We start from the raw sequence: 53,458 nt of genomic DNA on the forward strand, positions 1-53,458 counted from the left end.
AACAATGTGTCCCAAATAGGCTTAACTTCTGATTCATGTGTTGTTTCCAGAATAGTGTCCAGGATACAGACGTAAACTTTGTAACCCATCACTCATCTATCTACTGATTGGTTGTTACTTTTAAACTAATGGGAGAGATATCAAGAGAGGTGAGTAGAACTGAGTTCTGCCATTAAATTAATTTAAATATTACATTCCCAGCCCTTTTAAACTTTGTAAGGATCTTGAGCCATAAAGTACAGTCAGATCTAGAATTGAGGAACAAAGAAACAAAGTTGCTGAGGTTCTGGGTACTTTTCTCTGGCCAGTTAGTTCCAAAAGGCTGTGCTCTGTGGCTTACCCAGTGGGATCAGCCTGCTACTTAGAAAGTTCTTGTACCTTTCCTTTATGTGTGCTTCACTCAGTCTTTTCACTGAGTATGGAGTGAGTAGCTGGGTTGTGGGAACTGAGAAATAAGCAAACTCTGTATCTACTCTTTGAAAAAGACACTCAGTCTATCATCCCAACCCTGAAACACATGTCAACTTCTCTCAGACCAGAATTCTTAGGCTTCCTGTCTCCTGCACAATATTTAGGAGAGGGCAGAGTAAGTCTCAACCATGAAAAAGGATGTGCAAACATGTTTGTCAACTCTACAGGACTGTCTGAGCATGCCGATGCTTTCACGCCAGGTCTAAGCTTTGTGTTTAGAAATGTCTTGTGGCAGCTTTTCTGAAGGCAGTGGCTTCCATATGCTGGTGCCCACCAGGGCCCACATCTGTGGGTGGAAGAGAAGCAGCTGTTCATGGTCTGGTATACCAGTCTTCCTTTAGGAAAACTGGCTCCAGGGGTACAGGCACTGTGATTTTTTTTTCTTAAACATGGAGATGGGTTTCTACTGGAAGATGAGCTATGTACTGAAAGATGGGTGAGTCACACCTGCCCCTCCAGGCATGTGATTCTCTAACCTAGGCCCACCACAACCCTGAGAGGGGAAAGGGAAGTGTGGTCCCGTCAGTCCATGGTCCACATATAGCTAAATACCTCACTACAGTATTTGGTGGTCCTTATATACAAAATATTTATATACAGTGTGTTCTACAGAGATGGAAGGAGGGGGCTAACGGATGTTCATGAGTATGAAATGACATGCATTTTAGGCATATAGGAGGAGCTAATGGGGGTAATAGTCCAGTGAATTTTCTAAGAGTCATCCTCCACACAGCTGTGAAATGTGATGGTGGGTGACAGAAACTACAGACTCCAGGGTAATTTCCCATGGAACTTGGGTCTGTAGCAGCTCTAAAAGGGCAGGGGAAGTGGAGCTGGGGAGAGCCTCCCCTTCAATCTGTTGTCCAGATGTAGTCAAATACCTAATTAGATATCTGACAACACACACACACACACACACACACACACACACACACACACACACACACACGGGGTGGGGTTCCGTTTCCCTCAAAGATGAAAGCCAGGGCTTTCTGAAAGCTGAAAAGGACGAAGGAGCTTCCATTGCACACATAAGGTAGATGGAGAGATGCACATGTACTACTAAACTAGACATAATTTCTAGACTTGAGAAATGTGTCTCCTAAAAGCCATCTATCTTTGCCATGACAAGACATCAGTGACAAGAACCTTCAAGTCTAAGTGAGTAAGTTTCTATTTACTATGAGCCTGTACAACTGTAAAGGGAAAGGGGGCAGGCTTAGGGAAACATGAGCTCCCTCTAAATAGCTACTTAGGCATTAGCAAATACTCAACATACTAGCTAGCAAAATATATACATATAAAAATAATTTACACATATTATGTCTCATCATGATGAAATTAATTGTCCATTTTGGGCAGAAGGGAGGTGAAGTCTTAGACTAATTATATGATTTGATAGATTCTTCCAAAATGTTTTATCTTCTAGTAGTTATCTTCAATATGCAAATACTTATGGAAATGTCACTTTACAAGCCACTTAAAAATCTATAATGATAAAACAGCTGATTAGTAATAAATAATCTCATAAACTCATCTTACAAGCTAAAAACAGTATGATTTTTAAAATAATGTTTTACTCTCTTGCTTTAATGGTGTTAATAACTCCTTATAAAAAGGAATAACTGTGATCCAAATCTGACTTTTTTTCTTGCAATTTGCCAGGGTGTGCTAACAACTGCAACCCATTCTCCAAAATGTGGGGCTGCAGGCAACACTCTGTAGGGTCAGAGTTTCTTAAGAGATGAAGGCAAAAGAGTGAATGAGGAAAGGAAAAGGATTACTGTAGAAGTTTGCTAGGGACTCTGCTTTTAAACAAGTCTGTGACCAAAGCATAGCATCCTCCCTTTGGTAACATGGTAACCAAAAACTACCGTTAAAACACATCTTATATATTTCACCCAGGTAGAACTGATGACTGCTTATCAGCTAACAATCTAGAGGGAAGGAGATGCTTCTTACATGTTACTCTTTCCCAGAGACTCTTCTTACCATGGCCAAGAAGTCAATGCTGAGAGCTGGGAAGATCCATGTCACAGCACACCATCAATAGTATTTAAGCCATGTAGGCATAACATACATTAGTAATCTCAAGAACATATTTTTGTCTTTACCATAACTGATTTAACTGTAAATGCATGTCAATGCGTTTTGGCTGGGGGAGGCCATGGGCTAGGGATCTCATGTAGCTGTCTGGCTTCAAATTTCTATGTAGCCAACACTGATCTTGTCTCCATACCCAGTGTTAGTATCACTGGTACGGGCCACCACACTTGGCTTCCCTTAATTTTTAGTAGTGCTATGTTGAGCAATAATTCACAGAGTTCTTGAAAACTGAGCAACCAGCAAACCTGTACAAACTGGTTATAGCACATCCAAATGAGTGAGAATGAAAGAAAAAAATCAGACTGAAAACAATCAAATGGAATGTCCTAATACATTTTCAGATTGACAGACGATAAAGGATTGGGGAATGACTCAAAAAAAAAAAAAAAAAAAAAAAAAGTCAGCATACCCTCCTTATTATGTCCTAAAAAATATAAAAATGAGTCAAGAAAATGAGATGTTTCAAAGGATGTTTTCTTTCAGCTAGGGATATTTATAGAACAAGTAAAAGTGTCCAGTTTCTCCCTCCAAGTATCCAGTTTTTTAAAGGCCTCTCTAAATAGATCCCACGTGCTTGTCAAGCTAAGTTATTTACATATTAACTACCAAACAACTCAGGAACCCCCAGTAACTAATACTAACTATACAGGACTGGTCCCAAGATCTTCCAGGGACAGCAACTTCTTTTGCTCTGTCAATAGCACAAGAGGTATCACCTTGGTAAGACTCGAGTCATGAAGAGAAGGGAAACAAGAAGGATGCTGTGTAGGGGAAGTAGAGGAAAGGAAGAAAGGGAGATACTATGACAGTTATCTTCATTATCAACTTGATGGGTGTTACCAGAGAAGTTTAACTGAGGAGGGAGGACTCACTCGGAATGTGGGCATCGTCATCCCATAGGCTGGGGTCTCAGACTGGGGAAAAGGAGAAAGCGGGCTGAGTCCCAGCATTCATCTCTCTCTGCTTCCCGTCTGTGAATGCGATGCGACCAGCCACCTCATGCTCCTGCTACTGTTCTTCTCTGTCACGGTGGACGGTACCCTAAAACTGTGAGCCAAAACCAACCCATTCTTCCTAATGTTCCTTTTGCCAGCTATTTAGTCACAGCAGTGGGCAGATGAGCAGGCTACCACACAGAGGTTGCCACAAGCTGTTATCTATGACAGGAGAGAGAAGTGATTATTTGCAGTCAAACACTTCTGTCATTTGTTACTTAATTTTGTATTGCATGGTCCAATGTTATACTAAGAAATTAATGCAATCTTTTCAGTTGTGTTTTTATAGACTTTGTCTTTGAGGTGACAAATATCCGAGTAACTGACAATTCATTTTTACCTAATGTTTGCAAATGTCTGAATTGACCATGTCAAGTGATTAAAAAGTAGCATCCGATTTTAGCCAAAAAGTAGTGAAGCAACTGCACATAACAAAAATCTATATAATTAACCACAATGCCCACAATTTATCCTGTGAACTTGTCATGCTAAAGATGAAGCATCAATTGCTTTTAAATTTTGTCAAGTTACTTCAAACTTTGATTAAGGTGCCATTATCTTTTAAACTTATTTTTAATCATGTGTATGGGAGGTATGTACATTTGTGTGGATGCTTTCACTGGCCGGAGACATCAGATCCCCCTGAAGATGGGTGTTATAGGCTATTGCTAGCTGCTTGACATAGGTGCTGGGAACTGAACTCTGGTCCTCTGGAAAAGAAGCAAGCACTCTTAACTGCTAAGCCATCTCTCTAGCCCATAAGATGCTATTATTGTTTTATTTGGAAATGTGCTGTTTTGACATTTTCTTTTAGTAAGACTTAAAAATTTTCTATTATACCTGGAAAGCCTTTCAACAGCTTTATAAATAATTGTCTACTAAATATAATTTTGGTTGGAGATGTAGCTCAGAGGTAGAGTGCTTGCCTAGCATGCACAAGAGCTTGGGTACAATCCCCAGTACCACGCACCTACACGAATATGTTTAATTCATGTTTAATCATCAATAAAGATAAGTGCATGGATTATCAATATACTCATGGGATGATAAACAGTTAATTTGCTAGTGCTTTGTTAAAGTGCTTCCTAAGGAGGATCCCATTGACCCTCAGCCAGTTGGGCATGTGCACGGAGAGACACTTGTCTGGAATTAACGGAGAGTTTGTGAAAGATTGGCAATACTCACTTCTTATGTGGTCAGTAGCACTTCTCATGTACTCAGCCTAACTCAAAGTGATGCATGTAAACAGAGATAGGCTTCTACTGCAATCATCTACAAACACACGCTAGGTCCCATTCCGTGACTAGAAAATGTTCATGTAAGAAAGAAAGACAACCCAATATGAAAGTGGTTAAAATCATCTCCCGCATTGTCATTGTCTAAGATCTGTATCATCCTATTTGTGCAAGCTGCCAGGCGTGCCCAGGAGCAAGTCAAACTGCTACACACATTGCAGAATCTCACATAAATAAGTACTGCTAAAAAAGAGTAATAGTTAAAATTATGGTTAACGGAAACCAACAGCCTTTGATAAAACGGTCCCATGGAGAAGAGGATGAGTTTGTGTTGTTTTTCAGATGGCTGTGTAGTGCGACTTCACCTCTTTTAGGGAGCTTTACCTCCGGTCTCCTTCAACTCTCTTCTTGCGAACTAGGTAAGAGAGAAAGAAAAAGATTAAAAAGACAAACAGAAGAAAAGAATATTCTTTAAAGTCATTCCAGAGCAGTGGTTCTCAACCTCCCTAAGGCTGCCACCCTTTAATACAGTTCCCTGTGTTGTGGTGACCCCAATCCCCAAAATTATTTTACAACTGTAATTTTGCTGCCCTTATAAATAGGTAAATATTTGATATGCAGGACCTCTGACCCATAGGTTGAGAACCACTGATCTAGAAGATAGTATTCAACTCACAAAACTCTATGCCACATACTCAAGGGTATGAATCGTCTTTAACTTCAACATCCAATGAACTATGGCAATAAATGGAAATGGCAAAATAATCTGGTATAAAGAGGAATTTAAATTTAAATAAAGCTATGTCTGGTAACTGGGAACTTCTCTGTGTGTCTATGGAAGAGTTAGTCCAGGAGAGGTCACTGTGAACTGCTAAGTATTTTCATGGGGATTTTACACACAGGCATCTTCTTGGCTTCTGTGTAATTCTGTCACCAAATGGGCCTTTGCAGAGTCCCCAGGTGAACCTAGCCTCATCCATTACCTCTGACTATGTCTGGGAGACCAGGCTTCTGTAAAGAGAAGATCAGATTCTCTAAATCTCATCTTGATTAACAACCCCTAAGTGGTGGAGTGCACCTGCAATCATAGTATTTTGGAGGCTGAGGCAGGAAGGAGAATCAGGAACTGGAAGCCAGCCTGGGCTACACAGTAAGTTCCAGGAGAGCTTGGGATATACAGCACGACTCTGTCTCAAAACAAGCAAGCAATCAAACAAACAAACACAAACAGTTCTGGATTGGAGAGATGGATCAGTGGTTAAGAGCACTGGCTGCTCTTCCAGAGGTCCTGAATTCGATTCCCAGCAACTGTATGGTGGCTCACAATGAGATTTGGTGCCCCCTTCTGTCCTGCAGGCAGACATGTAGGCAGAATACTATACATATAATAAATAAATCTAAAAAAAACAAAACAAAACAAAACAAACAAAACAAAACCCCAAACAATTCCTAAATATTGGTCTTCAAATAAATGAGTTTAGACAATAGACAAAATCAGAGATTGAAATTCCTTTAAACCAGTGCTTGAGATCAAAGACAATGTCAAGATGGCCTGATATGGAAGCTGGAGAAACAGCTAAGTGGTTAAGAGCATTTGTTCTTTTGGATGACCTGTGTTCAATTTGTAGCTCCCATATAGTTTCTTACAACTGGCCATAACCCCAGTTCCAGGAGGATTGAGCTCCTTGTGACCCTTGAGGGTATCAGACACATATGTGGTACACAGACATACATGCAAACTAAACATTCATACACATACATAAAAAAAGTCTTTAAAAATTGGCTGATTCAGCCAGGTAGTGGTGGCACACCTTTAATCCCAGCACTGGGGAGGCAGAGGCAGGTGGATTGATCTATATGAGTTCGAGGCCAGCCTGGTCTACAAAGTGAGTTTCAGGATAGTCAGGGCTGTTACAAAGAGTAACCCTGTCTCAAAAAACAAAATACAAAAACAAACAAGCAAACAAAAAATGTTGGCTGATTCTATCCTTCTCTCCCCTCTTCTGACATAGACCAGGTTGCACTTCAAGCAGGGTTTTCCTGCATTAGCCTACTGAATGCTGGAGTTACAGGCACATACCCCCCATACCTAATTGCCTACTCGGTTTCCACAATCCCTATCTTCTCCTTTCCTTTCCTGGGCTGCAGACTCTTCTGGTTGATAACAAAGGGCTTCTAGAAGCTTCCTGGATTTGGCCAATGGGTACTTTGTCTGAGGTCCCCTCTAACTCCCTACTTTCAGTAGCTCAAGCTATAGGAAAGCGGCTGCATACAATGGCTTTTCCTGGGTGTGGGATCTGTTGTCAATATTTCTAGAGCCTTGTTTTGCTTATTTTTTTTTTTTTTTTTTTTTTGTGGGCAGCTCAGATATAGACCTAGAATGCTTTCTTTCTTTTTTTTTTTAAAATTAATTATTATTATTATTATTTTTCTGGTTGTTTCCATCCTTTCCAAAGCCTTCTGCTGGGTCATGGGTCTCACGCTTTGTATCCAATGGGTAAGTATGGCCTTATGCCCTACCAGTATCTTTCTCTCTCCCTTGTCCAGCCAAGGTCTGATACACTGTTCCCAAACTTCAAACAAGGGACTCAAGCCTGCTGCTGGCTGACTGCCAAGTGGACTTGTCCAGTCTTAGATATCCCTCTGCTATGCTGCTCTAGGTAGTTAAGATGTCCCCAGACATAGCCTTCCCAATCTGACCCATCCTTCCACAATGTGACTGTCCAGGAAATGCCCTATCTCCTTCTGACAGAAGGAACAGTGTGGCTCCCCAGCAAAGTGTAACAGCATGGAAGGCAAAGAGAGGCCTCCCTGAAAAGCTCTGTGAGAGTCTAACCTGTGTAATGTAGCTCTACTAGATTATTTCACATATAAAATACACATGTGCCCAAATGTAAGCCTGAGTATTGAAAAAAAAGTGCCATCAGAAATCAAGCATAAGGAACATGCCCTGTGTCCAAACACAGAGAGGATACCATCAGCACAGAGGGAGGAGAGGAGAGGGGGAGGGGAGGAGAGGACAAGAGGGGGGAGGGGAGGAGAGGAGAAGAGAGGAAAGGGGAGGGGAGGAGAGGAGAAGAAAGGGGGAGGGGAGGACAAGAGGGGGGAGGGGAGGGGAGGAGAAGAGAAGAGAAGAGAGGGGAGGAGGGGGAGAGGAGAAGAAAGGGGGAGGGGAGGGAGAGGGGAGGAGAGGAGGGAAAGTGGGAGGGGAAGAGAGGTGAGGAAAGGGGAGGGGAAGGGAGGAAAGCGGAGGGGAGGAGAGGCAAAGACAAAGAAATCAAGCAAGAGCTAAACTAAACAGCTCTTCTACAAAAATGCCGTGCTGAAGCTTTAACACCTCGAAGACCAGAGGATTGCCATGACCACCTAATAAGATGCCCACCAGCCCAGTGGCAAGGCATCTGAGATGTTGCCTCCAAAGTGGGAAGATGAATATCACTAGTGTGCTTCCTACTGTCTCCAGCACAGATCACATCTGCCTTACCCAGGTCATTATTCTTTGTGATGGCAGCTGCCACTCTTGTCCGTGGCCCTTGCTTGGTAAACTGGTACCCAAACTTGAGTATCCTTGAGTTCTCCTCCAGCATCTGGGCTATCTCCATCTCCACAGCTGTTCCCAACTGCTGCCTCTGGTTGTGGGTGCACACAGATATACATGGGATAAACAGGAAAGGAAAGGAAACCGTTACAGGGGAAAACTACATGGCGACCTCCACAAAAAAGTTGAAACAGAAAGGGAGAAAGCCACCTGAGGCGTTCCCTCCCACGTAGTCATTGGGTCTGGCTCTTAATCTAGAAACAGAATGCAGACAGCCAAATCTGCTGCAATTCAAAAATGAAAAGCAAAAGCAAGCAAGCAAGCAACCAACCAACCAAACAAACAAAAGCAACAAAAACAAGATGTCAGGCTGCAGAGATGGATGGCTCAATGGGAAAAGTGCTTCTGTGCAAGTATGAGGACCTGAATTCGGATGCCCAGACCCACGTTATAAAGTCAGGCATGATGACATGAACCTATAACTCCATTGGGGGGGGGGAGTGCAGAGACAGGTAAACCCCAGAGGTCACTGGTCAACCAGTCTAGCCAATCAGTGAGCTCCAGGTCCAGTGGCAGACACGTTACTAAATCTATGGTGGGACATGACAAGAAGACACCTGACATCAACCTCTGGCCTACACACACACACACACACACACACACACACACACACACACACACGCACACACGTATTCACATGCATATGAACACACACATAATCATCATACTACAACAACAACAAAAAACCCAACAGCAAACAAGAAACCCTTTGTGAAGAACAGAGGACCTGGGCGCATGGCTATAACTGCAGGACTGCAGGACTCAGGAGACTAAGGCATGAAGATCTTTAGTTTAAGGCTAGCCTGTGCTAACCAATGGGACTGTCCCAAAAACAATACAGGACACAAAACAAACAAAAATAAAGAGAAGGTCATTCCTGAGTGAGTTTAAGCAAAACTAATGCTGTTCTTCCATACCACTCAGAGCTAATGGAATTACAGCAGGGATGTCTCTTAAGTAGTGGGGAGTCTGACAGCCATCAGTCCAAATACTGAATTTTCCATCCTGGAACCCATATCCAAGAAGAACTAAAACCCTGAGCTGGCCAGGTGGTGGTGGTGCACACCTTTAGTCCCAGCACTTGGGAGGCAGAGGCAGGTGGGTTCAAGGCCAGCCTGGTCTATAGAGAGTTCTAGGACAGGCTCCAAAGCAATACAGAGAAACCATGTCTCAAAACACCAAAAAAAAAAAAAAAAAAAAAAAAAAAAAAAAAAAAACCAACAACAAAACCCCACTTTCTTTTAGGGGCTTGAGAGATGGCTCAGAGATTAAGAGCCCTGCTGCTCTTTGCAGAAGTCCTGAGTTCAATTCCCAGCAACCACGTGGTGGCTCATAACCACCTGTAATGAGATCTGGTGCAAGGGTACATGCAAGCAGAACACCACATAATAAATAAATAAATTAAATAATAAATCTTAAAAAAAAAAAAAAAAAACCCAAAATAAAGACCTGGGCTGGAGAGATGGCTCAGTGGCTAAGAGCACCTGCTATTCTTCCTGAAGATCTTTTGCTTCCCAGCACTTATATTGGGCAGCTCTCAACCTCCTGTAACCCTAAAATAAGATGTCTCTGACCTCTGACCTCTGTCATACACATCATTAAAAAATAATAAATAAGTTCAAGATCACTGATAATGACCTCTAAACAAGAGCAAGCCCTAGTGTCTGGGCCGGGTCACCTCACTTTCATTCCAATCACAGTCTCGGTGAGAGGCAAAGTCAAGGCTGGGGCAGTGCTGGGCTTTGACTCAGGCTACAGGGTAAAAGAATGAAAGGCAGCTGGCAATACCCTGCTGCCTGGCTAGCTTAGGGCATGGGTAGCTGCTTTTTCTGGGTATGCTGGCCTGCTGTGAAGTTTACTTAAGAGCATGCTCTTGAGGCTGGGGAGAATGCTTAGTCAGTAAAGTGCTTGTCACACAGCATGGGGGCCTGAGTGCAATCCCTGGGACTCACATGGAGAAAGCTGGTATGTTGGTGTACGTTTGTAATCCCAGTGCTGGGAGGCAGAGACAAGGGGATCCCTGGGGTTCCGAGCCAGCCAGTCTAGCTTGTCTCAAAAAAAAAAAAAAAAAAAATGTTGGTCAGCATCTGAAAAAAGGTAGCTGAAGTTGTCCTCTGGACACCACACACACACACACACACACACACACACACACACACACACACACACACACACACACACACACTCACACACACACGGGTGGAAGAGCTTTGCCTTCGCTCCCCTTCTGTACCTGATTGTCGATCTTGATCTCTGTCAAGGTGTCATTCTCCCGAAGGGCTTCCACTAGGGCCAGGATCCCAGTTCCAGTGATGAAATTGGACTCTATGTTTAGACTTTTCAAGGTCTTGTTGACTTTTAGCATATCTGCAAAAGCCTTAGTGTCCAGAAACAGTCGTTAAGGTTTCTAATGATTGATTTCATGAGCAATACACAATTTTATAACACTTAAAGGAAACACTTTCATCTCCAATTTAAATTAAAATTCAGAGCTGCAATTAAAAATTAAAATAGGGCCGGGTGGTGGTGGTGGTGCACACCTTTAATCCCAGCACTCTGGAGGCAGATCTCTGTGAGTTTGAGGTCAGCCTGGTCTACAGAGTGAGTTCCAAGACAGCCAGGGCTGCACAAACAAAGAAAAGAGAAGAAAAGAAAAGAACTACAGTAGCTCAGTAGAGGCTGGAGAGATGGCTCAGCGATTTTGAGCACTGGCTGTTCTTTTGCAGGACCTGGGTTGAGTCCCAACACTCACATGGTGTGTATGAGTGCACGGTTTTCTCTTATTTTTTATTCTTTAATTTTTATGTATGGGTGTTCTGCTTGTATGTAAGTCTGTGTACCATGTGTACACTTGAGCCAGTAGAGACCAGAAGAGGGTGTTGGATCACCTGGAATTGGAGTTACAGACAGCTGTGAGCACTATGTAAGTGCTGGGAACCCTCTGGAAGGACAGCCAGTTCTCTTAAACACTGAGCTCTCTTCAGCCTCTGTCTGTGCCTGTCTCTCTCCTCCCTCCCTCCCTCCTCTCTCTCTCTCTCTCTCTCTCTCTCTCTCTCTCTCGTGTGTGTGTGTGTGTGTGTGTGTGTGTGTGTGTGTGTGTGTGTGTGTGTGTGTGAAGACAGATTCTCAGGTAGTTCAGGCTGGCCTTGAACTTGCTGTGTAACTGAGGTTGGACATAAAATCCTCATCTTCCTGTGTCTGCCTCTCAAGAGCTGAGACTACATACTCATTAAACGAATACATTTAGTTGTCTGTTTGTTTGTTTAGTATACAGCAGTCTGCCTGCATGTATACCTGCATGCCAGAAGAGGGCACCAGATCTCATTGCAGATGGTTGTGAGCCACCATGTGGTTGCTGGGAATTGAACTCAGAACCTCTGGAAGATCAACCTCAGCCATCTCTCCAGCCCCCAAATGAACAGATTTTAATACTAGTTTAAAGTGTTTCAGTATCAAGAAATTTAAAAAAATATACAGATAATTGGTGCTGGGGATATGGTTCCTAACACTTGCTGTTCATGGAAACAGGTGTCCAGATCCTAGCAAGAAAAGGCTCACAAACACCTGTAAGTCCTGCTCCAAGGGATCCAATGTCCTCTTCTAGCCTCCATGGGTACCCCCCACATAGACACACACATACAAAGATAACATCTAAATAAATTTAAATATAAATATACATGTAAAATTTCAAGTATATTTTGGCCCCACCCAGATGAATATGGACTGAGTCAGGATCTCGAAAGCTGTGTCCTGGCCTTCTGTTCCTCGAGTGAATAAGCAGTTGATTGGCAGTCACTTTAATTAAAGTCTTAAAGGCAATAAGTAGAAGAATGAAAAACAAATTGCTAATAGCGATTGCTTCTAGGGAGTAGAATAAGGAAGTTCTAAACTATTTCAATTATCTTAATGGCAGCTAGGACAGAGGAAATTCCATATGAAGTGGAATTTCTCAACCTTGGCATGGCTAAAGCCTGGCTCTGGCGAGTTCTATGCTATGGGTGTCCTGGTACCATAGGCCTGTTAGCAGCCTCTCCAGCTTCTGAGACATAATACAGGCCAGAAGTACTGTCCTTGTCACAACAACCTTAAACATCTGCCACCGCTGCCCTGGGGGCAGAACAGCTCTCGATCTGAGTATCATTAGGGCAGAATAAGAATCCTGTGTGTTGACAGTTGTCTGAACTGAAAGCCCTGGGATCTGAGCTGATGACATGGCATACTATGCAACTCCAGGTACATATTTATTCAAGAGCTGCGAGCTCTCCCTCTCTCTGTTCTGATTCTGATTTACAGAGACATGGTTTCCCTGTGTAGTCTTGGCTGTCCTGGAACTCACTCTGTAGGCCTGGCTGGCCTCGAACTCAGAGATCTGCTTGCCTTTCCCTCCCAAATGATGGAACTAGAAGCATGTGCCACCACACTCCGCTTAATAATTGATCTTCAAATTAAATGTACACATTTTAATCAGAGCATGTAAGGGGAGTTTGGCTGCCTTTTCTTATGGGGCACACCAAACTTTTTTGTAAAACTTGTGGTTCTAGAAGAATGAAATGTCAGAGCAATTAGTTCTTTACAAAAACTTGTAGGACCTCCTGGCAAGTAGCCAAGATCATGCTGGTTTATCTTAAACTTGAGAAAACACTTTTCCCCCCCAAACTGAACAAAATGGAGCACATGCAGCCAAACATAACTTAGAGTTATTACACACAAGTTCACTTCAGTTCATCAAATATCTGAGCATCTATTCCATGTGCTGTGGTAATAATGTCAGGAAAACATATACTTGATTTCCTAAATGTTATATAAATAATTAGAGTAGAAATACATGTCTCAAAAAAAAAAAAAAAAGTTCTGCTCTCTGTATTCTATGGGGTTATACAAAAACACAATTTTCTGGGGCTGGAAAGATGGCTCAGCAGTTCAGTGCACAAGCTGCTGTTGGTGAGGACTCGAGTTCAGTTCCCAGCACCCACGTCAAGCTGCCCATAGCTGCCTGTAACTCCATCTCCAAGAGTCCAGATACCTTCTTCTGAACTTCATGGACACCCTCTCTCTCTCTCTCTCTCTCTCTCTCTCTCTCTCTCTCTCTCTCTCTCACACACACACACACACACACTCTCTCTCTCACACACACACACATACACACTAATGCACAATGTAATTAAAAATTTAAGTCTTTAAAATCTAACAGAAACCAGAATACACAGCTTCCCTGCTGACCACAAAGAAATATAGCTGCTAAGCCTTTGAAAAATACCTGGTTTGAACTAATGTGCTATAGATGTTTTATGCCATGGATTTCAAAGATAAAATATGAATAAAAGAATATGGAATACCTCTTTACAGTTCTAAATTACATCTACACACCTACACGTATCTATATACACTTATATTTTTTAAGCATTTATTTTTATTTTATGCATATGGGTGTTTTGCCTGGAAGTAAGTCTGTGTACCACGTACATGAGGTACCCGAGGAGGTCAGAAGAGGAGGACATCAGATTCCCCTGGAGTTACAAGTGCTTGTGAGTTGTCTAATGCAGGTCCTCTGGAAAAGCCACAAACACTTGTAACAGCTGAGACATCATCATGCCAGGACAACTCTGTTTTTCTAGTTTGACTTGAGAGCTCAGTGACTGATGCTATAGACTCTCAGATTGATTCCCGGAATCCCTATCAGTGACTCTTGGTTCTGTCATTCCTTGCTACACCTGGGATAATCTAACCCCTCTTTCATTACAGTGGGAACTAACAACAGCACATACTCAGAGCTCTACAGTGATGGATGGGTGAGGCAATGCATGCAACCCGGAGCAACTGGTACTAATTCCTCAGGAAACTGGCTTGGAATTAGCAAAGCAGACAAGAGGAACAGCAGCGACACTATGACAGTAACAGCATTTACTTGGGCTTAAAGCCTTCCTGTTTGGCTGAATTACCTAAATCGCATTAAAGGACTAGGAGTTTGGTTGTTTTCCTTCCCATATTCTAATTAGTTAAATGTCAAACAAAATGGTTCAGTATTTTGATTGTTTAAAGTATGCCTGGAAAATTAACACACATAAAGATTAAGATAAAATATACTCTGACTTGTTTTATATGTGCCAAGCTCAAGTAGGCTTTTGGGGCCTTAACATCCAATGACTGTTACAGAAAGTTACTGTAGAAGCAAATGTTTCAGAATGGCTTTCCTCAACACAGAACAAACTCTAAATATTTATTTAGCTAAATAAGAAGATGCTTATCTTCTTTCTTTTTTGGAATGTGCAGCACTGACAAGAATCCAGTTAATTCATGATGCTTGCAGTGCCCTGATAGCCTCTGAGCTTGCGCCTCTGAACTATAAATTCATCAGATTAACTTGACCACATCTGAGACTTTTGATTGATAAAAATATACATTAAAATGAATCTCTAAGAGCCAGGAATGGTGATTTCATGCCCAAAATCTCAGCACTAGGCAAGCTGAGGCAGGAGGATTCCTGAGAATTCAAGGCAAGTCCAAGAAACACAGTGGGTTCACACCCAGGCCACATAGCAAGACCCTCTCTCAAGAGTTAGCTAAATTTAAACAATAAGAACAAAACTAAAAATAGAGTCTCCAGTGAATTCAATGACTTCATATCGTGTTTCAAGTCACACTTACAAGGGCCACAGGGTCATTGCTGCGGGTTGCAGCCAGGCTGAACTTCTTCACATGGGTGTTGGTCTCTAGAGTCTTCGCAAATTCCTTTAGGGTTGGAATTGGAATGTTCTAAAGCACAGGAGACAGAGCTAGTTACAAGCCACTCAAAGCACACTCACCCTCAACTTGAAAATATTTTTCCATTTTTGATTGGACCCAGAGTCTCACATGTGTTAAGCATGAGCCTTGAGCTCCACTGTCAATAAGCACCCCATCCCTCTAACTTTTAACTATCACCTATATTTAGATGACTGATTACATATTCTCTTTTAAAAGTTTTATTGCCCAGGTGTGATAACTAAGCTAGTCTGAGTGAATAGTGCCTCCTAGTGTCCAGTAAAGGAATGTGACTCAAAAGATTTTTCTGTTTTTCTTTTTTTCCCAGACAGGGTTTCTTTGTGGCTTTGGAGGCTGTCCTGGAACTAGCTCAGTAGACCAGGCTGGTCTCGAACTCACAGAGACCCATTTGCCTCTGCCTCCCAAGTTCTGGAATTAAAGGTGTGCACCACCACGGCTTCTTTTTACTTCTTAATGGTAGAACTATATTCTAGGACAGGTCTCTCATACATTTCTCCTTGCCCTGAAAATTCCCATTGCTTTTTCCTCTAATTATTATCTACTCATCTCTGAAGACCCAGTTGAAATATTTCCTCTCTTGTTCAAGAGTTCTTCTAGGCCACCTTAAACTTTCCCTTTCCTACAATTCCATAACATTTTGGGTCTTCCCACATCATGCTGCCAACATTTGGCTGGCCTTTTTTCTCCTACTATAACTACTGTAAGTAAAGACTGAATGGATTTTAACTGGGTCTCTGGGAACCCAGGCTGCCTTCAATCTGGCCTCAATTTCACAATGTGGCCAAAGGTTCTGGAACTCACAGTGATTCCCTGCTTCTACCTCTACAAGGTGGAATCTGTGCCCACAGCCACATGGGGAAATGGAACCTTTGGATACAAGGTGTGAGCAACCACATTTGTTTGCAATCCTTTCTTTGTTTCCTTTACTTTTTTTCTTGAATTTTTTTAGTTGTATTTGTATTTATGTAATATGTATTAATTGTAATTGTATTTATGAGTGTTTTGCATGCATGTATATGTTTGAACTCTTTCTTACAGGCCACACAGTACAGTACTAATCACCATGGAAGGAAGCAGCAGGCAGGAAGGGACAGCAAGGGACATGCACCAGGCTGCATTACGGACAAGCTGAGTGACCCTGGCAACTTAATCTCTTCAAGTCTCACTGAAGATTAAATGAGATAATGAATTTTAAGTAGCCAAGGCTATGATGGAGTGTGCACTCAATAAAAATAGTATTACTGGGGCTAGACAGACGGTTGGATGGTGAAGAGAAGAGCACTTGCTGTCTTCCAAGAGGACCTGAGTTCAGTTCCCAGCATCCATGTTGGGTGGCTCACAATTGCCTATAATTCCAGGCACCTTTAGGGAGGTAGAGGCAGGAGGATGGAGAATTTGAAATCAGCCAGGTTTACACCGTTAGTTTAAAGAGTTTAAAACCAGTCTTGGCAACACAGTGAAACCTCGTCTCAAACTAGCCAACCAACTAATCAACTAGACAACCAACATCCTGAAGAGAATGATTAAAAAAGCCTTAGTCACTTCCTATTTGTTCATGATCCTCCCCTCTTCCCTTCTTTTCCTGCCTTCAATAGCAGCATGACGTCAAACATGCTCCACGAACTAAGCTGTAGGCGTAGACTTCTGGGACTAGACTCCTAACACTAGGAAAAAAAAAAAAAAAAAAAAAAAAAAAAAGAAAGAAAAAAAGAAAGAAAAGAAAAGAAAACTGTTGAAGTTGTTATAACTGTTGACGTTGTTATTCAGCAGTAGGTATAATGTGCTTCTTTTGGCCCAGGTATTCTTTTCAGTAAATTCTAGAAGTTATTCTTCTTGGAGACCCATGTCTTTTGACTAAGTTATTTTGTCTGAAGTCAGCATTTTGAAAGGACTAAAAACCAGTGTAAAAGCAGGCAGTTGATGATCTCCAGCCAGCTCTGTGATGCCAGGATAAGCCAAGAGGTAAAGGCAGACATGTACCTTGATGTTGTTCAGGTTGACCTCTTGCAGGCTCGGGTCATTGGCCTTCATCTGCTGCAGACTTGCTTCCACATTTGTGGGGTTCGGTGGCTCCTCAAATACTGGTTTGGCTTTTTCACCTTTGACAACATCTACAACACAAGTTTTAATTTATGAAAGATAGTGCAAGAGGTCCTCTACCAAACTAATGATGGCTTCACCAGAGAGCACTATTCATTCCTGTAGAGTCTAACACTCCAACATCAACTAGAGTAAGGTGATTCCCATGGATAGTGCAAGAGGTCCTCTATCAAACTGGCAATGCTGTCCTAGAAAATATCACTCATTCCTGTAGAGTTTAACACCCCAACACCAATGAGAGTAAGGTGATTCTCACTGAGCAGGCGGGGCAGTGGTGCTTTTCTGGGTTAGCTTGTAAGGAAGATGCTTTGCATCTCCCACAAGGGGACTCAGTGGCTGACACATCAAAGTTCAGAAGGCCCGGGAGCAAACTCCAAACCCTAGGTCATCCACTGTAGTTACTGCTGTACCATATGGACTTTCCCCAACTATCTTCAGCAGACCATACGCTCTGAGATGAAAAATGGACACCATAATGAGTCTCTTCATTTCCCAAAGCCTTTTTTCAAACGTTTGTGTGATGCTGAGACTTGAACCCAGAACCTGCTCAAAGTATATGTTCTATTACCGAGCTACACCTCTATCCCCAGGCCCCAAATATTGACACCCCTGGCTTCTTGATCACTGCCCTCCTCCAATTTCCATTTTGCAGCTTTAGCTTTGAGAAAGACCAAGGAATGAAAAAGAAGAATGAAAAACATCTTAAAAAACAATTATTGGGGGCTAGAGACATGGCTAAGCAGTTAAAAGCACTTGCTATTCTCGTAGAGGACTGGAGTTCAGTTCTAATCACCCTTAAGATGGGTCACAAACATAAGTTAGTCCAGATTCAGGATCTGAAACCCTCTTCTGGCTTCTCCTGGCAATGGATGTACATATGTTCATAAAAATAAACCAATAAATCATTTAAGTCAGATATAGCCAGTACATGCCTGTAATACCAGAATTTGGGAAACTGAGGCAGGAGGATAATGAGTTTGAAGCCAGTCTGCACAGTGAATTTCAGGCCTGTCTCAAAACAAACAAACAAAGATCAATGCATACCAATTTATCAGAAAATATTTGGAACTCATGTAACATACAAAAGATTAATATTCTAATGTACAGATAGTTTCTCCACCCCACGCCAAGACAGGGTTTCCCTGTGTAGCCCTGACTATCCTGGAACTCAATCTGTAGAGCAGGCTTGAACTCAGAGATATGCCTGTCTTGGCCTCCCTAGTGTTGGGATTAAAGGTCAGGGCATCCTTCATGCTTTCTGGGGGTATTTAGGTATTTAGAGACAAAAAGACACTGGAATAAACAAGGGAGCATAGTCAAGTTTCCCTCATTGATAAAATATTCTTTGGAACATGAAACTCTATTTGCATTATGAGCTGACTCTTCAAATTTACCAGGACTTTCCCCTCTGCTGGACAATCTGCCATGAAATGTGTATTTTGTGGTTCTAGCCACACTGCCAGGCAGAGTGCCCACCATCAGCCTCTCCACCGGGTTTGATTGTTCAGAGCCCAATGGTTCAGTCTAGCAGCAATAGGTGTCTGTCCTATAGGCACCAGACAGAGGCTCTGAAGCTCCCCAAGTCCCTCATCCACTTACTCCTTACAGGCCCTTTGTGACCTTTGCCATTGGTTGTTTCTTCATCAAACTTCGGATTGTTGAGCAAATTGTGGACTCCAAGGACAGCTGAAAACACAGGCATCAAAGACAAGCATTAAGTTTTGAAACACATATCAGGATGGCCACATGTCAATTTGCACATTGAAGAACAACTCTTTACATAGCACAAAGTCTCCAGACTCCCTTTCCTGGCACAGTGTGTGGTGTGAGTACAGAATTCAATAAACTTACTGCTAAAATCTCTCAAGACCACCTGTAACTCTACATGCCTGTGTGTGTTTAAACATGCAGGACCCTTTGGGAGCTGAGAAACAACTGTATAGACACATCTTCCAACCACTGAAACACTGATAAGTCTTATCTGTCAATTTGACACAACCTGAAGTCACCTGGAAAGCATCTTAATGAGGAATTATCTAGATTACTCTATCTAGATTACTCTGGCTGGCAGTCATGTCTGGGATCTGGGGGGGGGGGTGTCTTGATCATTGTTTATGTAGAAAGATCTAGCCCCCTGTGAGCAGCTGGAACCTGAATTGGGCAAGAGTGAAGCAAGCCAGCTGCATAGAAGCAGCAGCATCTATATGTTTATTTCTCCTTGCTCTTGGCTGTGGGTGTGATGTGACTGGGGACTCACGTTATGACTCCCCCTCAATGATGGACTGCAACCTTGAAATGTAAGCCGAATAAATTCTTTCCACCCCCTGGATTGCTTGGAGGTTTTATCATAACAAGAGAAATGAAACTAGAATATTCTGATAGTTAAGTAGACTCAGCTGTTTTTTTGTTGATGTTATTTTGGTCTCAGGGTCTTGCTTTATTGCCCTAGATAGTCTGGAACTCACTCACTCCTAGGCTAGGCTGATCTCAAACCCAGTGTGATCCTCCTGCTTCTGTTCTCAAATGCTGTGGTTATGGGTAGGTGCCACCATACCCACCTCCATTTAATTTTCTTATCTTTAAAATAAAAATAAAAAAGGTGGGATTCAATCTAAGGATTTTGTTTTGTTTAAAGTCTCACTTTGTAACCCAGTCTAGCCTGGAACTCTTCACATAGACCAGGCTGGCCTAATACTGGCAGTAATCCTGCTTCTGCCTCCAGAGTGTTGAGATTAACACTGTACCAACAAGCCCGACTGAGTCTAAGGTTTTCAAAGATCTGATGTGTGTAGATTTATGTCCCTACCCAACCCTGAAGCAAAAGCAGAAAGACTGTAGTACTCTTTAAGTAGTGAAAGGAGTTTCCTTTCTTTGCCTTTGGGAAAGAAGAGGAGGACTATCAGGAACAACAGGTCAGCTGAACACAAGTTCTCAGTCCCTGCTGGTATATCGGGACTGGCACCGGGAGTCAGGCATTCAGGGAGCAACACCATCGGCAGGGTGGTGCTGGGCAAGTTGAGACAGATTTCCCCTCTAGTGAAATTACGGGGGGAGAGGCACAGGCCCTTGAGATCCTGATTAGGTCTAGTGTAAGCTACACTTTAGAAGGGAGGCAGACAGCATGGTATAAAGAGGGGCTAGTGGATAAGCCAGTAAGAATAGGAGTTAGAAGTGGGTGTGTGATGGCACACAGCTGCACTTGAGAAGCAAAAAGAATCCAGGAGTCAGTGTGGGGCTATATAGAGAGTTCAAGAGTTCAAGGCCAGCCTGGATGGCCTACACTACATAGTGAGACCCTGTTTTGTCAGAAGGGCTGGGGCTATAGCTCAATGGAAGAGCTATAGCACCCGTCTAGCATGTCCAAGGCCCCTGGTTCAATCCTTTGCACTGCAAACGGAGTAACAACAGTGATCATGGAGTTAAGGGGGTTGGGAACCTGCAGCACGCTGAGTTTGAACCCTGATGCCACACCCTAACTGTGTGATCTGGGAAGCCACTGAATGCCCACGGAGTCTGTCTCCTTATTAACCCCAACTGACTGTTAACTTGATTAATGGGCTAGGTTAGTAAAGCACACTCAGGGTTCTTTGTGAGCATGTTTCCTGAGAGGAGTCACTAAGGGGAGAGCCCTGCTCTGAATGTGCCTGGCACCACCCCATGAGAGGAAGAAAGGAGAAGAGGGAGAAAAAGCCATCGGCACACCTTTCAACTGCGTGCCTTTCCATGTGCTGCCTTCCACACCAGCACAGGCAGTACCTTCACCCTCCTCATCTCTCCTGCACTTGCTGTGAGCCCTTCCACTCGCAGGTTATTTTCAGTATTCTAGAAAGATCCACCTGAGAGAAGATGCTTTCCATCACAGAGAAAGCTTCCTGGGGAGTTCTTAGGGAGTATCTGAGCAGGGAGGGAGCTGAGTAAGGGGATACAAAGCAGTGTCTATCTGCATTTTCTCCCTGGATTTATTACATGGACTCCAGGCTCAGGCATCTTCAGAAAATTGCTTTTTTCTCATTCTCCTTTCTCAGGTGTTTCCTGGGAATCAAGTCTCACCCTGCATTCTTTCTTTGGGCAATACCAGTAAAACTTGTGAGGCAACCCTTGGGGAAAGCATTAACATAGTTACCACAGGACCAAAATGCCCAGTCTATGTGAAATACCTTCCACACCAGGTGGCTCGGATGCTACAGAGACCTCCGACAGGACATACGGACTTGTGAACCTGATGTCACCTACTCATATCATCAGAGATGGATGGAGATGTGCAGAGATGGCAGCCATATTAGAATAAGACAGAGCAGGCACACCCCCCACCCCCAGACAGGAAAGAGATTTCTACAAACATCTTATAGTGGAATAAAAATCCGTGTTCTGGGGCTGGAAAGCAGCTAAATTGGTAAACAACCTCACTTGAAAGCACAAAGACGTGGGTTAGCAGCCCAGAACTTGCTTAGAACACAGTTGCGTATTGGGTGTGGTGTGCATCTGTGATCCCAGTGCTGGGGAAGTAGAGTCAGGCAGGGCTTTGGGCTCAACAAGTAAAGGCATTTGCCACTTTACAGCACAAGCTGGATGGCCTGAGTTTGAGCCTGAGATCTCACATAAAGATGAAAGAGGGAACCAGCTCCATGAAGTTGTCCTCTGATCTCTATGTACATACTGAGACTGGCCATGACTCCCTGATCCTCCTGCATCCACTTCCTGAGTGTTGGGATTAAGAACACACACACACACACACACACACACACACACACACACTCCTAGCTCTTATTCTAGATTTTTTTTTTTCAAGTCAGGGTCTTACTATGTAACCCATGCTACTATAGAAATTAACTGTATTGCTTACCCATCCACATCACACTATTTTTGTTTGTTTTGTTTTTCTTTTGATTAAGGACTTAATTTGGAAAGGCTTGCTTTCCATTTCTTTTGTATTATTTGCGCTCTTTATATCTCCGTGGTAGTTTGATTGCTAATGACCACCACTGATTCACTTGTTTGTGTTCCTGGTCCTGAGATGGTGGAACTGATTGGGAAGGGTTAGGAGCTGTGGCCTTGTCAGAAAGGTGGTATGTCCTTGGGATAGGCTTTGAAGTTTCAAAAAGACTCATTCCCAGTGTGCTGTTTCTCTGCCCCCTGCTTTTGGATCAAGATGAGAATGTTCAACTGTCCCTGCTGCCATGTTTTTGCTTCACCATCATAGACTGAAACCAAAGCTCAATTAAATAGTTTCTTTTACAAGTTGCCTTGGTCATGGTGTTTTTGTCACAGCAACAGAAAAGTAACTCATACAATCTACAGGTAAAATCAATTAATATAACAATCCTGTTATCGCTGCCATGTTTTGGCTAGTTAAGGAAACTAGAAGACTAGCTGACCTCCTGGCACAAATCAGCTTGTAATGGCCATCATGAGGGAGACCACAGAAATGTGACCATTTGGCCATCTGTCGATGGCACACACCTATAATCCCGGTACTCAGAAAGAAGAGGCAGGCAGATCTGAGTTAGAGGTCATTTTGGTTTACAGAGCAAGATCTAGGACAGTCGGGTATACACTGGGCCACTATATTAAAAAACAAAAACAAAATCAACCAAACAAAAAGAAACGTGACCACAAAATGTGTGAAGTCCATAAGTGCATTTTAATGTGGACATTCCTGGGAAAGCATATGGGCATATTATTTTATTAATTTTTAATTTCTAATTTTGTTTTATTTTATTGAGACAGGCTTTCAATTTTGTTGCCCACGGTAGGCTCAAACTCACAATACTCCTCCTGTCTCAGTTTTTGTTTTGTTTTTTGAGACAGGGTTTCTCTGAGTAGCTTCAGAGCCTGTCCTGGAGCTGGCTCTGTAGACCAGGCTGGCCTCAAACTCATGGAGATCCACCTGCCTCTGCTTTCCCAAGTGCTGGGATTAAAGGCGTGCACCACCACCACCCACTATCTCAGCCTTTAGAGTGCTAGTGCTACCATTTCAGGCATGGGTCACCATACCTAGCTTTCAATTTTATTTCTTTTAAGCTCTCAATTCTATTTCATATCCATTCTCCTCCATTTATCACAGGAGTCTTGTAGAATGGGCATCATCTGAACAACAGAGTGGGTTAAAACATGGCTCACTCAGCCACAGAATCCAGTCTTGGTAGGATAGGGCTGCTGCTAGCCTGGCAGCACAAGTACTCACCAGCTTCCAGAAGCTCTGAGGTTTGCACCAGGGGTGTGAGTGCATGGCTGGAGGTCACAAGCCAGCCCCTAGAACTAACCTGCAAGATCGTAGAGTTCAGTGTCAGATGCGCTGGCCAAGGCTTCTTCCAGTTCTGGGTCCAGAGTTACTTTCTCTTCTTTTGGAGCTTCCACAGGCTTCTCTTTGGGGATAAACACTCTCCCTTTAAATTAGAACAAAAGCAAAGATGATTGCGCTCTACTGCCTCATGGGTAGGGTTAACAGACTGAACAGAAAATGCAATGTTGGTGTGAAAGGCAGGGATTGATGGGTGGTGGTGGCACAACAGCACTTGGGAGGCAGAAGCAGGCAGATCTCTGAGTTCAAGGCCAGCCTGGTCTACAGAGTGAGTTCCAGGACAGTCAGTACTGTTAAATAGAGAAACCTTGTCTGGAAAAAACAAACAACAATAAAACAAATAAACAACAACAACAACAACAAAACCTCATATCACTGAGCTGTTCTGTGTCATTTGAGGTTCCTGCACTGCTGGGATGGGGCTTAGCCTGTGGGATAAGAGGAATCCTGCCTCTTATTACACAGAATTCCCCTGAGATACACTCTCAGCAGTTAACTTCTTCCTAATGGTTAGTATTGTCAACTTGACAGAATCTAGAAAAGACAAGTCTCCAAGAATGTTTATGAGGGAGTTTCTAGACTGGGTTAATTGAGAAGACCCACCCTAAATGGGGGTAGTTCCAATCTGTGGGCTGAGATCCTGGTAAAGGAGAATTGGAGCTCAGCACCAACATCCATCTCTCTGATTCTGCCCTGGGGATGCAAAGTGAGCCTCTGTCTTAGGCTTCCATAGCTATGCCTTCTCTGCCACAGTGGGCTGCACTCTTGAACTGTGAGCCAAGATAGCCATCATTCCTTAACGGCTTTTGTCAGATATTTTGTCACAGCAAGGAGAGAGTCACTAGTCTACCAGCCATTTCCCAAGCTACAGGAAGTGATCGTATGCATCTTTCATACTCAGATAGCTCTAGCCAATCCTAACCCCATCATTCTAAGCTTCCTGCAGATGAACCTGGATCCAAGCAGTAATTTGCCAAAGCTACTCCTCTCCTTAGAGAAGAAATGACAAAAGCTTTCCCCTTAGTGTTCAGTCATTATCTAACACAGGATTTGGGGGTGATTTTATTGGAGATATTTTACAATTTAGTTTATGCTTGTCACAGTTTGGTAAGTCTAACAGCAACTGTGTTACCATAGAAACAGCTCATACTCCACAGTAACCCACGTCTGCTTACCTAACTCATCACTCATCAGCTCTTCTTAATTTCCCTCTCAGTGGCACGTGACCCATCAGAGGTGCACAGCATAGAGGGAGGGACAGGGATGACTCATGCTTAGTGCTTTTTTTTCCTTGGCACTGAGCACAGGCTTAAAAACTACCTCACTAGAGCTCAGAGGAAGGAGTACCTCCTCCATGTCACCCAGTTTCACTGGGGGGTTCTCAGGCTGATACAGAGACCACACAACCCCCAAAGTAAACAGCAAAATGATGAACATGGTTGCAGCAGGTCTATGAAAGCAATGCCCAGGTGCCATGGTAGGAAAAAGAAGTAATTACAGAGAAGGGTCAGGGAAATGTGGGATCCTAGCATTTAAGCCGAGACCTTCCTGATTTTTTTTTTTTTTAAATGGGGATCTGGGTCAGAGAGAAGAGCCTATGAGAAAATTAACTTAGACAAGTTTGGGAAAAATGAATAAAGACATAGGCTGAGGCTTAGCAAGGAAAGGAGAGCTGCAACCAAGAGGCAGTGGAGGCTAGACCCATATTGAGGTTGCTGCAAGAATTTGGGACATCATGTAGGAAGCATGCATGAAGTTCCAGCTTCGGAGAAAGGTGAAATCAGGAACAGCATGAATCGGGAACCTATCTAGGGTATTTTTGGAGCCTCTTTAGGAAGAGGAAGCCTCTTTAGGGCAAAGGGGAAGGGGGAAGGGAGGGAAGGAGAAAGAAGGGAGGAGAGGGAAGGGAAAGAGAAGAGAGGAGAGGAGGGTTCTAATGTGGACTGGTTCCTCATAGCCTGCCCACTTACATCCTGTGTTTTTTATACTAGATGGCAAGCCTCTTGAGGGCAGATCAAGGTCTTATATACCACTGGGTCCAGGCTCTGCCATAGAGTTCTGCACCAGGAAGGTTCTCAGCAAATACGAGATGAATGAGTGACAGACAGGCTTTTCATAGCATCTAAGGTTAGGGAGTGAGGCTGTGACCACTGTAGACAGAGTAGAAAGGCACAGAAGGCTGAGGGAAACACTATTGCCTGTGCAGTTCATTCAGGTAGGGCACTACTTTACATTTTTAAAGCTTTTCCTTGAAACTTTGAAATTTCTTTCGAGCAGAATTAATTTCAGAACCATTACAACCCATGTATTCATTTAATTAATCACATATCTTGCCGTGATTTTCTTTCTTTTAAACTAATCGACTTTAATTTTGAGAATAGAGTTAGGTTCATATCCAAATTAAGCAGAAAATTCTCTGTATTACCCCCATCCCAACCTCCCCACTAACATCCCACACTATAGTGTGGACATTTGTGACAACCAATGAACCCGCAAAGACCCATCATCATCTTCATCCATGAGCTGTAATTTACCTTAGGGTTCATGCTGGGTGTTGTGTCTACCAACCAGTGTTCTAGAATACCATGTGGAGTTTGAAAGCTTATCTCTTATTCCCAAGTCAGCTCCTTTGATTGACACTCCGTAACAGGTTAAGGGCAGTTTGTCCTAAGAGGTGCAGTCTATGGGCCTTACCTTTCTTTTCTCTTGTGAAGGGTACAAAGTCCTCCCTGTCTTTCTGTTCCAAAGCCTCCTTCTCCAGGTACATGAGGAGGTGCTCTCTGTCAAATGGGCCAGTGGCTGCTTTCTGGGTCTGGTCTTTCTGTCGGAATCCAGCTGGTAGCATTGCACTCTGATAAGACAGATAAGAGATGAAGAGAAGACTGTGCTGGACAGGGTTTGTTATTTCTTTACTCCTTTGCACTTGCTGTAAGAGGGAATGCATGTGGCGGATGGCTGGAGTCTCTAGGACAGCTCTCAGGACATGCTTTTCTAAACTCCTTTTGCTAAGGGAGGAAACCTAACCAGCTCAAGGGGCATAGCAATGTAAGTAGCAGCCTCTGAACCTTCTGCAGCTGCCTTCTAGAATGTGGAGAGAAAGGGTCTTTCTGTGGCCATCATGATTAGGTTTGGTCAGGTATGCACACACAAAGGCTCCTAAGTCAGGAGTCTGGATGGCTACACTCACTTCTAATTTGTTTCTTCCAGACATAATCAAGAGGTAAGGGAATATTATGGTATATGTTGATATCTGCCCAAGTAAGATTTATTGACTTGTCTCCTTGAGACACAGTCTCATGTAGCCCTGGCTGGCCTCAAAGTGGGGTAAGCCTTGACTCCTGAGCCCTCCTGCCTCTACTTCCTGAGTGCTGAGATTAAGAACAAGCATCAACGTGCCCAGCTCTTGTTCTAGGTTTTGTTTTTTTTTTTTTTTTTTTGCTCAATAAAGTCTTACCACATAGCACTGGCTATTCTGAAACTCACTATGTAGTCCAGGCTAGCCTTGAACTCTCAAATATCCACCTGCCTCTACCTCCCAAGTATTGGGATTAAAGGGATATGCCACTGTGCCCAGTTTTATTTTAGATTTTTAAATCAAGGTTTCACTTTGTAGCCCATGCCACCTCAGACCTCACTATGTTAGCCGTGCAGTGGTGGCACACACCTTTAATCCTAGCACTGGGGAGGCAGAGGCAGGTGGATCTCTGTGAGTTCAAGACTAGCTTCGTCTACAGAGCTAGTTCCAGGACAGGCTCCAAAGTTACACAGAGAAACCCTGTCCTCACAATCTTCCTCAGACTCCCAAGTGTTGGGATGATAGACATGTGGGATTATGTCCACCTGCTCTAATTAAGCCCCAAGATTCCTTCCTTATATGTATAAAACTATTGTACTTAAATTAAAAAATTTAAATAGCCAAAGTACCTGGTACAGCACAATGTCATATAAATAGTTTTATTTACTTACAACTTTAGAGTTAAAACACTATTTTGGATGCCTTCAATTTTAAGTTTAAGATAAGGTCATCAGGGTTGAGGAAAATACTTGCTAAAGAAATACTACAATGAAACTACCGAGCTTTTTAAGAACTGACAAAAACATCTAAAAATCTCTCAAATTTACTTGGTGTTATGAGGATAATCATCTACACATTGTCATATAATTTCAAGTTATTTGTATATATTTTTGTATATTTTGTATATAATACCAATTGTGGAAGCACATGTATTCCCAATACTTTGGAGGTAGAGAGAGAACAATCAGAAATTCAAGGTTACTCTTGCATACATGCTGAGTTTCAAGCCAGTCCCTGCTACTCGAGATGCTATCTCAGAAAAGCAAAACAAAAAACCAAGAAGAGAAAAAAATTTGATAAAAAGCCAGACATGGTGTTGCATATTGGGGGGCAGCTTGGGCTACATACTAAGTTCCAGCCCAGCCTTAGCTACATACATAGTGAGACTCCAGACTCCATCTTAAAAAACAAAAACAAAAACAAACAAGCAAACAAACAAAAACACAAAAGAAATTCCTGGTTGGTTGTGGGGTGACATAGATTTAATTCCAGCACTTGGGAGGCAGAGAAGGCTGGATCTCTATGAGTTTGAGGCTAACCTGGGCTATATAGTGAGACCTGCCTTAAAAAAAAAAAAAAAAAAAAAAAAAAAAAAAAAAAAGGCTGGCTAGTGTGGTGGCTCATGCCTGTAATTCCAACACTTGGGAGTGTGAGAGGTAAAGACAGAAGGGATGCAAGGTCATCCTCTATGTGGTGAGTCTGCAGCCCAGCTAGGCTATAAGACCCTGTCTCAAGACACAAAAAGTGCCTGGGGCTGTAGCTTAGTTGGTGGAGTGCTTGCTTCCCTTGCACAAATCCCTGGGTGAAAGCCCTAACACTATGAAATGTCTGTAACCCCAGCATTAGGGAGGTGGAGGCAGGAGGCAGGTGCCTGGTCATCGTCAGCCACATAACGAGTATAAATCCTGGAGTAGATGAGATCCTATTTCACAAGACAAAAACAATGACAGAAAGCAAGACCAAAAGAAAAGCACTACAGAGTTGTTTTCAACAGCACCTCGGACATCATTGATCAGTGTGGGATCCCGTGTGTGTCACTCTCGAAAGTGTGCCTTCTATTTATGAAGAGCAGCTAATACCATTTCCCCCAGGACTCTTGGGCCCAACAAAGGATCTGGCACTCAGAAAAGTGTAAGGTTTGTTCTCGTCATTCCCCCAAGTCCCACGCTAAGCCAGACTGTCCTTTCCCAATGGAAAACACTTTTCATCATTGACAGTGAACTAGTTTTTGAGAAACACACGGTAGGTAGTGGCCCTGGCTTGCCATAAGCTTGTAAAAGAGGCTCAGCAGTGTGGGGAAGAACCCATAATTCTTCACTGGGGCTGCAGGCACCTCCTTCGGCGATTGTTGTCCCCCTTTTTCCCTGCTCTTATTAAGCACCGAACTCCAGTCCCATGCCACAAACCTCGGGATCTAGGTCATCTAGAACATTTTCCAACTGTTTCAGTTCCTCTTCTGAGAGCTTGCCAAGAAGCTCGTCCTCATCGATGTTCTTGTATTTCTCCAGCTCCTTCTGAAAGGGGAGCGCCATGGCTGCGCAGATAGACCTTTCTCATGCACTTTGAAGTGGGCCAGCTTCCCGGGACTTCACACTACCACTGTTAAAAGAACAAAACTGTCATCTCCTTACTGCCAACTGTAAAATCAGTAATAGACAGTGCTACGCCGGCGATGGGTTCCACTGTACCGACAATTCATCCGAAGGGGCAGCATTGCTTCATTTCCAGAGCTGAGTACAGTCTGAGGCATTTTTCATACACAGCATTATTTCAATTATTTTTCCCTTTAGGGCAGCCCTGCAAGGTACCACCACTCGATTTTGTAGACTGTGACTGAGCTGTAGCTATGGGTTGTGTGTCTGGCTTCTGGTTGCCAGGGTAGTGAGTGCTTTTCCAGTCTACTACAAGACCTCTCTCGATGCTTTCCATTGAAAAGCAGGGAAGAACAATGACTAATTGTATGGCAGTTGTGAGTGGCACACTTGTGCCCTTTCAGGCTAGAGAGTGCTGAGGAGAACACAGCAGGATTCATTCAGGGAAGGGGTTAGAGGATCAGTGTGAGGACACATTGTCCTATCACTCTGTGCAACCAAACCAAGAGACGTTTGTTCGCAAGCCCTGGCCACGTAGTTACTCTCTCTACTTCTCTTTTCCCTTCGTTATTAATTTCTGTTTTTGAAAATGATGTCTTTGAGATCATTTTAATAGTATGTTTTATTATTTGAGGGCTCCTGCCTTTAAATAATGCCTTTTGATCACACCAATCCACCAGTGCAACCCTCCAACTCTTCCTAGTGCCTTGTACCCCAGTCTCGTTCTGGGTGTCATGTCCACTTCTTATTTTGGTTGTTACTGTTTCTGTAGCCATTCTCCCCTAAAACATCCTCTTTTAGTCCCCCGCCACTCTGAAATGCCTCGTTCTTAAACTTTCACACCAAATGCAAGTTTTACTCAGTCCCTTGCAGAACATTCTACAGATCTCTCCTCCTAGCAAGACAACTTTGCATTCAGTCCAGCCAGCTCTTCCAAGACAGCGAGTGTTAGCTGTATACCTGCCATTGCCATCATCTAGAAAAGCTCCCCCAGGAAGATTGTAGCTCAATGAGACAGACACACAAATGGCAATAATACCATGAAATACGTGTTATAATAATGTCTGAAGTAGGTCGAAAACCACTAAAGGGGAGGTTTGAGTCACTCAAAACAGAGATTGTCACTGGTCCTTGAAGGAAGAGGTCCTAAGGAGGACATGGATGCATAAGGACCATCTAGGATAGAGAAGGACATAAGCAGAGACTCAGGATAGGAAGATACGTGATGGGTTGGGTGGCTGGGAGGGGGATTTGTGGAGCATGAAAAATGAGAGGTCCATGAAGGGGCTTCTTTCTGGGCTACACTAAGGGACCTAGATCTTACCAATGACCTACATTCCCAACCCCTAAATTAAAGGCCTATCATAGGGAAGGGATTCCCAATTGTCTGAGAGGGCACAGTTTACCCTAGAGTACTAAGGAGATGGAAGGGGGACAGGAGCAGAAGGTCAGAACATCATGATTTTTGACTTTGAAGATGCAGGAAAGGCCATGAGAAGAGGAATATGGGACTCTGGAAGTCATGTCCCGTGTAACAAAACATTCGTAGTGTTTAAACAACTGAATTTGCTCTTTGTCACAACAATACAGAAGCTAATATACTCTCTCCCCAATCTCATCTCCAGGGTAACTGTTCTAGAATAGTCCGTTCCTCCTTCCATTTCTGTTCTCCACTCTGCTCTGTGCCCCAGGAATACTGTCTCCTTAGACTGCACCCGGGCTCCTGTCCTTTCTGGCTTTTGTTTGACCAACAGGAGGCAACAAGTGACAAAGGAGAGGGCACAGTGAGTGGCATGGGAGGAGGGTGAGTGGGGAGAGGGTGTTTCAGAAGGCCATGTCACCACACAGGCCATCTTCTTTTGCTGGCTTTGGGCCTTGGGATGGTAAAGGGTCTCTGCTATGACTCTTGCCAGATTTCCGCCTTGTTGTTTCTCTGAGGCTTCCTACATCCTTGTAAACGGCCTCTTTATTGAAACCCTCTCGAGTTATTTGGTCTGAGCCCACCCTCCGTTTCTTGTCAGGGAGTTGGCAGATGTGGCACCGCTACGTGGAATGTCCCTTCTCGCTATGCTCTGTTTCTGAGGCCTGGCTAAGATCCCAAGCTCTGCAGGACCTTGGACTTCAGAGTGAGGGAGGCCTCTGGCCATTCAGCCTGGCTATGGCTCTCATTACTCCTCTCTTGGTCTCTTTCACACTTTCCTTTCCTCCGCCTCGAATCATGGTACTCTTCAAAGTTCTACCTTAGAAATTATTTTCTCTTCCTTCACCAAGGGTGCTTACTTACCCTGAAATCTCAATTATTTTAAATTTTTCTTTTTACATTTGAAAATTTAATTATTATCCATAGCCTGCTGACTATAAGATCTGTATCTGAACCCTAGATTTTGTCCCTGAGGATGAGATCTGAGTTATCTAACCAAAATCCTCCCTTGGCTAGAGGCTTAAAATCTTCCCTCAGGCCCTGGAAATCTGTCAGAAGAGCTCCCACCTGCCCGTTGCACCTCTAGAATTTCAAGAAGTTGTTTCAGAAACCAGGATGTCATTCTTGACATTTTCCCCTTGTCTCCCTTCCACCTACTAACCACCAAATCCCGTCCTTACAGAATGACGAGGAGAGCTCGCCTACTTCTCCATCCATGCCCATGCCCAGCCCTTGACCTTCTGATAATCCTACAGACCCTGGTTAAAGCGACCTTTGGGGCTTTATTTCAGTCTTTTAAAACCCTTCTCATCACCCCAGGGATAAAGTTCAAATTCACACCCTGGCCTCTGTAGTTCCATCCTCCTCTTCCCACACTGCATTCCCAACATCCCCTTGGACCACTTCCAATTCCTGGCTCATTTATGGTCCCTTTGCTCAAGCACTAAGAACCCCAATTCAAAGCCCACCCCTGCTGACTCTACCAGCTTACCTTCCAGTCTCAGTGTGAGCTTTATTTCTTTCACAAATCGTACTCCTTCCACTGCAATTTGGCTTCGGCACAATTACTTGCTAATCTTGGCAATGGTGGGGACTATATAACTTTTATTCCCTAGTAAAATCAGCCAATAAATACTGATGTCAAACGAAGGAAATGAGCTCAGAGTAGTGAGGTGGCCATGGGTCCGGAGATCTTTCTACTGAAGCCATTTTCCTCATCCCCACCCCACCCGGAGCTTGCTGAGATCACCTAAGAAGTTGCTCCTCTCTCTAAATTTGCTTTGTCTGTAATAAAACTCACATGGAGACTCATGGAAGTTGCTCCTCTCTCTAAATTTGTTTTGTCTGCAATGAAACTCACATGGAGACTTTCGGAAGACAAGTCTGGTAGCTATGAAGGGGTGGGCTTTGAGTTATTCCTTTAACATTCACCGCTCATTATCTTTCACGTGTGTTACTATACAGTTCTCTCTCCAAATACCACAGCCCCCCAGCAAACAGGCAACATTTTCTAATTCTCAATGCTGTGGGGTTTCTCAGGCTCAGACATATTCATTCAACAAATGTCTATTGAAAGCCTACATTGCTGACACAGAGCAGTGCACAAATCAGATGGTCCTGAGTGCTGAGTCTGTAATGCAAAGGAAAGAGCATTAAGTAGTAATTTAACCACCAACAGTGCCTGTCAAAGCAAACTTCACATTATGTAGCAAGGTGCCCGGGGGGGGGGGGTGGTGGTGGGGGGTGGGGTGGGGTGGGGGGGGGTGTCTCAGAGCCAGAGGAGAAAGGAACGTTATATCTGTCTGAGTGCAACACTGACCTGAAGATTCAAGGAGGACCTAGTTGTTACTGTTATTATGGTGGAGTTTTTATTTGTTTATTTATTTATTTGTTTGTTTGTTTGAGGCAGGGTCTCACACTATAGCCCAGGCTAGCCTGGAATTCACCGTTTAGCCTAGGGCTGGCCTCAAACCTATTGCAATTGTCTTTTCTTCAGTTTCCTAAGTGTCGTGACTACAGGCATATATCACTAATTATTATTATTGTTATCTACTCTGAGACAGACGCAGGAGGATTGACACAAGTTTGAGGGCAGCCTGGTCTCAAAAACAAAGCAAACCAAACCAAACCGAACAGAACTGAACCGAACCGAACCAAACCCCTAAAACAAATATAGGTGTTGCTGTCAAAGAATACAGCCTTCTCATAGCTTCCATAAAGTCAAATCCCTGATTTCCCAGTGCTTGGTGGGCCTGCTGTACACCCCCCCACCCCAGGCCCTGCTAGGTTCACATTTGTTTCCCCTCCTGGGAGTGATGAGCCAGTGGAAAATTTGCAAAGCCCTGCCACAGGCTTGCCTCCAGCAGGGTGTCTGTCCCGTGGCAGAAGTTCAACAGGCAACAGGATACTAAAGCACACAGAGGAATGGAGCATGTGCCTCTGAGGATTCCCAGGAGCCCAGGTGGGCAAACACAGAGCCTACCGGCAAAATGGAAAATAGGCGTGGCAGTGAGCTGAAGGAAATGTCTCTTCCTGTTACCCAGAAAACAAGCCTTGGGAAGGAAAGTTAAGAGCGTGCTTTTCTGTGCTTCTTTTTCCACTATCTTGTTAATATAACTATGCTGTAAAAGAGGAAAATCAGCTAAATATGAAGGGCCCAGCCTTTTACTCTCTCTATACAAAGACAGGCCAAACCCCAGATTGCTGCTGCTGACTCACCTCTGAGTCAGTAAATGATACTAATCTTCATTTTTTTAATATGCCTTTGTTATTTCATCACACTTGAGATTTGCACAAGAGTCAAACCAAAATTAATAAACAGAACAACATGAGTTCATCAAAGCTGCTTAACAAAGGGTGTGCTGGTCTTGCATACCTAATTCATCTCTATTTTGTTTTCTGGGCTGAGATGAGACTGAATCTCAATCTATCTATCTATCTATCTATCTATCTATCTATCTATCTATCTATCTATCTATCTCCTTGGCCAGCCTCTGGAATTCACTATGTAAATCAAGTGGACCTCAAACTCATAGAGATCCACCTGCCTCTGCCTCCAGAGTGCTGGGATTAAACGCATGTGCCACCACACCTAGTCTTTAATTCATCTCTAGATGCTGGGCAAATGTAAAGAGATAATAACTCTAGCCTGTGTTTTGAAACCTAGCCACTTGAAGACAGGCCAGCAAAAATCCTTTTCTTTGTTTTAAACTATCCAGAAGCCAGGCATAGAGGTGCAGGCCTGAAACCCCAGCATTCAGAGGTGGAGGCTGGCAGATCAGGAATTGGAGGCTAGACTCAGACACACAGTGAGTTGAAGAACAACCTGTGCTACATGAGACTCTGTCTTTCTCTGAGAAATAACTATCAGAGAATGAAAGAGACAGAACACAAGATAGGGAAATTTTCTGGCAAAAAGTTACAGCAAGACACAGGGGTTAAGCAGGCTGAAAGGGCAGGGAGGACCTGACCTTACTAGATTCACAATGTTTCTAGCAGAGACTATTTGTTCTTATTTTGTAATTTTTATAGCACAAAAACTGTCAGATTTTTTTTTCCAGCTTGAAAACAGTCCCATTTTATAACAATGAACCCACAATAGACAGCGCCTTTCTAGCTTGGAAAGCACAGAAGGCCAAGAGGTTAAAGCAATGGATTAAAAAAAGCACAGAAGACTAAAAGCATGACCTCAGAGGTAACCAGCCCAGAGTCTCATGATGCAGACACACATGAAACTGATGACCTGTCCTCTGCAAAACTGGTAAAGAACAGTACAGGCACACATTTGCTTCTCCACAGGGCAGTCAGTATTCAAGAGAAATGCATCATCAGGTATTGTACTAATATTATATGCCATACATAGTGTTAAAGATAGCTACAAGGAGTCAGGTGATGTAATCCATAGGACCCCTGTCACATATGTGCTTCACCAATGACTGAGATGTCATCACATGACTGTATTTATCTAGTGAGGTGCAGGTGCATGGTGAGGTATGGTGCCTTGTGGTGACACTGGGACCAGGCAGAACAGAAACTCAGTCTTCAGCGCCTAGTGCCTACAAGGTCTCATAGCGAATTCTCTTGTCTTTGGTCTGAGAGCAGTAGTCCTCTTTTGGAAGTATTCTTGCCCTTGTTTTCCTTATTAAGATTAAATACAGAGAAGCAGCATCACACCAGCATCTGAATTAGCACCGTCAAGTACAGCAAGCCTCCATGGTTATAGGGGCAGACCAAACTGAAGTAGACTTCCACCTGGGCAGTAGCTAAGACTTCCCAGCTAGGGCAGAAACTCTTTCATATGGACGTCTTATGGCCTTCCTATGCTACCTCCTGATTTCTAATTTTCTTGGTGAATCCTCTGTCCTGGTGTTGCATGCCCCTTTTGGTTTGGCCCCATTTTCTGAAGAGTTCCCATTTCTTTTTGCTATTGTGTCCCCTTCTCCCTATTGAGACAAGGGATTGCCATGTAGTACTGGAAGGCCCAGAGCTCATTGTGAACCTTTTATTTGCTAGACCTTGTGATTACAGGGGTGAACCACCATGCCTCACTGAATTCCCATTTCTGAACCTGTATCTGCCTCTTTGCCTTGTATTTTGGCCTTTCTAATTTTTAACTGCCTACTGCTGGTGTTACTATTGTTTTTTATTACCCTAAATATTAATTCATTTTTATTTTGTGTATGGGTATTTTTGCCTGCATGTATATTTGTGGGTCATGTGTGGTATGGTATCCGAGGACACCAGAAGGTGTTGGATCCTCTGTAAATGAGGTTACACTTGTTAGCTGCCATGTGGGTACTGGAGAGCTAACCCAGGTTCTCTGTAAGAACAAAAAGTGCTCTTTACTGCTGAGCCATTTCTCCAGCCCTATCACCACCACCACCACCACCATCATGGGGGGGGGGCCAGGGAGAGCGTGTCATGTAGCTCTTGCTGGACTTGAACGTCTGAACCTCTTGCTTCACTTCCCAAATGCTGAGATTACAGGTGTGTGCCTCCAGCCCCGGTATCGTGTTGATTTGGTGTATTCCTCATCCTGCCATTGGGAATCTAAAGATTTCTAACTTCCTGACACCATGGCTTCCTGTTTTTGTCCTTTGATTCATCTGTTTTCCTGGCTTCTGCCTGCCCTTGTGGTCTTTGATATACCTGTCTCTGTCCTTTTCTTTGGCACGGATCAGCTATGTTTTGATTTATGCCTCATTATGACTTGTGGGTGCTGTGTGTAACTGGACTCAGGATTGCTTACAAATGGACTCAGGGCAGTAGGTAGGCCATAAAACAACTGGTGTGCAATGACACTGCCAATCAGAATGGCTGTCTATAAACAAGGGTGCTTTCTGTCCCCATCCACATTGCCTACATGACAGCCATGCTCATGAGACTGGAGTCCTCCAAGTGCTCTGATGAGGGGCCTCTTGGTTCTTCCTTGGTGCTGGCGTCTTCAAAGTTATACATAATCAAGTGCTGCTTTAGAGACAGGGTTTCTCTGTGTAACTCTGATTGTCATGGAACTCACATTGTAGACCAGGCTGGCCTTAATCTCACAGAGATCCGCTTGCCTCTTCCTCCTGATGCTGGGATTAATGGCTTGTGCCACTATGCCCAGCACTACAATTGACTTTGGTATACTAAAAATAAAAATTATTGATAATTAAAAAATTAATCAGAAGAGTTTCTAGGAAGAAACAATAGAAATTAAAGTTAGGAAAATAGATTGGGGTTAAATGATCCATGAAAACTAGAAATTGAAATTTGAATTCTAACCTGCTAGGTAATTAGAAACACAAATGGCAATATTTATACATTTACTTATGAGGGTGTTATGGCCACCTACTCAGTAATACATTGAAGGCAGAATTTCCCACAATTGGCTCTAGTCAATGCTAACTAGTGTTTTTTTTTTTTTTTTTTTTTTTGTAAATGTCCATATATATGGTATATTTATAACATATGAAGTACACATATAACACAAATATTTAGCACATAGCTTGTAAAAAATTGTATACCATATTCTACAGATCCAAGAACCATAACCCATGAAAAGCTCTGACCACAAAGAGTAAACCAGCTTTCCTGGATGAGCTGATTAGGTAGTTTCTTTTTCTTGTAACTCTAACAACATTCTAAACATTTAGAAGCACGACTGCTAAAAGACTCACAGAACACACACATGTATATCATGACAGACACATATCTAAGTAAATGTGCATGCTTTAAATGACTATTTTCACACACACATGAGATCTTAATCTGGAACAAAAGGGGTCTGCATCAAAGATTAGATGCTGTATCTTATTTATTTATTACTTATTTTTAAGTTGAGACAGGGTCTCTCACTCTGTAGCCTACACTGGTCTGGAATTCACTATGTAGACCAGGCTAACCTGGAACTTATTATGTAAGGCAGACTAGCCTGGAAAAGCCCTTACAATGTAAAGCAGGCTAGCCTGGAACTTACTTATTATGTAGACCAGGCTAGCATGGAACTCTTGATGAGCCTCCCATCTCTGCCTCCTGAGTGGTAGGATTCAGGGCATGAGCCATCACAGATGGTGGTGTCTTAAGAATTGATTCTGTTTTTTGAGTCTGCAGTAGGAAGTCTTATGCATATGCCTTCTAGAAATTTCTCTGAACTAGATATAGCCTGTAAGTTCATATAACCGTTTACATGTGATTGACACACAAAATGACTAAAAGGGAATTCCATTATTTATGTTTTGTCAGAAAACTAGACCAGATCGGGCATTGGTGGTACACACATTTAATCCCAGCACTTGAGAGGCAGAGGAAGGTGGGTCTTTGTGAGTTCGAGGCCAGCCTGGTCTACAGAGTTAGTTCCAGGACAGGCTCCAAAGAAAGCCTGTCTCAAACCTGCTCCCCCCCCCAAAAAAAAGAAAACTAGACCAGATATTTTGCCAGCATTTTCTCAATCCAAAGTAAAATGAAGGACCATTTGATACTAGTATGTTCTCAAACTTCCTTACATACTGTCACAGACCTCACATGGGAAGGGAAAATGAGCTACCATTCAATCCTAGCTAGAATTTACTTTCTCAGATTTCCTTACATACTGTCACAGATCTCAGATGTGGAAAGGAAAAAGACAGCTGGCCCTGGTAGAGTGTGCCAATCACCCAGCTACTCAGGAAGCTGAGGCAGAAGGACCATGAGTTAAAGGCTTGTTGTGACCCAGACTCAAATATAAAACAAAAGAAGGCCAAGGCTGGTGTGGTGGCACACATCTTTAATGCTAGCACTGGGGAGGCAGAGGCAGGCAGATCTCTGAGTTTGAGGCCAGCCAGGTCTACAGAGTAAGTTCCAGGTCAACCAGGGCTACCCAGAGAAATCCTGATTCAAAAAAACAAAGAACATCACCACCATCACTGCAAATGGAAAACAAATAAACAAAGGCCGAGGATATGACTCAGTGGTAGAGTGCTTGCCTAGCACGCGTGGGCCTCATTTCAATCCCCAATACAAGTAGGGTGGAGAGATCTTTCAGGGTAGTTCCTAGCCAGGGCAACAATTATTGAGGTTTGGGAATTATTAACACAGTTCGATCCACTAATAATGGTGAACTCCACATCTGCTACTTTAATCAATTGCAGGTCAAATTATTAAAAAAAATATGAGGGCTGAAGATATGGGCCAATGGTAGGCTGTTTTCCGAGGAAACTCTGAGTTTATTCCTAGAGCAATCTCTACTGTGTATATCTTTTTCTTGTCATTTCATAAAAACAGCACAGAAAGTTATATAGTTACATTATATTAGGTATAATTTTTTTTTCAATTTTTTGAGACAAGGTTTCTCTGTGTAGCTTTGTAGACTAGGCTGGCCTCAAACTCACAGAGATCCCCTGCCTTTGCTTCCAGAGTGCTGGGATTAAAGACCTGTGCCTCCACTACCCAGCTAGGTATAAGTAATTTAAAGAGGTTTTAAATATCTGGGGAGAATACATTTAGTTACATGTAAATCTATGGTAGTTTGTAAAAAAGGATTTGAAATCTGCAGATGGTGGTGGTGGGGGAAGGTTTTCTATGACAAATTTCCCACGGGTACCAAGGATTTGGTGATACTTTGGGTTAGAGCTAGAGGATTTGTCTCTTAAGTATAAATAATCAATAGTAGCTAAGAAAAACCAAAGTTAGTGAGTTTTCCTGACTCCATTAACATCTCTGGGAAGATTTATGTCTTGCTTGGGAATTTGGAGTTAAGTACTTCCTGTTAGACTCACCATAGCAGTCTACCAATAACTATGTAGTACTCTATAAGCCTTCCTATTTGTTTGCTTATTTTTAAAAATTCACCTCCAATTTCTTATTTAAAAAGTTGAATCCTACAAAAGAGTGGCGCACAATCCAGCTGTACACTGCTCTTCTGACTCACTCACCCTCATCACTGTCTTTCTGCTGTGCTCCTGAACAGGCTCTACCACCACAGACTGCTCTTCCCTGAACCTGCTGTGTGTATTGTAGATGCCAGTGTGCTTCACCTCCAAAACCCTAAGCTTTCATAGTGTCAGAAGGTGCTTTGTATGCTGCTGGGGGAGAAGAATCATCAATGGGTTACCCAAACAGTGAATCTGAATGCTTTGATACTGACCTGCCAGGCAAGGTGTGCTTACAGGTACAACGGTGGCATGAAGGTTATGGGGGCAACCAACCAGTTTCATACTGAAGCGTGTGTGTGTGTGTGTGTGTGTGTGTGTGTGTGTGTGTGTGTGTGTGTGTGTGTGTGTAGGGGAACCTACTACTGATGTTTTGCTAAATGGACACATCATCAAACTGTCTTCTAAATACTTACTGCTATGCCCAAACATTAGTGCTGCTCTCAACTTTGGCCAGAGAAGATTCTTCAGCAGTGGGCAGCAGTTGATGCAGAGACTCATAAATGACCAAAGTACTGAGAATAGGTGACAATTGAGTGCTCATTCCTAAACGGAACATCTGTACCAACCACCTCAAAGCTCAGGGAGCATCACTGAAGAGGGAGTGGAAAGAATGTAAGAGCCAGAGGATGGGGAGTCGTGCAGTGAAATGCTGTCTTCTAGATGTGACACAGCTGTTGCTCTCATGAACTCTCAGCGGCTGTGGTTACTAATGCAACACTTTCAGATCAAGCCAACAAGACCATCCAACTTTGGACTTGCATTGTTACCACCATTCCCAAAGGCATGAAGGTGGGAAGGAGGGATAGATAGGATCAAGATACATTGTGTCAAATAGGTGAAGGTATTTTAAAAAAAAGATTTAAAATAAAAAAATCAGAACAATCTCCTATATACTACACTACTACTGCACTTAAGAGCAGTGATGCCACATTGTCTAGTACACAGTCCATATTCAGATATCTTGAACATCTCCAAAATATCTCTACTTACTTATTTTGGATGCAAGTTGGAGACAGGGTCTTACTATTATGTTGCTCAAGGTGGCCTGGAACTCACTATGTAGACCAGGCTGGCTGGCCTCAAACTCACAGACACCTACCAGCTGGCATTAAGGCAGGCACCACCACGTCCTGACCCCCAAATGATCTTTTGCAGGTATTGTTTTCTCGTCTAGAAAGCAAAGTCCACACATACACCAATCTACAGTCAGGTATTGTCATCTATGATAGCTGTCCCCCTACCCCTGCATCATCTTGTCTGGAGTAATACACGGGTGAGATTATGGTCTTTTTATTAGAGCAGGAGACTCTCCAGAGGTACCATCATGACCTTTGGGGTTTGATGGAAACTTCCTAATCTCTGCACTGTAAAGACCTGAGTAAGACACCCTGAAATCATATGAAACTCCTGCTCTCACCCTTCTTTCACAGTACCAGTTGATGGTTAGGTAAGTGTTGGTACAGTGCCTCTCTCAAGCCTTCTATTGTGCATTCAATTTTTATACAATAACCCATCAGTACCATTCTCTCTTTCCTCATTGTATATCCTCTCTGGTTATTTCTTGTTAGATTCTCCTCCCCCACCCTCTTGCAGAGCACACACATTTGACAGCTCAGGCCCAGCCCTAGGGAGCCACCGACTTTATCAGCTGATCACACTGCCTTCTGCAAACAAAACCACCACACTGTGGTCTGCCAATTTATGTTAACATAAAAACCAAAAACCTTTGTTATAATTATTAAGCTAGACTGAAGAGAATAGAAGGAATCAGGTAAAAACAAACAAACACCTTAATTAAGCTCTGAAAATCTTGCAGCTTCCTTAGGGAAAACCGTTCTGTCCCCATCAAGCTTTCCTTAAAGTACTAATCATTCTTGCCATTTCAGTTCCTCGATACAAGTATCTAGGAAGAAAAAGATTCAGAAACCATTTCACCAAATACCTCATTTTTACACGGAGAATGCAGCTCAGAGAGACGAAGAGTCTGGCCCAGGATCCCTCAGCTACTCAGTGGCGGAGCTGCTACAGAAACCATGCTTTTGTAATGCCTCCTCTGATGTTCTTTTTTCTCCTTTCCCAAGCGCATGGTGAATCAGATATTTAATAAGAGCTGGAGAAGCCGTGGCATTCTCGGCCTCTTTACTGTAATTTGCATTTTAGCCACATCACCTTCCCACCTCCTGACATTTTAAAATAAAAATTCCCAAACCTTTCATTATTATTATTTTAAACCGACTTTTTTTTTTTTTTTTTTTTTTTTTTTTTTTGCAGGTCAATAGGTTAAGGCAAGGAAGACCCGGGAAGGCACGAATCAGCATGATTTTAATCAGGAAGAATAAGAAAAATATTCCCTGGGACCTGCAAAGGGCGGCTTTCAGAAGCGTACTATGACAGCTCCGGGGACCTCAGGAAGAAGCCAACCCGAGTCCTCCCTTCCCAGGCTCCTGCTCAAACGAGGCCGCAGCGAGATGCTCCGGACTCCGGGAGCTTATCACACATTCACAGGAGAGGAGAAAATGGGAAACAAAGCCCAACCTGGAAAACCCCAGCTCCGCAGCCCCTGGCGACCGGAGACCGCGCCCTCTCTGCATCTGCTCGTGGAGTGCGGTGCTGAGGGAGCTGTGGGGCTGCAGAGCACGATGCAGCCGTTACCCACACGCATCCCTGGCCGCCCTGCGCCATCCCCACCTCCCCGTGCACCCGCCACCCGGGTGCAAGCTGCTGCGGACTGCGCTTGGCCGCGTGCCACGCCATGGAGCATCCTCCCGCGGACACGCAGGGTGCGGCGGCCGCTGAGCTTCGGACCCGGGCGCTGCAGACAGGCTGCTCCACCAGTCCCCTTCCGCCCTAGGTTCTCACCCTTGCTTGTGTCCATCCGGTAGCGAAAGGTGCTGACCAGCAAGCAGCCTTAGAGCCCCGAGTGCGCGGGTCTGACCAGCAGGGGCGGCGCCGTGGCCCCGGACTAGAACTGCGATCAACAGGCGGCTCCGGGCCGGGCGCGGCGCTGGGGAGCGCCTGCAGCGGGGCAGCCTGGGAAGCGTAGTTTCGGCTGTGCGCGGTGGCTACGCGGTGGCAGGACCCCTGACCGGGCCGCCGCTGGGTCTCCCTACGACGCGCTGGCCTCTCTGGGTCCTTCCTAGTGTCTGGAGCTTTGTGCGCGAGCGCACAGCTGGGCAGGTGGAGCCTGGGCTTGGGGGAGCTGTGTAGGCTCAATGGAGATGCTCGCGGTGGGTGGCAGAGGCTTGGCAAGATTGTGGACAAGTGAGCATCTTTCTGTGCAGCCTTGTGAAGGCCCGCTTTGGGCCAGACTGGACCAGGTCTGATCTAGGATTTACTGGTTGGATATGGGTGTAGGAAGGACTAAATGGGTTAATTGCTTAGGGAAGAGGAGGGGAAAGCTAGCTGAGGTTTAGGGAGTTTTGGTTTGAGTGTTGGACCTACATGTTGGCTTCACAAGATAAGACCCTGGGGCACATGCCTTGAGACTCAGGGTGCTCATCAGTAAAATGTTTATTGCTTAAAGATACGAAGTTGGAGTCAATGACCACAAGTATGTCTGTACTACGAACACACACGGAACGGATTGTTTCATGCCAGGTGGTGGTGGCACACGCTATTAGTCCTAGCACTCGGGAGGCAGAGGCAGGAGGATCTTTGTGAGTTCAAGGCCAGCCTGGTCTACAGAGCTAGTTCCAGGATGGCTAGGGCTGTTACACAGAGAAACCCTGTCTCGAAACAAACAAACAAACAACAACAACAACAAAAGATTGTTTCATCATGGTTACAGGAGATGGTTGGGATGCAGTCTCCTGACAGGAAAGCCCTACAAAAAGCTATGCAAAAGATAGCTGCGGCTCATTGGGCAGACATTAAAACTCCCGGAGTTTATTACTGCGCATCCTTTAGTTGTTTCACTTTCTCCCCTGAATATGTATGTGCTGCATGCTCTTTTCTCTCTGCCCGGTTCTTAGGAACCACAGATTATTACCTTGTTTCTGAAGCATGAAAGTGGGATGGGATGAATCCCTGGTTATGGAAGTACATAGTATATGGTTTCCTTCCAGAACTTGTTTTTGAGGATGAGCAGAGACTTATATAGCCTAAGATGGTCTTGAACTCATAGTCCTCCTGATTTTATTTCCCGAGGCTTGGGCTTACAGGCATGTACCAACACACACACACACACACACACACACACACACACACACACACACGGCATTTTCTAATCTGATTAGGTCTCTCTCCTTTTGACTTTTTGTTGGGTACTTTGAGCATAACCTTTGTTAGGGTGCTTGACCTTTACATCTGTGTTGAAGTTTTTTGTTTTTTGTTTTTTCAAGTTGCTCCATGCAGTATGTCAGTGTATGGTGGGATTTGTGTTTAGAAACATAATGTAGGAACATGAACCAAAGAGATAGATACCGCAGGACTGATGGAATTCTCAACGGACAAAGGACGCATGAAGTGACCTCTGATGAATGCTGTCTGGAGTGAGGTATGCAATACTCATGTGTTTAAAAAAAAAAAAAAAACATGCTGCCCAGGAAATTCTATAGTGGAAAATAATAACAGCAACTTTGCATTTGTGTGGAAGTATGTTCTCCTATTCCTGAGTTTATTTTTGTAGCAGCCCAGTGAGATGGGCAGAGGGAGTTTTTAATCCATTCAGAGTCATTCAAGGCTGAGAGGTAGGAGAACCTACTCAGGCTTGTCCAGCTTAGCCAGTCATTAAGGACATCTTCACCCCTGGTCACACTGGCATTTCCCTTTGTATATTTCAAAAACAGGGGTGGCTGGAGATATGGCTCAGTCATTCACAGAAGAGTATCCAGAGGATACAAATTCAGTTCCCAGCACCTACAAGAGACAGACCTCAACAGCTTGTGACTCCAATTTTGGGATATCCCATACCCTTTTCTGGCCTCGTAGGGCATCCTCACACATGTAACAAAAACATTAAAAACAAACAAGTCAGAAAATAAAGCTGGTCTCTTAAGGCTCTGGAAACTAGGGTGGTGAACACTGGTGTTCCCACCATCAGTTCTAACCCTGCACATCTTGTCAGAATGAAAAGGAATAAAATGAAAGGAATAAACTTAGCTGAAAGGAATAAAATGAAATGGAAGGTGTGGACAAACCAGCTTAAATAATGTTCTCAAATTTTCTTCTGCATTTATTATGCCAAATGTCCTGTCTGACATATCCATGTTGCACATTCTTTACAAATCATAGCCTTTTACTAAATAAAAATGGGGTTGTTTATAGATTAAATCAACAGTTTTATTAGAGAAAGGTGGCGTAGACATAAACTAAAGTCAGTGAAGCACCTTTGTTCAGATTGAAAGTCCGAGTAACTGTCTTCTTCTGTGTCTCACGGTCCTCCACAAAGAAATGGATGCATGGGATACAGTGAATGGATAATTACTTCAGAAGCAGTCTGTGAAATGAAACAGACACAGAAGTGATTTCTTACACTGTAGTCATACTTGGCAGCCCAAGCAGAGATAGAGAGCTATGTGTGGGCTCTGGAAAGATGTTGAAATAACATTAAAGATGTCTGAAAAAAAAATGAACATTTTCTACTCAACCTCTGTCTGTCCTGTGGGGGGTTAGAAGCAAGTAGATGTCAATGGATATACAAATGAGGAAGGTAGGGTACTTACTTGAATTTCCTATTTTAAAATATTGCAATCAATAAGCTAGCCATGGTGAGGTACACTTTGCACTTATAATTCCAGTGTTTGGGAGATGGAAGCAGGCAGATCACAAGTTCAAGGTCATCCTTAGCTACACAGTAAGTTTAAGGTCCTCGGGCTACAGGGACCTTGTCTTAGAACAAACAAACATTAATAAGAAGCTGGGCTGTGTAGCAGGTTTTTCCTTTTGGGCCACCAGCCAGCTCCTAAACCATGACACAGAGACTTATTATTAGTTTTGAATGCTCAACCTTAGCTTATTTTAATCTGTTTCTATGTTTTGCCTTGGGCCTGTTTACCTTTCTTTCTGTATATCTTACTTTCCTTCTGTCTCCATGTCTGGCTGGTGGCTGCCTGGCTTCTGGCCCTGGGTGGGTCCCTCTTTTCCTCATTCTCTCCTCCTTCTGCTCTCTTGAGCCTATGTATTTCCTCCTACTTATTTTCTCTGCTTGTCAGCCCTTCCTATCTCTCTCCTGCCTAGGTATTGACCATTTAGCTTTTTATTAAACCAATCAGGGGTTCTAGGCAGGCAAGGTAAAACAAATGCAACACATCTTTACATAATTAAACAAATGCAGCATAAACAAATGTAACACATCTTTACATGGCTAACAAATGCAGTATAAACAAATGTAACACACCTTCACACAGTTTAAAGTAATACTCTTCAACATAAACAAATATAACACGTCTTTACATAGTTAAAATAATAGTCCACAATAAGGCCCAGTAGAACAATTCTGTAATTCTAGCACTTGGTATTTGATGCAGGAGGATTGGTGAGAAATTAACGCTAACCTGGGCTACACAGTAAAGTGCAAGATAGCCTGGGTTACAATGTGAGATGCTAGTTCAAAAATCAAAATACCAGCTGGATGTGGTGGCACATACCTTTAATCCCATTACTCAGGAGGCAGAGATAGGAGGGTATCTGTGAGTTCAAGGCCAGCCTATACTACATAGTGAGTTCCCAGAAAGCTAGGGCTATATAGCTAGGCCCTGTCTCAAAAACAAAACAAAACAAAAAAAAAACCAAATAAACAAAACAAAACAAATAGTGGGTGTGATGGTACATACTTTTATTTTGAGCACTCAGGAGGTGGAGGCAGGAGGGTCAGGTATTCAAGCCAGGTATTAATGGGAAGATAGTACCAGTTCCAGTCTTTGCTGTTCTTCAAATCTAATGTCCATGTTATTATTATTTTCTTCAAAGAAGAAAGGACACGGCCATACCTATGACTTAACTTGAATCCTCCAGCATTTCTAGACCACAGTTAAGATTTTTTTTTTTTTTTAAAGACAAGGTCTTACATAGCTCATTCTGGCCTCCATTTTGGTATCTAGCTGTAGGTGATCTTGAACTCCTAATCTTAATTCAACATTTCAAGCTCTGGTATTACAGGCCTGTATTGCCATGTTAGTTTTGCCTTTAAAGTTTAGCTGGCCCTATGCGTGTAAGCATGTGTGTGCAGGAGCTCATGCACATATCTGTATGTGTATGTGAAGGCCAACGATCAGCCTTGGATGTCATTCCTCAAGTGTCATCTAGCCATCTATATATTTTTTCTTTCTTTCTTGAAACAGGCTCTCTCTTTTGGGGTTGAGGCTGGTCAGTGATCCCCTGTTTCTGCCTTCCCAGCCCTGGGGTTCCAGGCACTCACTGCCACAGCCGTCATTCTTCCTGGGTGCTGGGGATCCAGGTCAGACCCTCATGCCTGTGCAGCAGCAAGCACTTTTACCAATGGGTCAACTCCCAGGAGCCTCCATTGCTTTTGGGACTGTGAGGATGGAGAATCAAAGCAGAACTGCTAGACTGCAGATCATCTGCTGCAGCCTCTTCGTGCAAATGAAGAAGCTGATACACTGCAGAAAAGGCCAGGCATTGGAAAGTTAAAACGGGTGCTGGTTACAAGGAAGTGTTTTAATTGTTTATGAAGGGCCCTGCAGCACACCCCAGTGGGAGCAGGTAGCAGTGTGTTGGTTGCCTGTTTCACATTCATTTTTCTTCTCCTCCTCCTTCTTTGTTCTGTTTCTTGGTTTTTTTCCCCCCAGACAATATTTCTCTATGTGGTCATGGATGTCCTGCAACTCACTTGTTGAGTAGGCTGACCTTGAACTCACAGAAATCCACTTACCTCTGCCTCCCGAGTGCTGGGGTTAAAATTGTGCACCACCACTACCACCTGGCTCTCTCATGTTCTTCTTTACACTAGAATCCTTCCATCAGGGAAGGGTATCCTAATACCATCTCAGGGGTATGCTCCTAACCCTATTATGGCTGGGAGAACAGAACCCTCTCCCCCAGAGTATAAGATATTGGGAGTAAGCACATGATTTATTCTGGCCAGAGACACCTGAGGCAAGATCTTCTGAAGAAACCTCATTTTTGCCCTTTATTGTTCTTCCATAATTTCATACATGTATATACATTCCCTAACTCCTGTCTTCTACTCCTCCCAAATACTTCTCAACCTGCCCCCCATCACTATTATGTATCCCTCCCCCATTGAATCCAATTAGTGCTGCATTCTGAAACACTGACTGAATTTGTTTGCTTGATCTCGCAGGAAATAATAACTACAGTGGGTTCATGAGAGCAACAGCCATGTCTCGAAGACAGGACTTTACAGCGCTCTCTCCTACTCCCTGGCTCTTAACTGTGCTCCTGTCTCCTCCCATGTGTCAAGGAACTTCTTGCCCTTAAACAGAGAAACATGCAGTCATTCATGACAGAAGTTGTTCCATGGGCTATGTGTCTTGAGATAGGAATGCCCATCTTATAACCTTCAGAGGTTCCAGATGAAGGACTAACCCACACTGATGATATCCAAATGAAGAGATAGAATTGGCTGGTATCTGCAATGCTGTTGTTGAGTCAGTAAATCAACTGGCCTGGGCGTAGTCCTGCTTCTAGCTTTCTTGTTGTGTGAGATAAAAATTATCCTTACTGTTGAGTCCATTTGAGAGGGGGATTTTCTATTACTTGGAGCTGAAAGCATCCTAAGTGTTCTTTAGATGGACTGAAAGACTACTTCCTAGAGCCTTTAAACAACCAACCATCACAAGCCTCAGGAAAATTGGATGCGAGGGGACGTTATCACACAGTGGATAACAATATCGATTTTTAACATTGACGGACCCGAGTTTGAGCTCATGTATTTACTGGTGCTCAGGTATTTACTGGTGAATTAACTGTAGTCAAAATTCCTTAACTTCTTTAAGATCTGTGTTCTTCATCTCAATAGGGATAATAATATGAACCATATGGGGTTGTTCTTAGGAAAATCGGATGAGATCACTAGTTTCAAGAATGCTACAAAGGATGCAGCCCTGAGTGCAGACGACAAGAGCAACAGCACATTGATGACAGATGGATTAAGTCATATTTATAGCAGGATTGGCAGCAAGCATTTAAAATTGAGTCACTGTATAATAGTGAACATGTTAAATGACCCCACTATAATTCTACTGGCAGAATCCAGAATGCGGCAAGCTACATGCCTAACATTGCAGCATTTCTTTATGTAGCAAGCTATATGAAGGAAGAAAAGCTTGAAAATACGTGGAAATTCAATAGATAACCAAATAGAACGTGTAGCTATTGGTTTGAACAAAACAGCCATTAAAATGTTACAGCAGTATCTGGCCATGTGGCACACACCTGTAATCCCAGTGTCTGGGAGGTGGAAGCAGGAGGACCAGGAAAGCAAGGTCATCCTCAACTACGGAGCAAGTTCAAGGCAAGACTGGGAGTACTGCATTTACACACACACACACACACACACACACACACACACAGACTCACACACATTCCCACACACTCACACACTCATACACTTACACACACACACTCATACACACACTCACACATTCACACACAGAGAGACTCACACACACATTCACACACACACTCACAGAGAGAGAGAGACACACACACACACACAGACTCACACACACATTCCCACACACTCACACACTCATACACTTATACACACACACTCATAACACACTCACACATTCACACACAGAGAGAGACTCACACACACACTCACACACACATTCACACACACACTCACAGAGAGAGAGACACACACACACACACACAGGCAGACACTCACACATGAGACAACTGGGGAAAATGTAAACCTGGGCTGGGGATGTAGAGTGCTTGCATAGCATGTACACCACCCAGGGTTACATCCCCAGTGCTGAAATGCAAACACATATTTGATGATATTAAGGTATTACTTAAATCTTAGGGGTGGTAATAATAGTATCATAATCATACTTTTTAGAATCCTTATCTTTTGGAGTAATAAACAATATTACAGATGAAATAATTTCTGGGGTTTGCTCTTAATTGTGTGTGTGTGTGTGTGTGTGTGTGTGTGTGTGTGTGTGTGCGCGCACGCATGTGTGCGTGCCTGCATTCACATAGGAGCAAAGTATAGGTATAGATGAAATGGGTTTGTCTGTGAGTTGATTAATTGTTGAAACCTTCCCTAATAAATAGTGTTTGCTGGTTTAGGATGCTTTGTTCTAAAATGATCTCAAATGGGCCAGGCTATCCTCCAACTCATTATACAGCTGAAGCTGGCCTTGAACTTCTAATACTCCTGTTCTACCTCCCAAGTGCTAGGATCTCAGATGTGAATGTCATGCCCAACATTTTTTGTTGTTGTTGTTGTTCCTCTATTCATCTCCACTTATATTGGCCTGCAGTTTTCTTTTCATGTCTTTGACTGGTTTCAGCATTGGGATAACATTAGCTTTACAGAATGATGCTAGCATTTTCTCGTCTTCTGTCCTTTAAAAACGTTTGTGAAAGCACATATTAATTTTTCTCTAAATGTTTGGTAGAATTTGCTGGTTAAACTATTTGGATCTTGGTAGAGTTGCTTTGTTTCTGAGAGAGGATCTCACTATGTAGCTCAGGCTAGCCTCAAGTTTATGATCCTGACTCAATACTCATGAGTATTAAGACATGTCCTAGGATTCCTGCCTTTTTTGTTGTTGTTTGTCTTTACTTTGCAGTCTAGAATGGCTTCTGACTTGCAATCTTTCAGCCTCAGTTCTTCCAAGGGCTCAGATTATAGGCGCACACCTCTAGGCTTTGGCTTTTCTTTCTTCAGAGTTTTAAAATGTCTTCATTGGTCTTTCTTTTTTTCTTTTCTCTTCTTTTCTTTTCCTCTCTTTCATTCTTCCTTCCTTTCTTTCTTTTTTTTTTTTTTTTTTTTTTTGAGACAGGATATTGTGTACCCCAGATTGGCCTGGAAACTCACTGACGCTGTCTTTGAATACCTCATCCTCCTGTCTCTATCTTTCAAGTGCTAGGGTGATGAGAATCACAGCCTTGCCCAGCTTGGATTATATACCTTTTCTTGGGTTAGTGCCATTGGTATGTGTCTTTTTTTCCACTTTAAGTTATCTAATTTATTGGCATAGTTGTTTACAGTATGTCATCATTATTCCTTTTATTTCAATATGGTAAGTATTAATGTTCTTTTATTCCCAATTTTAAGCACTTCAATGTGACTTCTCTCTTTCTCCCATGTAAAAGTTGATGAGTTTTGTTCATCTATCAAAGAACTATCTTTTGGTTTTGTTGATTTGCCCAGATTTTTCTAATCTGTTTCATTTGGTTTTACTCTAACGTTTTTAGATTAATTGTGATTTCAGGGTGAATTCCTCCACACACTGAGGGAGAAATTGTATCAGTTTTATACGATTGTAATAGAAAGCTGAAGCCGCCACAATACTTGACTTCATCCTGTGAGGCCAACATTGCAACAAAAGAGAATCACAGGCAAGTATCTCGTAAAGATACAAATACAAAAATCCTACAAACTATTAGTGAATTGTATTAAACCATACATAAAATGACTCATACGCCATGATCAAGTGGCTCCACACTCAGAAACCAGTTTAATAGATTACATCAACAGAAGAAAGAAGAAGAAAAAAGATAACCATACCTATTAGTGTTCAGGCATCTGTACTGGCCTGTCCTAGGGGTTCTGACAGGATATACCTTCAGCTGCAGCCAAGAGCACCACCTGTGCACATTCACTGCGTTCCTTTTTAAAATGGCCCTGCCACCTCCCATCCTCCTGTCTCTCTTTTTCTTCCTCTCTCTGTCTGTAGCCCCGTTTCCTCTCTTCTGCTGCTTTTGTGTTGGTCTTACCCCCATTTCTCCTCTTTATAATCCCTTTCCCTAATTAAAAAAACAAACAAAACAAAACAAAACAAAACAAACCCAAACACCTCTGCTTGAACCCTGTCGCTTGGCATTTTTCTCTTGCATGCTGCGTTTCCACTTTTCTTAAATTACAACAGTACCTATACATGCATTTGTAAAACTTTTGACAAAATATAATGTACATTCATGCTAAAAATCTCTCAGTAACTTGGAATAAAATGAGGCTTTCTTGATTTGATAAAGCGAGCCTATTTAAAACAAAACAAAAGAACTCTATAGCCAACATAACACAATGGGGAGGAACTATGTTTTCTCCTGGCTGCATAAACAAGGCAAGGATCTCCTCCCCAATATTCCTAATCAACATCACAGTGCTAGCTGATGATGGAACGGAACATGGATGGAGAGGTTGGGGTAGGGTGGGGTCAGAAGCAAGAGGGCTTCCTGAAAGTTCAGGCTAAAATTCTAAACAGGGGCTTCCCCAACTTGTCAGTGCAGCTGTGGATGCAAAATGGTGCTGAGGCTCCAGAAGTCAGTGTCTCACAGAGCCAAACACAGCCTTACCATAGGTCTAGGTGCTCCTATATGAGTTCAAATCTATGATCACACATCAACCTGGACATAGCAGTTCACAGTTGCTGAAAATTGGAAGCAACAGAGGGGTCTTTCAGCCACTGAACACAGAAACAATAAATCATTGTTAAATGGTGGGAGGAAATGGGCTGCAAGATTATAATTGTGTGTGTGTGTGTGTGTTACACTTGAGGTGTATGTTGATAGTACACCAGTGCTGAAGCAAACACTGGAGGCCAGGGGACAACTTCACAGAGGCAATTCTATTCTTTCACTTTTATATGGTCTCTGGGGGAAGGAACTCAGGTTGTTAGCTGTGAAGTATAAGGCTTACAGCTGGGAGGGGACAGTTTCCTCCTATACAAGTGTTGCAGCTCTGAGAGGAAATATCCAGTGCCTGTGTAACAGCTCAGAGGGGAGAGGTTTTCTCTATGTTAGCTGTTACAGCTCTAAAGGGAAAGGTATCCCAGAAGTTCAGATCACTCTAGAACTAGTCTGTCATATTCCTCTAAAGCCCCTATCAGGATGTCAATTGCTATTGCATAGAATTTAGAGGCTAATTATAGTCCTGACATTTTTATGATATTGAGTCTTCATCAGCAGCATCGCTCGTCGTTTTTTCTTCTTCTTCCGTGTGTGTGTGTGTGTGTGTGTGTGTGTGTGTGTGTGTGTGTGTATTTTACCCGCCCCCCCCAATCAGTTCATTTGTTGAAATTCTAACCTTCCTGGCCAAGGAAAAAGGGAAAAAATAAACTTTTGTGGGTGATTAAATTGAAAGAGCAATGGGTTAGTGTCCTTATAAAACAGACCCAAGGGTGCTCATGGTCACTTTCCAACAGTTAAGAATACAACAGGAAGGTACTGTCTATGAACAAGGACACAAGTTCACCAGATACTGGATATGCCTCCTCCCCCGTCTTGGACTTTTCAAGTCCTATAATTGTGAAGAATGAACTCCTGCTGTTTATAAGCTATGCAGTATGTTATTTTGTCAGCACAATCCCAAGGAACTAAGACCAACACTAACAAAAGAATCTTAGAAAACACCATTAGGCCAATCTTTTGAAAAAAATTATTTATTTTGTTTTATTGAGACAGAGTCTCTCTCACTATATAATTGATATAGATCTGGAACTTGTTTTATAGACCAGTTTAGCTTCAAATTCCAAGCAATGTTCTCTCTCTTTTCAAAAAAGATTTATTTATGTATACCAGTGCTCTGTCTGCATATACGTCTTTGTGACAGAAGAGGGCATCAGATCCCACTATAGATGGTTGTGAGCCACCAGGTGGTTGCTGGGAATTGAACTCAGGACCTCTAGAAGAGCAACCAGTGCTCTTAACTGCTGAGCCATCTCTCTAGCCCCAAAGTAATGTTCTTGCTTCTGCCTTCTAAGTGCTTGGTTAAAGAGTGTGTCATGGTGCCCAGTCCATTGACCCA

The 53,458-nt window shown here is 43.2% G+C and overlaps 1 protein-coding gene across 1 annotated transcript; it reads right to left on the reverse strand.

Annotated features, from left to right (window-relative positions):
- Positions 1 to 4,969: 4,969 nt before the first annotated feature.
- Tmod2 (tropomodulin 2) lies at positions 4,970 to 42,231 on the reverse strand. Its single transcript, XM_051197964.1, has 10 exons — positions 42,085 to 42,231; positions 29,050 to 29,242; positions 26,263 to 26,419; positions 23,531 to 23,653; positions 18,867 to 18,953; positions 17,148 to 17,278; positions 15,051 to 15,158; positions 10,639 to 10,782; positions 8,292 to 8,436; positions 4,970 to 5,222 (listed from the first exon to the last, which is right to left on the reverse strand). The coding sequence occupies exons 2-10, from the start codon at positions 29,173 to 29,175 to the stop codon at positions 5,188 to 5,190; spliced, it is 1,056 nt and encodes a 351-aa protein (XP_051053921.1). The 5' UTR covers positions 29,176 to 29,242; positions 42,085 to 42,231; the 3' UTR covers positions 4,970 to 5,187.
- Positions 42,232 to 53,458: the final 11,227 nt, after the last annotated feature.

Source organism: Phodopus roborovskii, unplaced genomic scaffold, assembly GCF_943737965.1.
Source record: "Phodopus roborovskii unplaced genomic scaffold, PHOROB, whole genome shotgun sequence".
Taxonomy (NCBI): Eukaryota; Metazoa; Chordata; class Mammalia; order Rodentia; family Cricetidae; genus Phodopus; species Phodopus roborovskii.

What these genes read in the sequence shown, in the direction of transcription:
- Tmod2 (XM_051197964.1), bottom strand. Translation starts at nt 29,175, where the DNA reads ATGGCGCTCCCCTTTCAGAAGGAGCTGGAGAAATACAAGAACATCGAT. An exon ending in TAGATGACCTAGATCCCGAG is followed by an intron (nt 26,420 to 29,049) that starts GTTTGTGGCATG and finishes CTGTCTTATCAG; the next exon opens with AGTGCAATGCTACCAGCTGG. An exon ending in TCAACCTGAACAACATCAAG is followed by an intron (nt 15,159 to 17,147) that starts GTACATGTCTGC and finishes CCTGTGCTTTAG; the next exon opens with AACATTCCAATTCCAACCCT.